The sequence below is a fragment of the Cryptomeria japonica genome, chromosome 4 (assembly GCF_030272615.1).
Source record: "Cryptomeria japonica chromosome 4, Sugi_1.0, whole genome shotgun sequence".
Lineage (NCBI taxonomy): Eukaryota > Viridiplantae > Streptophyta > Pinopsida > Cupressales > Cupressaceae > Cryptomeria > Cryptomeria japonica.
This window is the reverse complement of record NC_081408.1, coordinates 659858536-659930624: the sequence shown is the minus strand read 5'-3', so window position 1 is coordinate 659930624 and position 72089 is coordinate 659858536. Positions and strand designations below refer to the sequence as shown.

Genomic DNA, 72089 nt, shown 5'->3' with positions numbered 1-72089 from the left:
GCTTGGGTATTCTTAGATTTGTTTGAATGGTACTTTGCTGTTCATAGCACTGTACTTTGAAATTTTGAAGTAGACTTAAGTTGGCAAGAGTTATTGCTGCACTTTACCATCCTTGTCTCTCTCATGACTTGGTTGGATGCAAGAAGAAAAGGTGTAAACAGACTGAAAGACAGTGTGTCACTGTTTCACTGTTAAAACCTCAGTGCCAACCTCCCTCAAGGACAGCATGGAATGATGGATTCCTTTTTTTTTGGGGTATCAGGGAATGCATTTAACAGTGTTTTCAATGTTAAGAAGATAAGAAACGCCATTTGATTGTAAAGGACCTAAATAAGGATCCTAGAAAACTGTATTTCTTTGTCACAGTCTTATAAGGCTGTCATGTTTTGTGGCATCACTTGAGTGTTCAACTTTTAAGATCTTTAAGAGGCTATATGTATTGTTTTTGCCTTGCCATTAACACCCCTTTGCAGGCCAGGGACAGATTGAAGAAATAAATTAAAACAAAGAAAGAAAGTGTAAACAGTTTTAAGACTGTTAAAAGTGCAGTGATGGCAGTGTATGAACAGCAGTCATAAAAATCCCTTCTTATTTGCTTTGCAGGGTGTTCAAACTCATGTTAAGTCTTTGTTGCATCCATATTTGATACACTTTCATTGTATTGGGTTTACAAATGTTCAAAAAGTATGCAAAATCTTAAAAACGTTGCTGTCCCAGTCACCTAGACTGTTATTTCTGTGTAAGGGCAGCAGTATGACACTTGTTTGATATAATGATAGTAGTCTAAGATGAAGTTTGATTCCTTGGGAGTGTTTGGCATATGTCATAGCAAGGTATAAAACATTTAATTGGGTCTAGTATCATGGAGAAGACTTTCAAATTGCAAACCCTCACTAAATCCCTCAAAGACCCTTGAAAAGTGCCTATTTTGTGGGGCAGTCCTCAAACAGTCCGTACAATACTTGCCATAGCAAAAATCCTTGAGTCTTCATCATCAATAGACCACATCTCCAAGGGTTTTCCATGAAGTATAACAGATTGAGCAAGGTGAACAAATTTCACTAAAAACTAGGGCTAATTCTAGTAGCCTTTTTGGAGCAAATTTGACAATTTTATGAAATCGGTAAGGAAGGAGGAGTAAGTGATGGTTTCAAATCATCAAAACTGATAAGTTAAGACCTGAGACACCCTACTACAAGCTCCTCAGCATTGCACTAAGTCATTTGATCAAAATGACCATTTGAACCTAGAAGTTGCCTTGAGTAAACCAACGTTCTTTGCACCCAACTTGGAAATTTTCATTCTTGAAAGGTGAAGGACAGTCATCACACTTTGCAGACCTGTTTAGATGCTCAGTCAACACATTAATATGATTGAAATCCTTAAAGGTGCAAACAAGGTTAGGTAAACCATGGTTCTCCAACAGTTGCCCATTCCTGGAAGAGAGGAGATTCAGCCAGTTGGACAACCAAACTTGTTCATTTTTGGTGACACACAAGAGGACCTCATTTCAGACTTGAATGCCTTAGCATGGAAGGTTAGGAGGAGTGATGTCCAATACAATAGAGTGCAAGCAGTGTTGAATAGAGAGGAGGAGATAGGAGAAAGGTTTAGAAGAATCCCTTTTGTGCCTAGGGATTGATTTGGGAAGCACATTGAGAACAAAAGCCCACCAACCTCAAAGAAGACTAACCTTCTATCATCCCTCCTCATCATAGTGGTATCAGAGCTGATTCAGATTTGGGTTGAGAGATTAGCATATATCTGGTAGTGAGTCAGTGGGAGACAACACCGACAACATGGTGACCAATGCAGAGTTAGCAAAGAGGATGGAGGATCAGGGTGAAGAAAATAGACTCCTTAGGGAAAGATTACAACAACTTGAAAGAAAGTTGAACCAAGTAGAAGTCAAGACCGAAGAAGTCAGTGAGAGAGTAGAAAGTGCTGAAGATAAGAAGGAAACCTTAGAGGAAGAAGTCCCAGAACCAGATCCAATCTTGGATAAAGAACAAGAAACCTTTTTACAAGCTTTGAAAGCTTTGACTGGAAAGGCCCTAGATGGAGTGTCCCTTTTTAGTGGTAAGATGGAACCAGAAGCACTAATGGAGTGGATAGAGGGTCTAGAGAATCACTTTGAATGTGATGGCATTACTGAAGCACAGAAAGTGAAGGTAGCCAAATCCAAAAATGAGAGGGGCAGCCTTAACTTGGTGGAAATTCATCCAAGAGGAAAGGGTGAAAGAGGGAAAGAAACCCATAACCACCTGGAAGACAATGGTGACTAAGATCAAAGACACCTACATGCCTGAAGATTATGAAATCCAGTTGCATAGGAAGAGACAAAACTTGAGACAGAAAGACCTAGATGTCAGTAGTTACACTGAAGAATTCCAAAAACTAAGCCTATGGTGTCCCAACACATTACAGAAGTGTTATCAATTAACATTGAAGGTAGAAGAGAGAAACAAGAAGAAACAAGAACATAATGGTAGAGGCAGAGGCAGAGGAAACAGAGGCAGTCATAGAGGCAGTTTTGGGGGAAGATACACAGATCATAGGTCCCAGGGAGAGTCTAAGCTTATTGAGCAAAGCGGGGATTCTCAGAGCAGACCCAACTATAGGGGTAGGGGATTAGGCAACCCAGGAAGGGGTAGATCTAATGGACCTGGAAGAGGTTCATACTTCTCCACAATGAAGTGTTACAACTGTCAGAAACTAGGCCATCTGGGATATAGATGCCCAGAAAAGCCAAGCTCATCTCAAGGAGGTGATAAGAGAGTCCATTTTGTGCAAGAGGAAACCACACCAAATCAAACGTGTCTACCATCAGAAGAAGGGGAAAACCTCATGATCAGGAGGATCCTCATGAAAGAGTCATCTCAGAAAGATATGTCTCAAACGAAAGCTCTTTTCAGGATCAAATGTAAAATCCAAGGAAAGGTGTGCAAAGTTATCATTGACTCAGGATCAACTGATAACATCATATCAGAAGAAGCTGCTACAAAACTTCATCTACCTAGAATACAGCACAATGAGCCCTACAAGGTCACATGGTTGGAAAAAGGGCAGCATGTATTGGTGAGTGAACAAACATGGGTAGAGTTTAACATAGGTGAGTACCAAGATAAGATTTTGTGCGATATACTACCTATGGATGCTTGTCATTTGCTTTTAGGAAGACCTTGGCAATTTGACAGGAAAGCACAATATGATGGAGAAAAGAACTCATACTCATTTTTCAAGAATGGTATCAACTATAAAATTCAGTCCCTTAATGAAGAGAGTGAGGGCAGCAAACCAAAAGTTCCCAACATTTTGTTAGTTGGTGAAAAGGAGTTCATTCATACCCTAAAAGAAGGTGATGGCATAGGTTTTGCATTAGTAACTAAACCGAAAAGAAAGAAAAGAAGATAGAAATCCCAAATGAGGCGCAGCAACTTCTAGATCAGTTTAAGTCAATTGTTAATGATGGTCAACCAACCTCTCTACCTCCTCAGAGAGCCATTAGCCACCAGATAGATTTCATCCCAGATGCATCCTTACCAAACAAAGCTGCTTACAAAATGACACCTGAACAAAATCAGGAAGTGGCAAGACAAATCGAAGAGCTATTAGACCAAGGAATGATTAGAAAAAGTATTAGTCCATGTGCAGTACCCACAGTGTTAGCACCTAAGAAAGGTGGGGCTTGGAGACTTTGTACAGATTCAAGAGCAATAAACAGGATCACAATCAGGTATAGATTCCCCATTCCTAGGATAGAAGATCTTATGGATTGTTTAGGGGGAGCAAAATATTTCAGTAAGATAGACCTAAAAAGTGGTTATCATCAAATCCGCATCAAAGAGGGAGATGAATGGAAAACAGCTTTCAAGACAAATGAGGGGTTGTATGAATGGCTAGTCATGCCATTTGGGTTAACAAATGCACCCAATACATTCATGAGATTGATGAATGAGGTGTTACATGACTTCATAGGCAGGTTTGTAGTTGTGTACCTTGATGACGTCTTAATTTTCAGTCAAACCAAGGAAGAACACCTCCAACATTTGCAGATTGTCTTACAAAGATTGAATGATGAACAACTTACTATCAACCTAGAAAAATGTGATTTCCTTAAGCAAGAGCTGGTCTATTTGGGTTTTGTTGTTTCAGGGGGTGATTTGAAGATGGATCCAGATAAGGTAGAAGCCATAGTTCATTGGCCAACCCCTAAGAATGCTAGTGATGTTAGGAGTTTTCATGGACTTGCTCAATTTTATAGGAAATTTATCAGAGGTTTCAGTGAAATATGTGCACCTACGTTAGAAACCATTAAGGGTGGTGTGAAAGTGAAATTTCAGTGGACAGAAGCAGCCAACAGGGGATTTGAATTGTTGAAAGTCAGAGTTGCTACCCAACCAGTGTTGATTCTACCTAGTTTTGACAAATTGTTTACCTTAGAGTGTGATGCAAGTAATATTGCTATTGGTGCTATTTTGAGTCAGGATAATAGACCTGTTGCATTTTTCAGTGAAAAGCTTAATGATGCTAAGAAGAAATATTCTTGATATGATCTTGAAATATATGCTTTGGTTCAGGCACTTAGGAAATGGAGGCATTACCTTCTTCCTAAAGAATTTGTGGTTTACACTGACAACCAGGCACTTAGTTTTCTCAATTCACAGGATAAGCTTAGTCACAGACATGTTAAATGGATAGAGTCTTTGCAAGCATATACCTTTACTTTGAAGCATAAGAAAGGACAGTGCAATAAAGTAGCTGATGCATTGAGTAGAAGGTTACTTACTGTTCAAGAAATTCAGATTAGAAGTATTGGTATAAAATGTTTTAAGGATTTATATCCACATGATTCTGATTTTGCTGATATTTACAAGGTTTGTCAAGATTTTCAGAATACTTTTCATAGTGAATATGTTGACTATACTTTGCAGAATGGATTGTTATTCAGGGGTGGACAGTTGTGTGTGCCAAAAGGTTCAATGAGGGAGAATCTGATACAGGAAAAGCACAATGGTTGCTTGAGTGGTCACTTTGGTCTTAATAAGACTTTGGAATTGGTTCAGAGGCACTATTTTTGGCCTAAGATGCAGGCAGATGTCAGGAAATATGTTGAGCAATGCATGGTATGTCAGAAAGCCAAGGGTACTAGCACGAATGCTGGTTTGTATCAGCCTCTTCCCATACCTTCTAGGCCTTGGGATTGCATCAGTATGGATTTTGTGGTAGGTTTGCCCAAAACAAAAACAGGATGTGATAGTATTTTTGTGGTTGTTGACAGATTTAGTAAAATGGCACATTTCATACCTTGCAAAACTACTAATGATGCTAGTCACATTGCTTTTCTTTTCTTTAAGGAAGTTGTAAGAATTCATGGTTTGCCATCCAGCATTGTATCTGATAGAGATGCTAAGTTTTTGGGTCATTTTTGGAAAACTTTATGGAAGAAATTGGGTACTAACTTGTCTTTTGGCTCATCTTACCATCCACAGACAGATGGCCAAACAGAAGTGGTGAACAGAACATTGGGTAATCTACTCAGATGCCTTACCAAAGAATATGGGCAAAGTTGGGATCAACTCATCCATCAGGCAGAGTTTGCATACAATGACAGTGTAAACAAATCCACTGGTAAGAGCCCATTTCAGATTGTTTATGGAATGCATCCTAGAGGTGTTTTTGAGTTAAATGATGTAACTAATTTGCAGCAAGTGAGTGGTACAGCAGAAGATATGGCACAGTCTATGAAAGAAATTCATGAGCAGGTACAGAAGTCTTTACAGGAAACTACTCAAAAAGTTAAGGAGAGAGTTGATGCTTCAAAAACAGATGTTCAATTTTCAGTGGGTGATTATGTGATGGTCCATCTCAACAAGTCACAGTTACAGAAAGGAGTGCCTATTAAGTTGCAAATGAGAAGAGTAGGACCATGCAAAATCTTGGCTAAATATGGCCATAATGCTTACAAAGTTGATTTGCCTAATGAAGTTTCTATGTCTCCTACTTTCAATGTTGCAGATTTGGTGCCATTCAAAGGGGAGCTACCATCAGATTCACAAAGAGTTTCAGATCTTTCTCATTCCCTTTCTGATCTTTCTCTCTCCTCTTCTTCTACTCCCATTCCTCAGCAGGTACTAGATTCAAGAATCATCAAAAAGACAAGACACCATACCTAATTGGAGCATCTCATCAAGTGGAAGGATAAACCAGCTTCTGAAGCCACATGGATACCTGAAAGTGACTTTCTCAAAGCTGGAATTCCTCTTTCTTTACTGCCCAAAGGAGTCACATGACTTCTTTGTCCTTAGGGGAGTATGGTGCAGGAGCACCTGAGCACTTGAATGCTCAAATCCTAGCAGGTATAACATTTTATTGCAAATTAAGCATGTGTGTTTATTTTATGCTTCTAGTAGGTTTAATAGGTTTGTTTTGTGGTGTAATAAGGTTTGGAACTCATTTTGTGAGTTTCCAAGATTTTTTTGGGTTTTTTGCTCGGTAGGCTAAAAATTGTCAATTTTGGGTCCAAATGAGCATTTTTGAATTTTTTGATGTCGTAAAGCCTTGAAAGGCATTGGAGCATGTTTATTTAGTGTTTCTAAATGATGTTGAGTCATTGGTTTGAGTGCCAAGTCACCGGAAGTCAAAATGCAATTTTTGAGCAACAAAAAGTTGTCAAAAAGTTGTCAAAAGTTGTCAAAAAAGTGGTTTTTGGTGGTTTTGGTTAGTTCCAGCCTGTACCTGTCCGTACAAGGGCTTCAATAAGTTGGCACATGTATAAAAACCATGTTCCAATCATTGTATGGGTTGTTCATTTTGGAAAATTAAGAAAAATACTTGTTTTGCTCTTGTTTTCTGTGAGTTTTTAACTAGTTTTTTGCACTTTTTAGAGTACAGTCTGTACCATGGCTCCATGAGTCCGTACTGAACCTGTTTTTGATTGATGTGATCTCCTTTGATGTTTTAGTAGTGATCTCTGATCTTTTCTTGGGGTTTGGAACAAGTTTTGTTTGAAGTGCTCTTGAGAAAGGCATTGTTTTGTGGTTCCAATGGAAGACCATTCATGGTCCAACTAATTTCTTCAAAGTCTCTTCATCCATGGCTTTGAGGGAATTTGTTGGATCTATACATACTGTACCATACATCCATTTTCCTTTTCTAACAATGCACAGGTGTTTGTAAACCCATGGCAAGTATGTGGAGTGAGCAACTTGGCTTGGGTATTCTTAGATTTGTTTGAATGGTACTTTGTTGTTCATAGCACTGTACTTTGAAATTTTGAAGTAGACTTAAGTTGGCAAGAGTTATTGCTGCACTTTACCATCCTTGTCTCTCTCATGACTTGGTTGGATGCAAGAAGAAAAGGTGTAAACAGACTGAAAGACAGTGTGTCATTGTTTCACTGTTAAAACCTCAGTGCCAACCTCCCTCAAGGACAGCATGGAATGATGGATTCCTTTTTTTTTTTGGTATCAGGGAATGTATTTAACAGTGTTTTCAATGTTAAGAAGATAAGAAACGCCATTTGATTGTAAAGGACCTAAATAAGGATCCTAGAAAACTGTATTTCTTTGTCACAGTCTTATAAGGCTGTCATGTTTTGTGGCATCCCTTGAGTGTTCAACTTTTAAGATCTTTAAGAGGCTATATGTATTGTTTTTGCCTTGCCATTAACACCCCTTTGCAGGCCAGGGACAGATTGAAGAAATAAATTAAAACAAAGAAAGAAAGTGTAAACAGTTTTAAGACTGTTAAAAGTGCAGTGATGGCGGTGTATGAACAGCAGTCATAAAAATCCCTTCTTATTTGCTTTGCAGGGTGTTCAAACTCATGTTAAGTCTTTGTTGCATCCATATTTGATACACTTTCATTGTATTGGGTTTACAAATGTTCAAAAAGTATGCAAAATCTTAAAAACGTTGCTGTCCCAATCACCTAGACTGTTATTTCTGTGTAAGGGCAGCAGTATGACACTTGTTTGATATAATGACAGTAGTCTAAGATGAAGTTTGATTCCTTGGGAGTGTTTGGCATATGTCATAGCAAGGTATAAAACATTTAATTGGGTCTAGTATCATGGAGAAGACTTTCAAATTGCAAACCCTCACTAAATCCCTCAAAGACCCTTGAAAAGTGCCTATTTTGTGGGGCAGTCCTCAAACAGTCCGTACAGTACTTGTCATAGCAAAAATCCTTGAGTCTTCATCATCAATAGACCACATCTCCAAGGGTTTTCCATGAAGTATAATTGATTGAGCAGGGTGAACAAATTTCACTAAAAACTAGGGCTAATTCTAGTAGCCTTTTTGGAGCAAATTTGACAATTTCATGAAATCGATAAGGAAGGAGGAGTAAGTGATGGTTTCAAATCATCAAAACTGATAAGTTAAGACCTGAGACACCCTACTACAAGCTCCTCAGCATTGCACTAAGTCATTTGATCAAAATGACCATTTGAACCTAGAAGTTGCCTTGAGTAAACCAACGTTCTTTGCACCCAACTTGGAAATTTTCATTCTTGAAAGGTGAAGGACAGTCATCACACTTTGCAGACCTGTTTAGATGCTCAGTCAACACATTAATATGATTGAAATCCTTAAAGGTGCAAACAAGGTTAGGTAAACCATGGTTCTCCAACAGTTGCCCATTCCTGGAAGAGAAGAGATTCGGCCAGTTGGACAACCAAACTTGTTCATTTTTGGTGACACGCAAGAGGACCTCATTTCAGACTTGAATGCCTTAGCATGGAAGGTTAGGAGGAGTGATGTCCAATACAATAGAGTGCAAGCAATGTTGAATAGAGAGGAGGAGATAGGAGAAAGGTTTAGAAGAATCCCTTTTGTGCCTAGGGATTGATTTGGGAAGCACATTGAGAACAAAAGCCCACCAACCTCAAAGAAAACTAACCTTCTATCATCCCTCCTCATCACCAATGCACTCAACTAGGATTAACCATATATCAACTTGGGACTCCCTCTTCTTGGGCAATGTCTGGTCTTGTACAAACCATAGCATACATGAGACTGCCAACTGCACTCACATATGGTACACCGGTCATGCCCTCCACCTTAGAAGAAGATTTTGGGCAATCCTCCACAGATAATTTTCTTTCCAATGCAACATGAACTATCATAGATCTATAAGATATCATGTTGACTCTCTCCAACACCAAAATCACATACTCTGACTTAACCAAAGCTTTCTATTTGATCTATCTCTTCTGATTTCCATTCTGAGAATGTATCTAGTTGCACCTAAATCTTTCATCTCAAACTGTGTAGACAACTCAGACTTCAAGTTAAAAATCAAATGTCCATTCCCAAACAATAACATATCATCCACATATAATGCAATAATGAGAATGTGGCCAATATCAATTTTAAAGTAAACACAATGATTGGATTTAGATCTCTAAAATCCCAAACTCAGCACATAGGTATCAAACTTTTGGTACCACATCCTAGGAGACTGTTTCAAACCATACAAAGACTTTAACTTGCAAACCAGATTTTCTTTACCTTTCACTACAAAATGCTCTGGTTGTGACATATAAATCTCTTCCTCCAAATCACCATGAAGGAATGTTGTCTTCACATCTATTTGCTCAATTTCCCAATCATGAACTGTACCAAGTGATAACAAGAACCGAATGGCTATCAGCTTTGCAACAGGAGATAAAATCTCACCCTAATCTATTCCCTCAACCTGGGAATACCCTTTCGCGACCAATCGTGCTTTATGCTTTTCAACATTGCAATTAGGACCCAACTTTTTTCTTGAACACTCATTTGCATCCCACAGGCTTGCATCCTTCAGGCAAAGGTACCAGATCCCAAGTATTGTTCTTCTTCAAAGATGTCATCTCATCATTCATGGCTTCCATCGAGGAATCTGCAACATGCATACCCATAGCCTTTCTAACAGTCCTAGGCTCATCAATTTTAGCAATCAAAGAAAAAATACAACTGGAATCTAATAATGAATATCCAAACCTATTTGGTGAATACCCATATCTATTAGGTTGTCGCCTATCATGAGTAGACCTCCTCAAAGGCTAAGGCTGAGGTTCTTCATCTTCTTCACAACTTTCAAAGCTACTAGAGCTCTCCTCATCATCGGGTCCACCAAGAGCTTGTAGTTCTTATTTCTCATGGGGTGGAAGGAATCTAAACTACCTCCTTATTCTATTTCTCCTTTTTCTCTGGTTGTAGCTCAATAGTGGAAGGTTTCATCTCTCTAGAAATAACACTTCTGCTAAAGATAACCTTCTTTGTCACTGGATCTCGAAGCTTGTACCCTTTTACACCGACACCATAGCCGATAAAGATACACTTGACTGCTTTGTTCTCCGACTTAGATATCATTTCATTTGAAACATGAGCATAAGCTTCACAACCAAATACTCTAAAATGTCTCATTGAGGGCTTCTTTGTTGACCACACCTCTATAGGTGTCTTATCAACAAGTGTTGAGGTAGGAGATCTATTTACTAGATAGGAGGCAGTGGCTATTGCTTCAGCCCAAAACTTTTGTTCAAGGTCAGCACCACTAAGCATACTCCTATCCCTCTCCATCAACGTCATGTTCATCCTCTCTACAACTCCATTTTGTTGAGGGGTGTATGGAGTTGTCTTATGCCTCTCAATCCCATGGTCCTTACAGAACATGTCAAAATCTACTGAGCAAAACTCACCACCATTATCAATCCTCAAAGACTTAATCTTTCTACTAATATAATTCTCAACAAGAGCCTTAAACCCTTAAACCAACTAAAGACTTCAGATTTACTTATGAGAAAATAAACAAATGTCCTTCTAATGTAGTCATCAATGAGTGAAATGAAATATACAGATTTTGAAATCGAAGGAACATTAATAGGACCAAAAACATCATAATGTATCAAGTCCAACAACCCAGAACATTTGTGAGAACTAGAGTAAAATTGAACACGGTTTTGTTTACCATAGATACAGTGTTCGCGGAATTCGAACTCAAGATTACAATAATCAAGCCCCATCTACGAGGAATTTATTTTTCAAGGTTTTGAGACCCTTCTCACCAATGTGATCAAGTTTTTGGTGCCATAACATTTTCTTCTCAGCTGGGAGTTTCATCTTCAAAGCATTGGCACCCTTAGGTGCCCAAAAAGCATGACCATTAGATGTAGAAGCAATCGTCCTCTTCACAACTCGATCTGATGGTGAGGATGAAGAATCTAGAGCCCTCTTCTTGGACTCCACATAAGTACTATTGCACTATACAATGCATACATCTAGCTTATACAAGGTGCCTATCCGAACACCCTTAGCAAGCACCATAGAACCTCTAGTCATCTTACATCCACCTTGTGAGAAAACAACCTGCACACCCACATCACTCAACGTACTTACAAATAGTATATTTTGTGACAAACCCGGGATGTGCATTACACCATCGATCCCCTTCACTCTTCGATCGAGGAATCTAATCTTGACTCTTCCATGGCCAACCACCTTTAGATGAGTCATCAATGAGATACACCTTTCCACCATCATATTCTTCATACTTTGAAAAACAACCCTGATGTGAGGTCATGTAAAAAGATACACCCAAATCGATCAACCACACATCTTTCGATGCATGTGTTGCCAAGGCTGCTATAAATGCTTGACCATCATCTTGAGAGGATTTGTCTGAATCAGAATCAGAGGATCTCTTCTTCTTCTTCTTCTCCTTACATTCTTTATGAAAATGACTGGTTTTGTCGCAGGTCCAACACTTTGCCTTGGACTTTCTAGGAGACTTAGATCTCCCACGGGATTTGGATCTGCCTTTTTCGTCTTTTTTGTCCTCCTTCTTGCCTTTCTTTTTTGATCTACCACGAACTACAAGAGCCTCCTTAGCTGACTCGGAAGTCTTCCTCTGCATCTCTTCATAAAGTAACGATGCTACCACCTAATCCATCTTGAACTTGGTGGTTGTACTCCCGATAGCGATAACAAGGTGGTCTCATCAGTCAGGCGAAGAACAAAATAGAAGCATGCAACGATCCTACTCCTCAATCTTGTCACCAACATAACCCAACTGAGCAACAATCATATTGAATGCATTGAGATGATCAGCAACGGATCCTCCATCTTCCATCCTTGGAGAATACATTTTCTTTCTCAGAATAAGCTTGTTTACCAGGGATTTGGCCTGATAAACATCTCCAAGCTTCTTCCAAAGATTTTTTGTAGTCTTCTCTTCATGGGCATTCAATAATACAGAGTCTTCCAAACAAAGCCTTATAAGGCCCTTAGCTTTTCGATCCATTGTATCCCAAACATCCTATGCTATATTCTGAGGTTTTGCTCTAGATATTATCGCCCATAGATCTTGATCCACGAGCATATCCTCCATTTTCAACTTCCACAGTTCGAAGTTGCTACCATTAAACTTTTCCATATCAAGTTTTGTGGATGTGCTTACCATCTTCTTCTTGCAACAAGATTTTGAAAATACTCTGCAAAAGCTCCCACTCAAACCGACATCAGCACAAAAAACCCGCTACCCAACAATAGAACCAAAACTGGTCAGGCTCTGATACCAACTGAAAGGAATCTAAGGTGCAAAAAACGCTTCCTAACACTAATTTAGTGGGGGAGATAGTGCAAATTTTCTTATAAATATTCTATTGCATAAACAAAAACACATTCATAGGTAGATAATAAACATGCATAAAGATAAACACAATGAACACAAGACATATCTTGGAAAAACTCTTTCAGATAAAAAAAACCATACTCCAAAAGCACGGTACTTTGTATTCCAGTAATCAAATTCTTACAATACAATATCAGCACTCAGCTTCTTCAATAGGAGTCCATGACTAGAACCCACAACCTGGATTAATTCTAGCAACATAACACTTTACCTGCAAACATTACATAACTACAACTCTCCAAGGCTACCTTTTATACAGAAATACAACTCAAGAGGAAGCTTCTAGATGAAGTACCAAGATGGGGTCGTGCAAAGCATTTGGCCCTATTTTTCAGCCACCAAAAAAGCATGCAAATGACATTTGTGCCTCTCCAAATGACTCCCCATTCAAACCTCCTAAGTTGGGCACCTAAAATTTACTATTTGGAGGTATGACAGATGCTCTTACACATCTTACAACCGTCATAACTTACAACACTTACAATTGTAAGAGAATGTGTCATAAATGACTAATTTTAGCTTACTCTCTCACAACTCGTCATGACCCAACTTGGGCACCCACCTTCTCCATGCAAAAGGTATCTCCTACCACTTGTCCAATATGTCATAGAATTTGTCATAGGCTGACACTTGTCAAGATCCTCAAAGTGGGAAGCCTACCTCCACATGTGCAACATATGTCATACAGTCATCGCCAAGTAGGATGCCACCAAGCATGTGGCTCCCACTAGATGACGAGACATTTGTAGGCAAATAATAAATAAATGCAAAATCAATGTTAGGATTTGCAAAGGTTGAGACACCTTAATCCCAACATAATTTAATCCCATGCCTCTACAAAATAGTAGATAAAATCAATATGGGTAGGAATATTTTAATGTATATGTCTATTCACACTCCTCAAAGACTTACCCATATTTTTATAATTCTAAATCCAGAAATCTGGCTATGCTTATGAATCCAACCTTGCACTTGAAGCTTTCTCTATTGTAACGATGTCAACAATCAAGCAAAGTTCTTCCTTCAAGAAAATGTCATAGATCTAAAACTAGAAGGAGATGTAGATGTAGATCTAGATCTAGATCTAGATGTGGATTTCAAAAACAAAAAAAGAAAAGGAGTTAATTATCATAATGCCTTTTGAAACTCCTACTCCACTACTATGGTCTAAGTATGTCCGCCTAAATATAAAACAACATTAAATTGGTGAAATAATACAATATTCTCTCATCATGCAATGTTTGATCGCAATTAAATTAAATCTAATAAATATTTACAAACATTAAAAAATATGATGCTTTCTCTATATTGGATCCAAGCCCTTCTCATGCCAATCTAATCAAAACAACATAAAATTTATTCTAATTTATTTGAAATAAGACAACTCTCATATTTTAATAAATAAATAAAAACCATTTTTTCAAGTTATCAAACTCAATTTATGGAAAATCACAATATTATTTCCTAACTACATGTGTGCAAAGTTTCCATCATGACTTGTCACCTTTACAACCATCTAAAAATCGTCTCTCCATTGATACTCTCTCTATAGTCTAAGAGTGTCATTCATTTCTTGTCGCACTTATAAGAAATGACAAAATAAGAAGTTAGTCTAAATCTAATCATGATTTTATTTTATTTTGATAACCCCGGGGTGTCCCCACAACCCAACGTCTCCTAGGGCGCGACTAACCCCTCGTAGATCACAGCAATAGCTTGCAAGCCACCATCATTGGTTAAGCCTGGGCAAAGAGTATTCACCTTTGGACCTATACGAGAAGAACCCAAAGCCCTTATCCAACTACTTCACTCATTCAAGCTTGACATCTACATAATTCACATAATGATTAGAAACATTACTTAAATTTATTTTAAAAATCAAGTCAAAATAATTAACATAATATGTGCTATCTTTTATAATTGTTTTCCAACCACAATTAAATGCATTTAATCAAGCATTTATAATTAGGCATAAAGTTAGAGTTGTGACAGAAAACATGTAAGACATTGTTCTCTAAGGAAAATGCAGAACTCTTGAAGCTCACTATAGATGTGTTTTTCGATCAATCACCGAATCATGAAATGCATACAAACTACTACCTACTCCTAAACTACAAGTGAAAAATGTTTTCTTTATAAGAATATAGATAGTCATAAATTTTCAAGACTAGTTCCTTATTTATGACTTATAGAGTCACAATCACCTAAAGAAACAACATATTGAAATAGCAAAACAAATATGATATCAAAAATTTAACATAACAATCCCTCTCTAAACTCTAAAAATCCATATGTAACAAGGAAAATACCATTTACAAATGATGTTTGTAATGATTTAAAGTAATGTGACACTTAAAAAGTTCTTATTACAATCATACCAAAAAATATGACAAGAGAAAACTCTAAGCTAGAATATCGTCACTATACATCACTTAAGAACTGAAGGCAAAAGGCATGGTGAGCATTTTGTTATACTTTGATGCAAAAGTGAGTATTGGAATAGGGATCCAAATGTTTAGATGAGGCAAGGAATCCCATAAAGTGCAATGAAAGGAAATGTGGAAAATGGGAGTGGGGGAAGATAAAAGATCAGGATGAGAGACAAATGTTTGGATCCTTATTGACATCCCACATATCATGAATATGAAGGGAAATGGAAGGAATGAAGGAGGTGATAGACCCTAAAAATCTTTTAAGTGAAATTGGACACTAGAACTAGATATTGAGCTAGTGGGAAAAGTCTAGATGTCAAATAAAAATCTACAACTTTGTGCACACACCAAAATAAATGAGCAAAAACACCCCATAATTAGTAATTTCTAGGATTTTGGTAACTTCGAACATATGACAAGGTTATGAAAGACGATGAGGGACATTATATATGCAATTTTGCCCAACATGAACCAATTCAAAGTATTCTCATATCAATTATAAGCGATAGGCAAAATGAGGTCTAGATGCACAAAGAGGATGTACTCAAGAAAACTTTGGCAATGTCAAATTGAGTTTCAACATGAGGTCTAGATGCGCGAAGGGGATAGGACTCAAGAAAAGTTTGGCAATGTCAAATTGAGTTTCAACATAAGGTCTAGATACTGTAACGGAGGGAATTCAACACACCGGGAATGATGAGTCCTCGAAGAGTGAATGGTCCTTCTCATACCTCTGCGAATTGGCGCAAGGCTGGGCCAGGAGATAACAGAATGTTCTAGACCTGTCGGGGAATCGAGACAGACCTTTGGTGAACTTTGCAAGACTTTGTGGCCAAGACGGCGGCATGGGTCTGAGGCTGCAGTGCTGTTAGCAGACTACAGCGTGGCATGCTAGTGTCTAGGTCAGACAGAGTATAGAGCTAGACAAAGACATCCAATTCATACGAACAAAATGTAGAACTCGATGGATACTAACTAAATAGACAGAACACAACGTACAGAATGTTAACTATGAAAAAGAATAGCTAAATAGAAGAGGAAGTTAGGAACGAACTCACCAAGATGCTCATTGTGTTGTTTACTTCCGCAATATGATACTCAATCCTGCAATGTAATCCCTACACACATGCAAGAGAGAAAATGTTGGGGGTTGTGTTTTGGAGTTTTCCTAAGTCAGACCCCCATTTTGGTGTTTCCACCTCCAGGGACAATCCAAAAGGCCACGGGAAAGGAAGATGATGAAGAAGCAAATAAAGAAGAATGCAAAGACAAATACAAAGACAATGCTATGTTATTTGGTAATAGGAAAATAAACAAGATATTAGAAATGCAAGATAGAGTTAGATTACTCCCCTAGTGCTTGGCAAGTGTTGGTATGCTTGGTAAACTTGGTAGCTTGACGATGTTGCAACAATGGTGGTGGTGTCTCCAAGAGCTTCAATTTCCAAGAGCAAGTCTCCAATCTGCCAAAAGATCCCCTGGGAATGTCCCCAAAACCAAGGATATAGGCTAAGGGACGAGTATGAATGTCGATGGCTGCGCAGGGAGGCATTATGATTCCTTCCTAGCACGGGTCTTAATGTCCCAACGGCCACCTACTAGCTGGCAGGTTGGTGGGATGGTAGCGTGTCGCGCGGACGTATTCGCATCGCGTCTGCGTCTACGAATCTGTCAGATCGATAGAGTTGGTAACACCTCTGGGGAAGCTGACATGGACTTCTTCGGTGTACAAAAGGACAAGTTGGTGAACCTATCCTCCAAGCAACGTGGAGGCGGCGCCACATGTCGCAATTACATTTTTTACTCTACATTTTGCCCTCACTTTCGCAAGCATGTCTCCATTAAGAGATGTGAAGCTAACGTAGGAAAGGTAGAAAAGGTGAAGAGAAAATATCATGATAGGGAAGCAGATGCTCGTTGATCAGACGAAGTTACCCTCGGCGATATGATGCTAGAATTTTGGAATAGAAATTTATACTTGAAACATCGACAACATGCTAGCTGCAGTCTAGCCTGATGGATGATAAGATATGATAAAGAAGTTGGAACAAAGCGCAACAAGAACAAGCCTCGTCGTGGACGGAAGTCCCTGATGACGAAAAGATACAAGATAGGGCGGTTGCCATTGGTACAAGATACATCGATATGGTTAGCGTGGTGCACCATGTCGAGAGCCATATGATAGGGCGTGATAAGCCGGTATGGATGACCATACGATAGGGCAAATTGGAACGCCGATATGGATAACCATATGATAGGGCAAATTGGAACGCCGATATGGATAACCATATGATAGGGCGAAATGATATACTAACATGGGTAGCGAGGCGCTGGATCACCATGCGACAGGGAAGATAGATTGCCATGTGATAGGGTAATTGAAATTGGAACATAGTAGATTGGCCTCTACCAAGGCAAGAAAGATGATACAGATTGGAAAGATGGTTTAGCCCCCATGTAGGCAATCTTTGGAATAGATCAAGTGATTTTGCCCCCACCTAGGTGATCTTGGAAAGAAAAGATCAAGTGCTTTGGCCCCCATCTAGGCGCACATGATAAAGAAAATGCATGAAAAAGCATAAAAAATAAAGGCACAAATACAGAAATGATGATATAATGGCCCCCCCTTAGAATGATATGCATGGAAGGCATGTTATTCAAAGGAGAAGAGCAGTTGTGGCATGTCAACATAGCGAGATGTCTCTGTGGAATGTCACCAATGAACAAGTAGCACATAGATATCCACAACATCAAAAATATGCAATGTAAGAGACAGGGGGATCCGACTATTTGAAATCAGAACCCATAGCAGTGTCGAAAGTATAGACATCACTGCGAGATGGGTGCATTGTCATAGCACCAAAGATCTCGGATCTGAAGAAAGGCACATGAAGACAAATAAAAAAATTGGATCAACATGGAAGAAGGCATAAGGATGCCCCCGACGGTTTGCATCGTCCCCAAATGTCGAAAAAGCAAAGATACGACGAACAGAGGAAATAGATATACAGATAGAAGAATTGGTACAACATAAAATCCCATGTATCTGAGCACCTACGAAGTAACTTGGGTCCTGCAGGAGAGAACAACAGATAAAGACAGTCAACCTCCCATATCCAAGTACCTATGGGATGACCTGGGTCCCACGGGAGGGAACAAACAGATAAAGAAAGCACGGGGGAACACATGCACACATACATGCAAGTAGATGTAGAAGAAAAAAATGATAAGCTAAGGGTCGTCCCCGAGGAGATCATCATGATGAAGGAGAGCCTCATCCTCCCAAGATAGGTCATCGGGAGAAGGCGGAATAGCTCAGAGGGGAACGACAGCCAGAGCGGCCCCCGGCGTCTCACCCGCAGCGAGAGTGAGGGACGAAGCTGCATCAAGATCGACGTCCACAAGCTCGGAGGAGGAGAGGGTCAATGATCTCGTGAAGATCAAAGATAGTGTCGGGATCTCCTCCAATGAATCGAGCATGCATCCCTCAGAGGAGGAAGCAGGTGACACGCTCGGAGAAGATGAAATAAAGATAGGACTGTCGGCCTCCGGAAGAGGAGCAATGACAAATTCGGGAGGTGGGGCCTTCTTGATCACACACAGAGACACAGGCGGAGCAGCAAACAAAGAAGTAGACAATGGTAGAGATGAGGAACATACCTGTGCTGGCCGACAACGTCGGAACTCTGGGACAAGGCCCTGCTCGAACTTGCATTTGAACGAGATAGAAGTATCGAGCCTCCTACCGATCGTCGCAAGCTACCGATCGTCGCAAGCTGAAGGACCCCAGGAAAGCTGCAATGCTAAAGGGGCAGCAGAACAGGTGGAGCAGTGGAAGCTGCGTTGGAGACCACCTGCATGTGTGGCATATCCAAAGGCACGGACAAGGGCGGAGTGTCCGGTAGAGAATTGATAAACGGAGGCTCCAAGGAAGGAGCGATGAAGACCTGCACCCACTTAGGGGGAGGTTCATCAAAGGTCCCTGGAGCAACTAGAAGCGAAACCGAAACCGATGCGGAAGCGGGAGCCACCGAAGGAACAAGCTCTAAAACAACAGTGTTGGAGGATGCACCAGCGAACTGTGAAGCAGTGTCACGCGCTCGAGTCTGGGTCCGTTGGAAGCGTTTACGCGTGCGCGCTGGTTCTAACGGAGGTAGGGACCACCAACCGCAATCTGAGATGAATCAGGAGCATCATGCTCCATAGGAGAGGCCTCCTGGATCGGCTCAAGGACAGGAGAAGGCCTAACCGATGAAACAGGAGGGATATCCTGAACGAGTACCGCATTCATAGTGATGGACGCCCGACCTCACTTCGCTCAAGAAGCGGGTGGAGGGATAGGAGGTGTCGATGTGGTCTGTAATGTAGATGCAAGCGGAGACAAAGGAGCCCGAGATGGGTGCTTCCCCTTTGCATAGAGAGATGGCCTAGGCATATCGGCCATGATGGGAAGCTCGAAGGGTGGATGGGTCGTGGACACCACTGTGGTCTGCATGGTCCTAGGCGGATGAGGAGGTCTCGGTGCAGGAGCGGGTTTAGCCCCGACCCCTTGTGATGGAGGGACATGCGGCACAACCCGTTCCAAGACCGAGATCTCAAGTGCAGAAGTTGATGTAAGAGGCGACAAAGGTACGGCAAGCTACGCCAACATAGAAGTTGACTCCCTCGTCTTGTATTTATAATACACGCGGTATAAAAGGTCACCACATGGAAGCATTGGCCCAATCGAGGCAAGCCAGGAGTGATTCAAAGAGAAGTCCCCACGGGCAATCAATGGTCGATAGCTAGTGTCGTGGATGACATGCACTGCACCCTCATGAGGAAACTTTAAGCACTTGTGAACCACGAAAGGAACCGCCTCCATTGATCAACCACAGGATCCCAAGTTTGACTTGAAAGAGATCAGACTCAGGGATGATAGTAAAAACTAAGGACACTGCCTTGGGACCTACCATGACCATCAAGGTGATGCTGCCCAATGGGCTAATAGAGAATCCATGGTGGGTCCACAAGGTAGTGCAGCACTCGTCATAGATCGGCCTATGCCATCCATTCACGAAGAGTGTCTCCTTTGTGATGACGTCGACTCTGCTAGAGGGGTCAACCATCACACTTGTGACAATTTGACGGTTCAATCAAGCAGGGATATAGAGAGGAGCAAGCTCTCCACAATATGGGGCATCAAGCGGTGTGAATGAGATAAGAATGTCAGACGCCTTCCCCTTCTGGGCAGCGGGGAGACGATAGGGGTGATGGTAACCATATTGACATATGGACCACCATCCAAGGTCGGATTAGATGTAGAAATCACATTTGTCGAGTGCGGAGGAAACAGGTTGGTATAGATCTGCATGTCATTGTTGGTTTTATCCACGAACTTGATCGACTTGTGTTTCCTTGCGTCAACTTTGATAGCCCCACTGTCAATGTGGTCTTGGACAATGCGTCTAAGACAATAACATCTCTCAGTGTCATGACCAGGCACACGATGGTAATGACAATACTTCGACCCATCAAACCAGCGGGGGTAGGGTTGGCTATCTGAAAGAGGTTTAGGCTCAGGTAGGGTGATCAGGTTGTCTCGCAACAACCGATGCATGATACTCAAATAAGAGTCGTTCAATTTTGTGAAAACTAGATTTTGCGAAGATTGAGAGGTAGCTATCGGAGGAGTGGCCGCTATATTAGCCATGACTTTATTCCTCTGAGACCCATCTGAGGACATGCCAACAAAGGACCCACCACGAGGGTTCAAAGAAGAGTCTCTGAATTGCGTCATGGTGTGCTGATAATTGGTCAAGGCAGAGCACATGTTGGCAAAGTTCTGATAACGATTCAAGGACAGCTTCTCCATCAATGTCGGTTGCAGGTTGCCTATGAACATACGCTTCAAGTCATTATCTGATAGGGCAAAGAGGATCTTAGCTGAGATCGCCTGATATTGTGAGATAAAATCTGTCGCCTTCTCATTTGGTTTCTGCTTACAAGGAACAAGGTCAGATATAGTGACCTTGTTGCCTATGTTATCCTAAAACCTCTTGAGAAAGAGATCCATCAGCTGGTCAAAGGTGCGGATGGAGAGGTCAGGCAGAGAATTGTACCACTCCAACACAGTCCCTTTGAGGGAACGAGCAAACAGCTTAAGGAGAACAAAGTCCAGATTGTTATAGTCACTACACATGGTCATAAATGAATTGATGTGAGTGTTTGGGTCACTGTTGCCACTGAACCTATCAAACTTCAACAACTCGGCGGTCGTTGGAAGGATGGTATTCAGGATAGTGATGTCTAAAGGACTCTTCCTATAGTACGCAGGTGCAGATGATTGGCCGGAAGCAGAGGCCAAAGAAGTGAGTTGCAAATGAAGTTGGCCCATGTTCTGTAGTATAGTATTCAGAACCTAGGTCGTAGGCGGAGGAGGAGGTGGTGGAGCTGCACCACCTCCCCCGCCAGACGACATGTCGGTTGACATGGCACTGGCAGAGACAACTACAATATGGGCAGCAGCGGAAATAGCAGTCGAGTCACTAGTCATACCCGTGTAACCTAAAGGAACAGAGGAGGCACTGATACTCGGGATGGTGGAATCCACCATGAGGGCTCCCAACCCCGAGATGCTAATACCAACCTGGGACCCGAATAGATCAAACTAGGTGTCCACAGGGGGTACCTCGACTAGGGGCACATGGATTTTAACAATCATGGATAGGGCCCTCAGCATCTCCAAGCCTCTCCTATCGAATATCGACATGTCTCTCAACGTGTTGACGACATTCCCGACCTGGGGGAGGACGTTCTCTCGATTCAGGAATCCCTCAAAATCTCTCAGATTCTGCTCTAAAGAATTGATCTGCTCAAAATCGATAGAGAAAGTTGAATCATGATCAATAGCAAGAGGAGAAGAGGGAGCAGAACTCCTGGGGGAGTTAGGTTGCGAGCTGAGGAGAGGGATCCCTAGTCTGAATGGGCTTTAGACGGTGAGAGCCTGACAGATCATCAGGATGAGGACCCTACATGGCATCGGTTAGAGGAGGGCTATAACGATCAAGAGGGAAGCTCCTCCTGGATGACCTCCTGACTACGGCTCCCGTCGCAGTCTGGGTCGTAAAGCTCATAAGTTGATCGGCAACCAAATCACGGAACGGGGATACCTATGCAAGTCTTTCGAAAAAGATGTAAGACTGTTTTGTTTTGATGTGTTTAAAATAAAAACGTGAAAGGGAAAAAGGTGTTTGTTGTTTTCAGTTTTTGTTTTGTTCTTTAAAAAAATTAAATTAAATTTTTAAGTTTTTAAATGAATGTGATGAAAAGCAAAACAACTACACTAAACTAGAAAAGGAAATGAAATAAAGCAACTAAGCTATACTAGAAAAAGAAAACACACACGAATCCCCCTTCAAGTCGGGTTCACCAAAATGTAACGGAGGGAATTCGACACCCCAAGAATGATGAGTCCTCGGAGAGTGAATGGTCCTTATGATACCTCTATGAATTGGCACAAGGCTGAACCAGGGGATAACAGAATGTTCTGGACCTATCGGGGAATCGAGACAGACCTTTGGCAAACACTGCAAGGCTCTGTGGCCAAGACGGCAACGCAGGTCCGAGACTGCAGCGCGATTAGTCGACTACAGCACGACGCGCTAGTATCTAGGTCAGACAGAGTACAGAGCTAGACAAAGACGTCCAGTTCGTATGGTAAATCCAAAACTTGACGAATGCTAACTAAATAGACAGAACGAAATGTACAAAATGTTAACTATGAAAAAGAATAGCTAAATAGAAGAGGAAGTTAGGAACGAACTCACCAAGATGCTCGTTGTGATGTTTACTTCTACAATATGACACTCAATCCTGCAACGTAATCCCTACACACATGCAAGAGAGAAAATGTTGGGAATTGTGTTTTGGAGTTTGCCCAAGTCAAACCCTTGTTTTGGTGTTTCCACCTCCACGAACAACCCAAAAAGTCGCGGGAAAGGAAGATGATGAAGAAGTTGATAAAGAAGAATGCAAAGACAAATATAAAGACAATGTTATGCTATTTGGTAATTGGAAAATAAACGAGATATTGGACATGCAAGATAGAGTTAGATTACTCCCCTAGTGCTTGGCAAGTGTTGGTATGCTTGGTAAACTTGGTAGCTCGTCGATGCTGCAAAAAATGGTGTTGTTGTCTCCAAGACCTTCAATTTCCAAGAGCAAGTCTCCAATCTACCAAAAGATCCCCCGGGAATGTCCCCAAAACCAAGGATATAAGCTAAGGGACGAGTTTGAATGTGAGTGGCCGCACAGGGAGGTGTTACGATTCCTTCCTAACGCAATTCGTATCATCCCAACGGCCACCTGCTACCTGGCAAGTTGGCGGGACGGTAGCGCGTTGCGTTTGTGTCCATGAATCTATCAGATCAACAAAGTTGGTAACACCTCCGGGGACGCTGACATGGACTTCTTTGATGGACAAAAGAACAAGTTGGCGAACCTGTCCTCCAAGTAACGTGGAGGAGGCACCATATGTCCCAATTGCCACTAAGGGTGATGAGGGTGATATTTTTTACTGTATAGATACACAAAGGGGATAGAACTTGAATAGATTTTAGCAATGTCAATTGAGTTTCAAGACAACCTTTTAGGCACATTTAAATATTCAACGCCTACTTAACATGGCAATTCATTTTTGCTAACAATATGATGTGATAGCTTTGTTGTGCAACAAAAAATAGTTGATACAAATAATTTTTATTTTTTTTGAGATGTTCCAATTGTTTTCTAGCTTCTTAAGGTTGATGTAGAAAATTATAAGACTCGTGAAGAGGCTATTATAATGAAGTTATCTAACTAAGATTTCGATTTCTACATCCTAAGAGTCTTTTAAGAGATTAAAGTGTAAATGGGAAATGTTATGTGAAATTTAAAAAGCTTGTATAATTGTCAAGACATGTTATTCATGTAAAGAATGGCCATTGAGGTATTAATAAGGCAATGACCTATAATAGTTCAAAGAAATGGTGGCATGAGGAAGACTTCCCCATCTCTTCTAAAAGTTAATCTATTTGTGTTTCTCCAAGTCAAACGTTATTTTGTTCACTAGTGTTTGTTCTTTTACTCATGTTTACAAAATTTGCACATGAAGAACATTTTATTTAATTAGTATGGTGTAAATTTGCAAGTGTTTGATTTTCCATATTAAACATAAAGAACATTTTATTTAATTAGTATGGTGTAAATATATAGGAAGATTTGTGTTGGTGAATTAAATAATAGTAGATACTAGTGTTTTTTTTATGTTTCCATGGCAAGGGAACTTGGAGACGGTAAAAGCCTTACTGAATAAGGACAATAGGTATGAGTAATCAAAATAACTTAAACAAACTAAACATAGTTGAAATTTTAAAAATAAATACAATATGGTGAATTTGCAATGACAATTCTAGCCTTTCAGCTTTGTAGGGGTTTTTCTTAGCATTTTTGTCCTAGAAAGGTTTTTATTTTATTTATTTTTACCACATAAACATATTGTCCAATTCTAAAAAGGGGCATCTCCTCCAATCCCCCATAATCTCTAAGACATCCAAGATATCAAGGTCATCACCCAAACCTCTAGAGACATGTGGAACACTATTCCATACCAATTATGGACTAGTTGACAATAATCGTGATTAAATTATTATGTAACTCATTTTCTGCATCCTCTATTAGTAGATCCACCCTTTTCTATTCTAAGCTTTCTTTCCCTATTCAATTGTATTTTGTACTTAATAATACTCTAAGTATTATAAGAGATATCTCATTCCACTACTGAAAATTTCTTAATCCAAGACATTTTTCTTTCCACTAAGACTTTCCATCCTTAAAAATTTCTTACCTCATTTCAATGTATGGTAAGTTTGCATTACTTGCTTTATGTTGTCAAATTGGGGATTCAGTTCTATCTAATTGTTAAGGTTAAACCATGGTAATCCAAGGTTGTGTCTTGTGCTCCTTGAGGCACATCATGGAGACAGAGATGTGTCTCCAATACCGAAGACATCCATGGAAATGTTCCGACGCATACAGTTCTTTTGGCCGCCATCTTCCATCGTTTCCAAAGTCTCCCAACCAAAAATTGGCGTCTCCTACCAAAAAACTTAGGGCAAAATGCATTAGAAGGCAAAAAAGGAAGGTAAATAAATAAAATAAATCTGCATAATGTTTCATGTTGATATTTTGGATGATGCAAAAATTCATGCAAAGTTATAGTGATTGTATCTACTAGTAGATTAGACTTTTTGAGAGGGACATAAACAGTTGTATGACTGGTTTCATGTCACTGTAATGGTCTAAAGAGAAATTGCCTTTACTATTTACTATTCTTGTATGACTAAATTACTGTTCTTGTTTTCAAAGTTCTATGTCAAGATATTTTCAAAAAGTTATTAAATTATATTTTAAAAAATGGCATCTTCAAGTACCCTTGTCTCCTATTTTTGAAAATTAGTTGTAATTGTCCCCGTATCAATATCTGACGTCTCCAAGTACCCTTATCTCCTAGTGACAATGAATTAAACTCTAAATGTTCAAGCAACATGTAATCTTTGAATCGTCAACTAATTATTGAAAAAATTCAAGCAAAATAATGTTCACTTCCTTCACCCACCTTTCATATCAAGCAAGCTAGAAAAAAAAATACTATGAAACTATTTTAAGTATGATTTTTTTCATCTTACCAAGATTGGTGATGAATCATCAACCCTTTCCACAACATTTGAAAACAATTAAACAGGTTGAGTAATGAAACAAGGGCTACACTGCAGCTTAGTTCCTGCCAAGCTGGCAGGTCAAAAAATATTAAATTTGGGGTTGTTAAGAATGGTCTGTAAATGGCCGTATGGTGACATGGAAAAATAGACAACTGCTGCTAATTCTTGATGAGACTCCTACATATTTTGCCTAAAATTCCAATAGTTTTTCCCATACAGTAACTATTATTACTTTGCTCCGCTTTGCGCTTGGAATCTTCAACGGCGTCCTCATTCTCTGTGCTTTTACAGTGCTTTCCTTTCAGCGCTGCATACTCTCAACAGATGAGAATAAACATAAATTGAACTTCAGGCTGTAACTTTATAAGTAGACGAGAAATAAACATAAACTAAAATTCAGACTGTAAATTTATAAGCAGAATTGACTTCATTTCCAGACATAGTGATGCAAAAGCTATTTCTCTGCCATTGCCATTTGTGACGATTCCTGCAGATTTCTCAACATTTTTACTACTTTCCTTCACAATGGGCGGATATTTTCGCCGACCTTTCTGTGAATGCTAGGTCAGAAGGAGTCGCTGGCAACAATCAATAATGTACTATAAAAAATTGAAGTTTGAAAAAAAAAGCATCATTCATTCTTAAAATGAAATAAAAAATTGGAAAAATATTATTTTATATGATTAGAATATTTGCTAAATCTATATCTCTCATCCATTTTTCTATGATTACAATAGAAAAATGCTCCATCAGATAAATTTCCACCTAGATTCAACCCTAGTTACTTTTACACATTCTTGTTAACTTATTAGTTTTACATATTTGCAATTTTGTTCCTTTTTGTTCTCCCGAAAGGCAGCATAGGTACATTTTTAAAAAAGCAGGTAACTTTTGTGTGCAATATAAGCAAACAAGAATTATAGATACACCTTTGCACCATCATCCCTTTCGCCGAGGTCTGACTAATCACGATGGTTCTCACAGCGGTTGATGATGGAAAGCTAATAGATCAATGATGTGACCACGACGACGATATGTATTTCAAACTTTGCCAAATTCTGTCACAGTTTCTGAGGGCCAAAAGTCCTTTGACACATTCCTACGCCAGATCCCAAAGTTTTCATCATTCTCTGTAAGAATACGGCTCTAAGATGGGAAGAGTGTCGTTTTGTATAGTATTTTAGCACCAAGTAGATAAGCTGGGGCAAATGGACTACCCTTCACAAAATGTATTTGGATTTTCAGCTAAAATGCATAATTTATCTATTGTCAATTATGGGACCCATTTCTGCTTCTTTTCTTGCCTTACTACTTCCATTCATTTTCATTTTATGCCTATCCACATGCTCTGCTTTTGACAGCTTAAACATGTCACTTAAAAATCTTACCACTCTTTTAAGCTATGGGTGGCAGGAGCAAACCAGCTAGCCTTTAATAGTAATCATTAATCTGGACTTCCTAAAAAATGGCTAGCATTGAATCCCCAATTCGTTGTAATATTTTTACTGCGGACTTCATTTTTTAGTTCATACACAACGCCTTTTGGAGATGATTTGTGGAAAAATCCCTTTATTATACCATACCTACTAGAATTTCCTTTCTCTGAGTGTCAACATCAGAGTAATCTTGGGTTTTGTTAGCCGTCGTACTACTGTTGAATGTGTAGCTAGGTCATGCTAATCTCTTCTGCCTTATATAAACATTTAGTAACGGGCAAGAATGAACTTGAGCCCTGCCATCTGCAAATGTAGTGTAGATCAGTCTGCTTAAACACCATCAACCTTCTTAGCAGGTCACGACCGAATTTAATAATTTTAATGGAAACTAGAAAGGTGAGGTGGTGATCGAACGCATTAGATATTGGATAGTAAGGCATCATCAGTTCTAGATTTCTGGTTTGTTCATGCATTCTGGTTTACCCTTTTACTTTGACCCATAATTTGATTTGGAAGTTTCAGATGAAGTGTAGTGCAAACGGAAAGCCATCTTCATTTCCATGTGCAGTGTGTAAAATTCTGCGAAGAAGATGTGGAGTGAATTGCATTTTTGCTCCCTACTTTCCGCCTGACAATCCTCACAAGTTTACTGCTGCCCATAGTGTGTTTGGAGCAAGCAACATTATAAAGTTGAAAGATTTGCAAGATAATGCAAGCATGTGTAATGCTATTCTTCCATTTCCATCTGTTTGTTTTGCCATGTCAGCCATCTCAGCAGAGTAGCAGCAAAGTAGCCAGAAAGGATCAGAAAGGACAGACAGCATTAACTTGGAATCTGCGCCTTTTCTTGCAATGTGAAAGGGAAAGCATCTGCTGACATTCTGTAGGCCAATAGAAAACGGACAAATTTCTGCCTAGTTAACATTTTTGAGCGTGTTTCAATTTTAAATCTTCATATTCTAAAATGGTAATAATTTAAAGTCTTTAAACTGATAGCTGATTGGTAGGAAAAGAAAATTTTAATCACTGCTTAAGACAGAGCCCTCCGGTATAGTTCCATGGCAGGAACTAATAATAATTGTTATCTAACATCTAAGTTACCGGTTCCGGTTCGGATTCAGGTTCGGATTCAGGTACGGATTCGCGGATTCGACCAAAAAAAAAAAAAATTGGGTACGGGTACGGGTTCGTCCGTACATATATATATATATATATATATATATATATATTTATTTTTTTTAATATATATATATATATGTTCAAACTTCAAACATCAAAATTATATATGTTCACAGTTCAAACATACAAATATGAAACATACAATGTAACTTTCCCATACAATGATACATAAATGATAACAGATAAATCATAAATCATAAATCCATTATTGCCAATGCCAATAAATATTCTGATATTGATATATCGTAAATCATAAATGTAATATCATATTCATAATTTTTGCATGTAATATCATATTCATAATTTGCAAAAAAGATAATATTCAAGTTTCAAGTTTCAAAATGTGAAAATGTCATGACACAATAAAGTATAAAGTTAAACATTCAAATTACAAGCCATCTATGGGATTTAAATTCCATATTCATCTTCATCTGAAGCATCCAACCCAAGCCCAAGGTCATCAAGTGGTTCAAATTCAGCATCAATTGAACCAATATCAAATGGAATGTCACTCCCACTAGCTATGTCTCTCTCAAATTCTATAACTGCCTCGTCTATAGAGACTTGGCAAAGTTGTGCAACTGTAGCATCTAAATCAGCACACTCAGGGGCTAGATCCCAATTCCTTGTTACACCCTCACTATATCCAGGGTCCTTATGTGACAACAAACGAAGGTTGGAGTGTACGTAGACCAAATCCTCAGCTTTCTTTGCACCCAAATGATTACGTTTGACTGAGTGGATGAAGGAGTATGTACTCCAATTCCACTCAACTGAAGAAAAACTTGCAACCTGTTAAAAGTTAAAACATAATTAGAAATTTATAAATTAAAATTATAAAATAAAAATATGATAGCATCAAATGGAATTGGAAAACTATAAAAATAAAAAATAAAAAGACACATACTTGGGAGTTAAGTTTAATTGCAAGAGGCTGCAAGTAAACGGAGCCTTGACCATGTACATACCACCACTCATCAGCATCCATCCCATATCTAGCATTAAGAGCTACAACATCATGATTTTTTGCACATACAAATTGGCCAAACTCCCTCATGACAATATTTCTTGTCTCCTCATCTTGATATATCTTTTTAAAGGCAGCCCTATAGCCAGAAGCAACCTCTGCATCTCTATATGGTGGCACCTCCTTGGTGTTGCAAGCATCTCTGCACTATAAAATTTTGGCGTCAAAGCAAATGCTAAGAGATGTAAGGGGGTGGTCATCTTGTTCCAACGGCCAACAACAATTTTCTGCACAACTTTGAAAAATGTTTCTGTTGGGTCATTTTCTTTTCTATTTATTACTTCTTTTATTTTTTCCACCATGCAATCCATGCCATCATAAATCTCACCCAAACATGGGAGATCAGTATCAACATACCTGATCGTGCTCATGATGGGCTCAGTGAAATTCAAAACATATTCCACATCATTCCACCATTTCTCACTAAGGATCAATGCTCTTACTTTTAGAGCTCTTTCTATGTGGGACTGCTTCCATACACTCCACAAGTTGTTGATGACCATAGAACTCAAGGCGTCTCGCACCTTCAGAAGTCGTCTTAAGACGAGCGTGTGAGATGCAAATCGTGTTTCAGCAACCTAACATGACATAACAAAATACACAACATATATCAAATGTAAGTCTATAAAAAATACAAATTTAAAACTAAAAAAATAAAAAATAAAATTTAAAATTAGTAATTATAAATTACCTTCAACAACTCCAACTGAGAGAAGGTCCTGAAAATGGCTTGTGACATATGATGATTAGTCACAAACATTTGAATCTCCTCGCCCTCCGCATACAGTTTTTTCACCCAATCAATTTGTGTGCCAAGCTTTTGCATGATTAAATTGAGTGAGTGTACTGCGCATGGTGTCCAGAAGATGTGACCATATGTAGCCTCCACTATAGTCCCTGCTGCCGTACAATTTTTAGCATTGTCAGTTACAACTTGGACAACATTTTGAGGCCCCACCATGTCAATGCATTCTATCAAGATATTGGCAATGAAACTTGCATCTTTCACTTGCCCCTCACAATCCACTGCTTTCAAAAACATTGCCCTTTTAGGGCACACTGCTATAACATTGATCAATGGCCTATTTTTACAATCTTTCCATCCATCAGAAACAATGGTCACACCTATTTCCTGCCATGTATCTTTGATGACCTTCAACTGTGACTCTACGGATGCTTTCTCCTTTGCCAATAAGGTGGTTCTCACCTTTTCATACCCTGGACAAACATAATCAGAAGGTTTATTGCAAAGAGTATGCACCATGTCCCGAAAGTAAGGTGATCTAACAAGGTTGAAAGGAAGCCCATTGCCATAAAGGCAACGTCCAATTTTGGAATCTGCAATCTCTCTCAGTTCATTTTTTAAGGCAAAATCCAATGGGCCTCTTTTCCGTGAAGCCACAACATTCTGATTCTCTACTGCATCAACTGGTGGGTTTTACATGAAAGGATGTGAACTAGCTGGTCTTGTGGAGCCAATGCTACTAGAAGGCCTCTGAGACATTGAGCTTGGATGGACAAGAGGATGATCAGTCTTTGCTTTGCTACTTCTCCTATCAGCTTCCTCTTGTTCTCTAATATATCCCAAAACTAGAGCTTTTGACAGCCCCTTGCCATCTGATCCCTTACAAAATTTTATTCCACGCCCAGGGATGAAACAAAGGTGGCCTTTCACTCGAAAGTATGAGCTGGTATACTCAGTGCCACAATGGTTGCACTGCCAAACAAAACCCCCACCACCAGACACTGGGTTGATCATTGTTGTATAATGCCAAAGTGGTGAATCTTGATCAATTTTAAAGGGGATATTTTCAGTTCGGACATTTGCAACTGAACTAGAGCTTGCACTTGCACTTCCAGTTCCAGCCATTATGTATGATTATATGAATAATGCACCTAAAATGAAAAGATAAAGCACAACATTATTGAAAAAAATTATTAAAATTTCGGCATTATAACCCCATACTATGCATACAAAGTGTAAAAAAATATACAAGACTTCTTTAAAAAAAAAATTTAAAATTTAAAAAAACTTCAAAAAAAAATTTAAAAATTTGAAAAAAACTTGGAAAAATTCTTGAAAACTTGAAAAAAATTCAGATTCACTTACCTTTAATGGCTAAATCTTCCTTCTCCAGTTATTCCTATGCCTTTGATGGGTGTCTCACACCTTCGTAGTCGTCACCTTCGAAGAAAAATTCAAAAACTAAGAAACCTGATTGTAGAGAAAAAATCTTCAAAAATGCAAGTAGAACGGTTTGAATGCATGTTTTGATGCATGAAATGCATCATAAAGGGGGCGGATTAGGGTTTAGATGTTAAAATAAGATTAAAAATTTTGTTTTTTAATTGTTTTTATTTGTTTTCTAACCCATGGGCCCCGTTTTTGGGAACCCACGGGCTTGGGTTCACCCGGGTCCTCCTGGGTCCCACCCGGGTCCTGCATAGGCGCCTGGGTTCCCTGTGGGTCCTGCACAGGACCCATAGGGAACCCAGCCGCCTGGGCAGGACCCGGGTGGGACCCAGGTCGAACCAGGCTCGGACCAGGACCAGGCACGGACCAGGACCAGGACCCAGCCTTTTTTGGCAAGAACCGGTAACTCAATCTAACATCTTAACTTCAGTGCATTGCTACAGTTGTCAATAATATCCATTACATGCACCAAATATAGTTTAACATAAAACAAATGATATGATGACTACAATAAAAAACAATTTATGATTGATAACTTAGAGTTAGAGCATTTGGCACCTACTATTATAATTTTTTGGTCCTTTCTACGGTTTGTCATCAATGCATTTGGCACTCCTTTAATGTTTTGGTCCTTGGATTTCCAGCCATTAATGTGTTTGATGGTCCTTAAATCGCCAATTTTTTTGTTCATTATTGTCAAAAAAAATTCTTCATTATTGTCAATATTTTTTTGTCTATAGCCACCAAAGCATTTGATGAATTCAGTATTATCTCCTGTTGCAAGTGTATGAGATCTCCAATATCTCAAAATCTGTGCATAGGGTTGTTAACTATAATGTCCCCAATTTCGATAAAGCAATATTAATTAAATTAATTAATTAAGATGTTCAAGAATAAATATTATTTCAAAGGATAACTTAATATTAATAAATTTAGTTAAAATTAATAAACTTGAATAAAATAATATTTAATTGTCACTTTATTTAATAATGTTCGTCTCAGCCTCAAGCATTAAATGTAGCCCTGTCTTCTAGAAGGTTGATGGGAGTCTTTATAATGGTAGGTTTGTGGATGAATTGAACATATTCAGATTGTTATTGAAATTGAATGTAACTCATTCCCTTTCCTGAAGTTTCTGAGGACGCAAACCCTTGGAGCTTGAAGGTTTGGACGAAAGCCCAACCCTTCTCCGTGGAGTGATTGCAGGTCAGCAATCACTACAAAGCAAGTTTGTAGAGTCGTCCTTTGAAGACGAATTTCAATAATAAAGATATTTGCTATTATATTATCTCAGTGGAAGTATATCTGTGTGCACATGATAATCTGCAGGGATCGATTTGATAAATATTCAGTTCAGAGCATGATGGCATGTGGGTTATGGTTAATGTTTGAACATTATTTGCTGGGTGTGAATACATCCCTGCTGTTGGTGTGGACTTCTGGATGATGGTGGTGCGCTTTCTCCTTACCTGGCTGTGAGACTCCTATTATTCTGACACAGTATGTTGGAGAGATTTATTTCTGGGTAATACAATCTGGAAGACCTTCTGTGCTGGCTGTACACAACTGTTATTTACTTCTGGGTGCCGCATTGTATGCATCTCTTGAGTAAATTTGCCAGTAAAGCATACTACTGCTGTCAACAAAGGTCAGAAATTATTTACTTCATTACTCAATAAGTTGTTTGAATTCTAAATGATTTATTCGATGAGAAATGTAGTTATTATGATCAGTATGTTATCTACTTTCTGTTATGCAATGGATGATATTAAACTTAAGAAAACTCCATATTAAATCCAAAAATTCAAATTTTACGCAAACTTGCAACTCAGAAGTTTTGGAACAGAAGAAATAGGGAAGTATAGGTGATACTGGGTAAGGGATCTTACAACTCTTACTAAAAATACAATAGTCTTGATCTTAATTCTCTTATTAGTCTTAGCAAACTATTATAATCCATGACATTGAAGTCCTTAAAGCACTCATACCTCACTAGAAATTTGTGTCGATTTTCTAGTTAGAATGCCTTTTCACATTAGTTTTGATGTAAGTGATTTTGAAACTTATTATATTGGAAGGTATCTTGCCAACACTCTAATTGAGTTTTCTCTTAACCGCTAGCTTTGTCACTGTCCCAGGCACAACCAAATCACAAAGTCCCTATTTGGCATATTCAATGTCATAATGTTCCAATGATGTTAGCTCCATTCACCTTATTTTGCAACATCAGATAAAGTGATAGAACAGACACGTCCAAGCAAAAACCAAACAATTTTTTTTCTTCTGATTGCCAAGGCATCCCCATATTTTCCTCACTTGTGTATTGATGTATAATGATTATTCATTGAAAAGATGGCTATATTGTAGAGTTTTGGTTGATGCATTTAAACTCTTAAATCATTATGTCATCCTTGAACCTAGAATCAAGTTTTTTGGCTGGTGTCAACTAGACTAAACTTCTAATAAAAGCTTCTAATGTGTTTCTGATTATTAATTTATTTCAAATCTTTTGGCAATTTCTACAAGCTTAGTCCTTGACCTAAACCCTTAATTCAATCGGATAATCATTACAAGAATACACCACCTTTGAATGGGGCATAAAATTTAGTTAAATATTGCAACAATAGCTGCTTCTCAAAACTAGTGACCATAGTATGCCTTCAGAGTATAAACAGCCAATGCATTCTAAGAATAGACAAACGCAAATTATTCTATGAAGCTCTTCCACATTAGCACTTTATATTTTTTCATCCATTCAACCAATTCCCCTTTTATCTCATTATTAGAGTTGTGAAATTCAGCATATCATGCTTTCAACTTTTTCATGATTTCAACAACGCCATTAGAAGTTGGTTTAATAAACATTCTGCTACCAGCATATGATTTGAGATAAATAAGAACCAATCTAAAATTTGTGGAAATATGCAAGGAAAGAAATGCATTGAACAAGAAGTAATAGCTCTTCTGTAGCATTCAGTTGGAATTCATTCAGATAAAGCATAATGAAGAGATTTCGGTAGTGATTATACCTCCATGCACTAAAGCTTAACACTTGGATAATAAATAAATTAGCAAAAATACAAATTATTTTGGTGAATTTACCTGGCATCAAATCATTCACAAGAAGTGAGTTGCATCTTTTCAAAGGTAATGATTTAGAGCAATGAGGCTCTAAGACTCGAGCTCCTCATCATCAACTAGATTTGAGTTAAATAGATAATTTTCCGAATCTAAGTGCTCCTGATACAATGAAATACCATTCATAACTAATTTGTCTTCTTTTTTGTCATGACTGAAGTTTGGATTCCTTGATCCCTGCAAGAAGTATTGGATGTTAAACAAAGAACTACTGGAGTAAGTTTTGCCTCGTTCAAAAAATAAGAAAATTAACCCAAAAAGGGTAAAGAATAATACCTTTTTCAAGGTATAGAAGAAGTAATGAAACCCATCACCAAAGGTACTCCATTGCATGGACCAGGTAAACTCAGATGTCTCAAAAAGAGGGCGCCTGAAATGAGGCTGTAAAGAACACAGAAAAAATCAAAGACATTCACAAGGTAAATGCATTGCTAGTGCATGCTGGTCATCATTGTACAGTTTATAGTAAGGAAGTATGCTTTAATACCTGACCAAATGATATTGAAATAAAGATGCCCTCCGGTCTGAGAACCCTGTGAACACCTCTAAGCATTGCATTCACCTTATTGACTGTCTCTGGCTTTGGATTCCATGGATCGCCACTATCTACAAGTAGTACATCCTTCAAATCAAGCAAGTTTTAATTTGCTGTCAATAAGATGACTTTTGACTCGAAAGGCCTAAATATCTACCAAATAAGTCCTCCAAACATTTAATTTTTAAACAATATAAAAGAGGATATCAAAGATGTCTTCCCCTTTCTATTCTATTGTCGAAAAAGTATCCAATTCCTCTTTGAAATGCAATTTAATATTTTAAGGTACTCTTTTACATTTATAATCTGTTGATTATGCATTTGAATAGAAGTACCAATGGCAGAAATGCCTCACTTGAAAAAATAAGCAAAACAAACTAAAATAAGATAGCTTAGTATGCCAAAAGTGGAACCAGGTTGAGTAAGGACACAGAATTAGAATCATTTTGTCACTGTTAAAAAAACATTCTATTGGGAAAAAATAATAACAAGTGTAAACAAGTCGAACATTAGAACATCAATCAAAACAACAGCTAAGATAGCCTCAGAAAGCATAGGCCAATCATGTGCAAGAACGAGCCCAATAAATCAATCAGATTTTGTCAGTTGAAGCAATTTAATAAAATGGAAGGGTTAAATCAAAAAGGCCAAAAAATGAGGTGCAATTGAAATAAAAAATATTAAAACTAGATGATCACGTTTTCTAATTCTGATAATTGGGAACATTCCTCAAATAAATAAATGCAGAATTGCAAGAAAGTAAAACTTCAATAGTGAAACACAGGGAGGCAACAGAAGTTGATTCTCCTCAACAGGGATCAACTTTTTGCATCCTCACCTAGCATTATTGTTGAAAGCATTAATGGCTCCATAGAGAAGGCAGAGGTCATATTCACAATTAAATGGTTCTAGACTCCTACAAGGCATTTGTTCTGTTCAATATTTCAGCTTGTAGGGTTCTTTTTCACTTGATACTTATCTACTGTAACTGGATGTACAAATCCCATTAACCTAGTTAGGTCACTCATAGACATTCAACTTTAAGTACCATCTTTCCTCTAGCATCAACAAATTTGATTTATTTGTAATTTAGAAATTCAAAGATTAATTTTGATTTATTATTTTAATAGCCACCCCGCCAGCCCCCAACTCCCCAATCCCACTGTTCCAAAACTCGTAGAAACACTTGTAATTGTGCACGACATGTGTCAAGTGAAATAAAAATATTACATAGCAGGTGCTCATCATGCACTATTATCATCTGTCCAAAAGAAATAAACAGTATAAATCCCAATTAGCTTATCATTCTGCCCCCATTCAGCAGCTGTATGTAATCCTAAATGAATGCAAGCTTGGTGAATTTTTCAAGATACGATTTTCTACTGCTGCTTATTAGCTTCTAAAATAATACCAAGAATTGAATTTCTTAGTAGGCTTACCATAGTCCCTTTCTCAATGACAACATCAAAACTTTCACTTTCAAAGGGAAGGCTTAACATGTCTGTTACTAGGATTTGTACACCTGTAAAAGAAAATATATGTTAAATTAGTTTAGAGTATGACAATCTTTAAAAGCTTGAGAAACAGTGATACATAATATTTAATGAGTTGTCTTTATATAGAAAGTTGACAAAAAGCAGCAATACTTATTTGAGACTTTAACTAGAAAAAATCAACTGAAGATAGAACATACAAAAGAGCACCTCAATCACAAACCATGAAGGCCCTTTGCTGTCAGACGTTTCTGCATCTTTTCCACTGCAACTGATGAAATATCTATGCAAGTAATTTGTGTAATGCCATCCCAGTATAATCCTTCACACATTTGAGAACTACCACAGCCAAGCTCCAAAACCTGTTTCACTTATCAGAATACCCCAATTTTAAAATTAGCTACTATACTCTGACAAATACATATTACTCGTACTTCAGAATAACTAGCACATGCCAGGCAAACCATATAACAAAGTTGTCAAGTCATGTAGTCCAGATATTGTTATCCTATTTCCAAGCACTAGGTGCATTATGGCATGAGAAAACTTGAGTGTGCATCTCTGCAAGCTCAAAATATTTAAATAAACATAAAATAATAATTATACCATAAGAACACCCCAATTTTAAAATTAGGCGCTAACAAATTTGACAGAAACATTGTAGTCATACTTCAAAATATCCACCATATGCCAGGCAAACTATATAACTAAGTTGTCAAGCTGTGTAGGCCAGATACTTGTATCCTATTTTCAAAAACCAGGTGTGTTATGGCAACAGAACAATTGTGTGTGCATCTCTGCCACTTTAAAAGATTTAAATGAACATAACATAATTATTACGCATCACTACCAAAAGATGGGTGCTGCTACTGGTACAGGAGATGAGGACAGCTACTGATATTAGTACATCACTTTCAAAAAAAGTTGAAAACAAGTAATTGGAGACGGCTATATATATCAGAAAATGGATATCTTTAAAGAATGTTAAATACTTGAAACAAAATAAACAAAAAAATCTAACATTTAAATTATTGAAATAGAATAATTATATTGATATTTGATAATCAAAATCATGGTAGAAAAAAATATTTAAAACCATAATCACCTGGAGATGACAAAGAAACTACCAGGGAAATCCATCGCAAATAGACTGAACATTCCATCCTCTTGTAATCTGCAACAAGTCTCCTTAATGTCTTTTTCTTAATTTTGAGACAACATTTAAATATTCTCCTCCTTTTAAATCTTGTGAAAATATTTTATCAGATTGATTTTCTTTCACACACACACACAACCTATCTCAAACTGATTGAATTTTCTTTATATATCTTTTACGTGTCCATTCAAGAAGATTTGTGTCTTCTTGTAATAACCGGTTGTGACTTTCTTATTATTTTTACTTAAGATTGCTAATCTCTATTCAATCACATCTCTAATCAAAATGCATTATCAATAGAGGCTTTTCAACAGTGGCTTATCAATTTGTGCCTTAGTGAATACGTGGCTTTTTCATTCAACGGATCTGATTCATATTGTCAAATCGTAGCTTCCTTAACTGATTTGATTATCCATATCAAATCGTGGCACTAATTTATCGAACACAAGATTTATCATTGCAGTAATGAATTTACCCAACATTTATCCTTTGTCTTTACTCTTTATCGACCGACATCAAAACACTGCTTCTCTAATTCAAATCGCTGCCTTCTTAATATGAGTTGGCCACATAAATATAATGAATTTCTGCAGATTTTAATACCATAATTCCTTTTCTTAGTTTTTGCTGCGTGTATGATCTCTACATACTTAATACATAGTGCCATTCTTTATTTATGTCAGCCATATCATCAACATCTGCTTCTACACATAATGCCTTCATTTCATAAATGAGGATTGGACTTCTTTTTGGTCAATGTCTTTAATGTGTCAGTACTTGGCCATCATGCTTCGACTCATTCATTCACTTGTCTTTCAAGGAGAATCTTCTCTTAACAAAATTGCGATTTCCGGTTTATTATCATCACTGCCTAATGAATCACACAAACGTTTTCCTCACTTTGACTTCTACAGTCACAAGATTTATTAAAGGAATTTCTGTAATATTGGTTGCTCTTTGTGTTAAAGCATGCTGCATATATCTCCTTAAGAAAATCACACCATATATCCTTTATTAAATTCTCAAATTAATCTTCATTGTTTGCGGTTAATTTAGACTATCAATTCTTTATTAACATCTTCATTATGTTCAAGTCACTTCACAAGAAATCGCATCTGCAAATAATAACCATATTTTATTAACACATAGCACAATCAAAATCACATCATCCACCAAGCAATGATGATCGGCTCCATAGAGGATTGACCTGCTTGTTTTCCATTTTGACTTCCGTAGAATATCTTTTCTTCATAATTTCAACATCTGAAATATCAAGGCCTCTTGCAGCAACATCCGTGGTAATCAAAAGGGGGCACTTTCCATTCTTGAATACAGAGACAACCTTTATATGCTCATGCTAAAATTCATCTCAATGTACAGCAACAACATTGCATCCTCTTCTTTGCAGCATTGACTTTTAATTATTATTCTTCATAAAGTCGCTATCTTTAGAAAAATTAGAGATCAAACAAATTGCCATATTAGACAGGAGTTCGCTGCGAATTAATAGTAGTTACTTGATCAATGTCCATTCATTAATAGGTGGCTTGTCTTTCTTCAACCAAATCTGTCTACAACTAAATTTGTTTTGCAGATATCCTTTATCATAGATATCCTTCACTATCAAATCGTTTGGTTCCAATTGTATCAACTTCATTATAAAGATAATACAAGGAGCTTTCTTGAAGTATCAACATAACTATTGTGTCTTATAAACTTATCACTGAATATTGACACCAATACTAATATTTCCACTCTTGACATCAATGACAATTATATCTATAAAATTGTCTTCTTATCTTCTTGACATCATTGACAATATTTCCAACATAGTGGGAAATATGCAATGCATTCCCACTCCTTGGGTACTCTAGAGCATAGTTACAATAATTACCCAGACTCAACAAGTAAGCAAGCAGATGCAGATGTGTCCAAAAGACTCAAGACCCAATCACTCCACAAATCTCATCAGACTCACCGAGTCTACCAAACATGTGGAAACTGGCAATCTCATCTCTAAAACTCAGCCAACTAAGTCATCTACAGAAATAAAAAAGAAAAAGCAAAAAAATTACAGCAACATGTCTGATGGTCCCTTAGCATCAAACTTCAAAACTAACAGCAATATGTCCAATGTCAAACAGCACAATATGCCAAGGGATTTCAATTATTTGTTGTGTCTTCTTCTACAAGCAAGATGTTCAATGGCTGGGAAAGAGTGTTGTGTAGCTTCTACTCACCCATGGAATGCAACCAACCCTCTTCCACTTCTTCTCAGCAATGTTTCTTTGATACCCAATGTGAAGAGCAAATCTGAATTGATAATGTTTTCTTCAATGAAACGTGGTTTGTACAATCAAAAATGAATTAAAAGCTCAATGTATTGATAGAATATATTGTGTTGAAAACACAAAAATTGACACTAATGTATGTGTGGCATCTGAGCTTGGTTAAAAATGATAAAATCATGAAAAATGGCACACACGATGAAGGTCTATGTGGTCTCAAAGGGATTAATTTGGGCTTGGTGGTAGGAGCTCCACCCCTCAACCCTAACCTCTATCCAATACTACCCCAAATTAGGCATTGCCCTGAAACCCCAGGAGGGATGCTGCCCTGAAACCCCCACTCTAGTTTTAAAAAAGAAAAAATGTAATGTCCCCTTTTGGGATATTCAAAAAATTTACCCTAAAATCACAATTTCAATCAAATATATGAAATGTAATACATTTAAGAGTATAAATTTACCAATTGAAATGCCCTTTATAAGAAAATTCCTGGTCTAGCTCCTGCACACAATGTTAGTCACTGGAAACTGACATTAAATCATAAGCCAAGATAACGTCTATTTTTACTAAGCATTAGTAAGCACCATGATATCACATAAGCATCATTCATATTGAAATCCAATTAAGGCAAAAGTCATTCCAGTATTTTCCTATAATAATCTCATTAGGAATTTGTTTGAAATGTTTGCAACTGCAATCTCAAGGTTGGTCACCCTTGTATTGCGAGAGCATGGAAGGTGGGTCATGTTTCCATCCCTCAGTTCACCTTGGAGGTTGGTCATCCTCTCGATCAAGCCCAGAAGCACGGAAAGATTTCAGGTCCATTCCACCCCCTAGCCCATGAGTATGGAAGGTTGGTCGTCCATTCCATCTCTGGGTAGCATACTTGATAAGAAGCATGAAGGCTGGTCATCCTTCATCTCTCGTGAACCTAGAAGGCTGGCTGGCTTTCCTATTTGCAATCCGTTTCAACTAAATTCAAAATGGATTATTATACAAATCTACTATTACATATTTAGAATGAGAGACCTTTTAGATTACTCACAATGATAAATAATTTCTGTAAGTACCATTATTGCATGAACACACACACACAAACGCCTATAATATACTTTATTCATAGATTTATCCTTTAATTTAATTGCTGCTGATAAAAATTAATTTCTGCTATAAATTCTCTTCTGATTTCCCAATCCTTTTCTTGCTTGTTGCTTGATCATTCCATGCCTTCAACAAATGGATTGTCCTCCTATTTATATCTTCATGTGGAGGGGAGGTCACACCTCTTCACCAACCCTTTCTTTGCAAAGATGCACCTCCTCAATACCAAACGCTGCCTTGGGTTTGTTTTTAATTAAATTTTGTTTTACTTTAATGCTAGTCACTACCCATAATTAATGGCATCGACCCTTTGCCTCTATGCCAATGTTATGTGCAATTTTCTTCATGGTCTTTGACCCACATTCAAGGCTTGCGATCAGGGTGTTAGGCTGCGATTTGTTCTTTACAATGGCAGGGGCATAACAAAAAAGGAAATCATTTTGGGCAATAAGGATGGAAGCAATATTTTTCATCCTGTCAATTTTTTCACAAATAAATACCAAGTAATTAAATTACATTTATAATTTAGATTTCCCAAGTCAATCCCAATCTTCAGTAATGCTCCTATGGCTTATAGCAACATTGTAAACTTGTTTGAGATATGAGCACATGATCCCACATAAAGGTAGTGATGTTGGACTGAGAGATGCAAGCTCTTCCCATAGTTCAAGACTCAACCATGAAGATCATAATCAAAGAGTTTCAGACACCTAAAACACTTGAGAATATCTATATATTTAAAAATGTTGTTTCCAACATAAATTCACTTTTGTACTCGTGAAAATGTATACTTGTGTCTATGATTGGTTTAATATGTCTTTATTGTTTATTTATTGAAGGGTGTCTAATAAAAGCTTTAAACCCTTTAAATCTCTATATTTCATGGTTTTTTCAATTTGCTGAGTCTAAGTGGAAAGTCCAAGTCTAAGTCAAAAATCAGCTTGCTGAGCTGAAGTCAAGTTCAAGTCTTGTAACTATATGCTCTAAGTATGCAATTTATAGTTACCTTCACAATATTTTTAAAAATTATTCAGCAATTTATGATAACCAAGGACTTTAAATGAATGCAATTGCTAATCAATCATAAAGCTTTTAAATCGCAATTTCATTTATTTCAAACTCTTATCTGCAAAAACTCAGTATGCATGAAAACACATCATGGGGGGGTTTAGCCATCCCTATACCCATCATGTTTTGGTGTGCAACGATGCATTGGAAACATCCCCAAACGATTACCAAAATCCCAAGTTGTCAGATCGGGTTTGGGTTCAAGTATGTGTTAAAAGTTTGGGTTTGTAATGCAACAGATTTTTTCTCAGGTATGGTACAATTGTACAAACATATATATTGGAAACATCCCCAAACGATTACCAAAATCCCAAGTTGTCAGATCGGGTTTGGGTTAAAGTATGTGTTAAAAGTTTGGGTTTGTAATGCAACAGATTTTTCTCAGGTATGGTACAATTGTACAAACATATATATATGTATACACACACACACACACATACATACATGTACATATACATATGTCTACACATACATACACACATACATACATACACACATACATATATGTAAATATACATACATGTACATATACATATCTACACACATTGATACATACACACGTGTGTATGTGTGTATGTATCTATGTACATGTGTACATGTGTGTATGTGTGTATGTATCTGTGTATGTATGTATCTATGTGTGTATGTACAAGTTTTCTCATGCTTAAGGAAGCCAACAACTTGCCAAAAAACTCACAGGAATTGCCAAAAACCCACTGCATAACTTGTGGTCGTGGTCAGCACGAGTTGGATACAATTTTACATGTGAAAATGATGTGATAAAGACATGTTTTCAAAGCGTTTTTTTTGTTAAAAACTTAAAACCCTACCTTGACACCAAACGACATCACAGTGGATTTTGGCGACTGAGCAGGAGTTCAATCATCATCAGGTATTTTTTGAAAAGCTTTGCACTTTTCTCACATGTTTTCCTTGATTCAACCCTACTATAGTCTGCATTTTTTTTGCATCGCCAGTATGCCTTAAAAAAAAGACTTTGCAGAGATTTTATAAAGTTAAAAATAAGTTTAAAAAAATGGGAAAGAAAAATGATTGGGTGAAATGTAAAAACCGATGGAAGCATAGTTTGCATGCAGCCGTAAAAAATAAATTAGCAAAGATTTCATAAAGTTAAAAATAAAAATAAGTTTTAAAATAATTTGCATACTCTAAAAAATTTAATTCAAACTTTAGAATAATTATTTTTTGCATATATTAATTTTTAAGTTATATTAAATTTCATAAATTTTTGGTGAATTCAAATTGAAAAATTAAGATTCAATAACAATATTATTAATTGTATATATTATTGAATATTCATTGTTTTAAGTTTTTAATTATTATGATTAAAATATATTCATACATGATATATTAAATATTAAGAATTTAAGATTTACACTAAAATGATTCAAATATAATTTTTAATATTTTATTATTGTAAGTTTTAAAACTTAGAAACTCATATTAATTATTATGTATATATTATTTATATGGGTAATATACAGAGAAAATTAAAACAGTTTATTATATATATAAATTGAAATCATAAATATAGTGAAAATTATTTACAATTTAACAGTTCTAGCTCAACACTTATATTCTTTTTATTGTTGTGTTGTAAGTTGATTTACAATCACAATGGCATCCAGCTCTGCATCTCCTTCGAACTCTGCAAGTGCAAGTCAACCTATTGGATAGTTGTGACCCCACTTGGAAATATGGCATAATGGGACTGGTACCAGAGACTATTATTTGTACCTAGTGCATGAAGAAGCATAGTGGAGGCATCAATCGCCTCAAATATCATCTTATAGGCATTACTTGTCGTGATGCCAAACCATGCAAAAAAACCCCTAAAGAGGTCAAAAAAGGGATGATAGCCCTCCTTGCAGCACTAGAAGAAAAAAATTGGAGAGGGCAAGGCAACAAGCAGCCATACAAGAAGCCACTGCTCCTAATTTGTCAACAACAGCTGAGACGGATGTGCAACACATTGTTGGTTCTACTCGCAATCCACATATAGATGCCCAATCTTCCTCCTCCACTTCAAGCAAATCATTTTTTTTTGAGCCTAGAAATGAACCAAGATCACAGCCCTCATTGGAAGCTAATGTGTGGAATAGAGAGGTGCACAAGAAAGTAGAGAAGGCTTGTGCAAACTTTTGGTATTATAACAACATTCCCTTCAATGTGGCATGGAGTCCATATTGAGAGAGCTTGGTGACAGCATTGACAGTTGCAGGAAAAAGGCTCAAGGCCCCAAGTCCAAGAGATTTAAGTGGCAGGTTGCTCCAAGATGCTATTGTAGATGAAAAAGAAATTGTGGAAGCTGAAAAGAAGCAATGGCAAAAATTTGGCTGCTCAATTCTTTCAAATGGCTGGACAGATGGAAGAAACCGCACTCTTGTCAATTTTATAATGGTTTCAAATGGTGTGATGGTTTTTATATAGTCAGTTGATGCCTCCAACATAAAAAAGAGTGCAGAAAATTTGAGCTCAATGTTGGAGGAGGTTGTTTTAGAGGTGGCCATAGAAAATTTGTCCAAGTTGTTACTAACAATGCAGCGGCATATGTGGCAGTTGGAAGGTTGCTTCAAGAGAGGCATCCGACACTTTTTTAGACCCTTTGTACAGCTCATTGCCTTGACCTTCTTTTGGAGGACATTGGCAAAATTGATTGGGTGAAACCAATTGTAGAAGAAACAAGAGATATAACCAATTATATATATAATCACTCATGTGTTCTTTAATTGATGAGAGAGCACACTAGTGGCAAAGAACTTGTGCGATCAGGAGCTACAAGGTTTGCAACAAATTTCCTACCATTGCAAAGAAATACTAGTTTATTGACTTCTTTAAAGCAGATGTTTTTGAGTCAACCAGTAGACTCAACTTAGTCAAAGAAGGTTGATGGAGAAAAGATTGTAAAAAAAAAAATTATAGTGAATTTGCAACTCTAGAGCATTAGAGATTTTCGAGGTAACTTCAACTTAATTTAATTTTCAAATTGAATCCTTTATTTTTAATTTTAAACTTTAGAAGTATTTTGTTTCATTGTAATATGTAATTTGAATTTGTTTCTACTTTGTACTTTGTGGGTGATTAAGTTGTTTGTGAGGATCTTGCACTTAGTGGATGGCAAGAAAAATGTGATGGGATATATTTATGAGAGAATGGATAGGGCCTAAGAGGCCATCAAACACCATTACAGGGGGGATGCAAATAGATTTGCCCCTATTTGGGATATTATTGATCAGAGGTGGAACAATCAACTCCACCAACCCATTCATCCAGTGGGGTACTTTCTCAACCCCAAGTTCTACTTCTCTAGTAGCTTCATAGATGCTAATGGGGAGGTTATATAGGGCCTATTCACATGTATTGAGAGGATGGCACCTGTAAGTGCAACAAGAGACCTCATCCTTTTAGAGTTGCAGAATTATAAGGCAGCTAGGGGGCAATTGTTTTCTTCCAAAATATGTATGCAAGGCAGAGAGATCCAAACACCAAGTAAGAAAAAGTGAAGCCCTATATCTTGCAAGTTATGAATTACAATTATTAATAGAATATTGTTTATTTGCACAAAAATTTGAATACATTATTTGCAGGTTCTTGGTGGGAAGATTTTGGTGGAAATACCCCAAATTTGCAAAGGCGAGGCCCTCTGAATCTCAAGCTTGTAGTGCTTTTGGTTTTGGGGGCAATTGGAGTATGTTTGATCCCATTCACACAAAGAAGCATAATAAGTTGACTCAAAAACACCTAAACGATCTTGTTTTTTATGCTTCAGCTTCACACAAAAAAGGTGCAGGACCAGCCAGACAAACTCATTGATTTAGATGACATTGATCCATACAATGATTGGACCGTGCAAGATGATGAGACCTCCTTGTTTACAAAGGATGAGATTGCTGATTTCGAGAGGCAAGCTATGGAGGATTTGGCTACAGCAGAAGCAAGGGAGATTGGATTGGATGACATTTATATGGTGGAGGAGCCACTACCACCTACCAACATGATGAAGCCACAGACACAATCTTCTACACCAAACAGGGAGCCAAATTCAAGTGCGAGGACCATACCCTCTACCTCCCATTATTTCTCTAGGGTGAGGAAGAGGAAGATGTAAAAACTTATAATGTCTAAGTTGACAGGGGTACTTGGAGGCTTTGAAGACTAGTACTAGTACCAATAAGGCAAATTTTCAAAAATAGGAGACGGGGGTACTTGGAGACAGCAATTTTTTTAATATAGTTTAATAATTTCTAGAAAATAGCAATTGTATTAGTAGACATTATGGAAAATGTGGAAGCATTCACACGGCATGTGAAAATTGTTTACACTCACAGTTTTGTGTTTAAATAAATAAACCAGGTGCGTGTAAAAAAACTATATGCAAAAAGTTGTGCACATTCACATGGCACATGAACTATATGCAAAACATGGCCTCATCGAATGCCATTTTTGTAGGGTTTAAATGAATAAAAAACAAATGTAAATAAAAAAAACATGATTTCCAAACCTGGTTGCATTCATCTGGGCATGTTTCACCATTCTAGGGCCGAAGAAATGCTTCCAGCAATGGATGAAAATGCAAAACAATATTTTTTGTTTTGTCTTACCTAATACCTTGCATTAAATTCCTAGCAGGAGACGTGGGAAGTGTTGAAATAGTAGCTAGCTCGGATACCTATCTATTGTATTTTAATGTTGTCAATGGCAATTAAAATACACATGTATTATCTATTATGTAAATCGAACTTAGCGCTGGGCCCAAATACATGTAACTTGTAATTATGTCTTGCTTGGGCAAGACCTATATATATTGTAACTTGTGGATAGGACAGGCCCTATAAATGTAACTTGTAATTTGGTCTGACCCTAATTGGGTGATGTAACTTGTGGTCCTATATTGAATGTAACTTGTAGATAGGGTAGGCCCAATATGTATTTTGAGCGATTATGTAATTGGGTTGGGCCCAAACTCATGTAGCGTGTGGTAAAGGCAATCAAGCAATAACGTCTTAATAGGTCAAGACCTATTTGGACGATATACATAATATTATTATTAAATTGACAAGGCAGGCCGACTTGAGACTTGACACCACAAGTCAAGTATATAAGCAAGTCATTTGCACAGCATAATGGATCAATTAATATACAAGGTGAATCATTCTTAAGGCTGTCAACACATGTAATCTGGTCTCCAACATTTGGCGATCTCTCTCTCTCTCTCTCTCTCTCTCTCTCTCTCTCTCTCTCTCTCTCTCTCTTGTGCGAACTTGCTCCTCATCCATTGTGTGAAGGCTGGCTGTTAGGTGATGCTATCAAGATCTTGCGAAGCTAATGAAGACTTGCCTTGAGCGAATTTGATGCTGATGATAAGGGCTGCAATCTCCATTATCATATAAAGAGGAATTCAGATCTGCTATCTTGCTGGTTGAACAGCAATCTGAGATAAGCACACTTGCCTTGTAATTGCCTACACTTGAGATAATACACATTGTACTTTGTGGCTGGGTTTTTCACCTCCAAGAGGGAGGTTTTCCAAGGGTATTGGTGTGTCTTGTTTTGTGTTTTTATTGCTGTTACTGTTCTATTATAACCTGATTATTTAAGATTAACATCTGATTGCTTAAAATTAACAGGAAGGTCTCTAGGCCAAAATAAAGACTTTGGGGATGCTAAAAGAACCGGAGACATGCCTTTGTCTCCGAGATGTGTCTCAAGGGAGGGAGATGTGTCTCAAGGGAGGGAGATGTGTCTCCCGGTAACACTGGAAATTTATGATGATGATTTTCAAATACAATCATCATAAATTCATAAAAGTTATTAGTTAGTAGCTAGCTATTGTAACCAATTCCACTCTCTAGCTTCATATGTATTGAACACTCAAATTTAATAGAAACCACTTCCTCATGGTTTTTAGACTCATTTTATACATTTTGTAATTATATTTTGCTAAAAAAAGGTGTTTTTATAAGAAATTTTAGTAATTTTCTAAGTTGTCAAGTTTTTGCCAAGTCAAAAAATTTAGACTTCTTGAGTACTCTCCGAGTCCAAGTCCGAGTATGCAATCTATGCATATAAATATACATATAAACATACATATACATATACATATACACATGTACATACATACATGCATACATACTGTTGGTGTCTGTTTTATCATCTACCAAACATTAGAATAGGATACCCAAAGGCATTCTATCCTCTCCTGAAAAATCACTACTGATTCCATGGTCTATATGTGCGAACAGGCAACTTTAGTGAAATAGCTTCTTGGGTAGTGTATGCTGAAAATCTCAAGGGGGGCTTACGTTAACAAATGTCTTTGAACTGTTGGACTTAGACGGATTTAGCAATTTTATGCTGTCTTTTTTGGGGGGATTTTCCGAGATTTAGACTTTCAAAGAGGAGAAAAGAGATAGGGTTTGAGAAAGCTAATCTAATCCTACGAACTCCGAAGACGGTATCAACTAGGTGTTCTCGGGAAACCAAACTTTGCTTTGCCACACTAGGGACAACTACACAAAGCCAGTGCAATCTTCAATGGATTGTGCTTATGATTAAGATGTTGGGATGCACAGAGGATGGACTCAAACTAACTTTGCACGGTGAAATGGAAATCATCCATTCACCAAAAGTATGAGCGGAGATACACCATCAATTAACACTTATCAAATCCTTCATTCAAATTAACAATGAAAGCAAATCTAAATTAATTTTAACTAAGTGTTGAGGAAATTGAAACCATGGTAATCATTCAAACAATAGGGATTACAAAGCCTTAAAAGAAAGCGCACATGCAATATATTATTCGAAAATGACCTTCACGCAACAATATGTCAAAAACCTCACACTCTCTAAATGAGAGGAGGTAGCCTTATATAGTTTTTCAAAAATAAATGAACGGCCGAGATCAAACGGTGATCAAGGGCCCAGATTGAAAGCTACAAACCCTAATTAGGGTTTCCCAAAATTCTACTAGTTTGAAAGAATGAGAAAGTGACATGTGGCACAGATGCTATTCTCACTGAGGTGAGCGTCCAGTTTCCTCTTTCGCAGATTTGATGTACCTGGACACGATAAGCCTGACCTCCTCCATAGTGACATTTGGCAAGCTGCTAATCTGGAAGTCAATGATGTCCACATCATCAGTACATGTGGCGAGGATGCTTTCCCACTCAACTGCTTGAGCAAGAAAGTTCTCATCGATGAAGAGAAAATTTGCAATCCTCGAAAGATCGCCCTTGTCAATCATCCCTGAGCCCTTGAAGAAGCTTGACTAAATCCTGTCTATCAAGTTCTCCGCCTGTAAATGCTTCTCCCTTATACTCTCTTTCTTTCAGATCTCAGACGCTACATGACACACCTTACTCAAAATCTCCCTGACACTCTCCTCTGCTTCAAAGCACTTAGTCTCGGATTTCTTCAAAACTTCAATCCGGGTGACCAAAGCATAATACCAGGTGTTGAAGTCATACCTATCCCCAGCCTATATGACACCTGCATCCACCAAACTTCTCTTCGACAAGCCTCGGATAACCTTCAGATGTGGAAGTATTTCATCCTGAATTTCCTCCATGTCTTCCCAATTTGCAACTAGGTCCTGGATACGGCTGACCAACGAAGAGGCAGACTCATGTGCTAATACTAAATTTTCCACAAGTATATCAGCCCGTACTGAAGCATCTGAAATCCACTCCTTGGCCTGTGTGAATGTGCCCTTCATATCCTCGTAATTCTTCATTGACTCCTGCTGAAGGGGTTGTGGAGGGGTGATCGGTATCTCATGGTTGAGTGGCCTGGTAAGATGGAGAACATAGTTCCTCTATTGTTGATTTTCTTCCTCAACCTTCTTTCTCTTCTCTTTCTCCTGAGCTAAACTCGCCTTGAGGGCGTTACAAGAGTCGTCAAAGTACTGGACTTCTTGGTCTTGGGTAGGCTTACCCAACTCTATAGTGGTGATCTTATAATCCTCCGGGGCAATGTTGTCCCGAGTTTTCCCTTCCTTTGGCATAGCTATTTGAATTGTCCCGAATCCCGCACTATCCCTCTGAATCAAAGAGAACTTTTTGGCTGGCTTGGGTGGCTTGACTATGACTGACTCATTCACCTTCTCCAAAAATGTTGTTGTGACCTCTTCAGAATGGGCTTCCTTACGGACCTTAGCCCTTATCCTTTCCCTCAGCCAATCAGGAATGGTTGACTGCTCCACAGTGTTTTGATCAAACCCATCATCTGTCGCTCCTGGTCTAGTAGCTATACCATCCAAGAAGACTACTGGAGATGCAGGCGTTTCAACTTCTATAGCTGCATTTAAAATTTGCTCTGTCCAGACTTTGGACAACTACTTTCAGTATTTCCTCAATTGAAGGAGAAGGCACTCTCACTTCATTATTAACCATACATATGTCCATCTCCTGCTCCTCAACTGCATTCTAATCAGGCACAGCAAATGTGGCACTCAAGATGGAATGACCTTCGCTGGACTCCCTTCTCTCCCCTACAACCTTCTTTCCTATGGCCTTTCCAAAGCTTCCAACCAATTCTTTCCTCTTCCGGGACCCAACACTCTCTGGATTTCGAGCATTGCCTGCAGAGATACAAGGGTTGGAGGACAGAGAGTCATCTACTCCCATCAAGTCGTAGGTCAGGGCCACACCTTTAGACTTCAATGGTTTCGTCCTTTCAGAGGTCCACCATTTAGAATATTCGACCACCAACCTCATGAGGTCTGCCAAATCCGATTTCTCTCCCTCTGACCAATCTATCAAGGCTAGTGGTTCATTCTTCATCTTTTCAAAGCCTGGTTGTTGAAGCTCAAGGTTGTCTTCCACTTGGTCAGCAACTCTAAACACCTCCATTTCTCTTACCATGCTCAAGGGAATCCTTGACCAAAATCTCTTCCTGACCTCGAAACTATTGGCTGTGTTAGCCCAATAATCTTCTAAATCAGCTCTGTGCTCAAATGTCATCCCTTTGACCCTTTTTATTTTGTGGAACGGATCAAAATTCTTCCTCGCCTTGTACTGATAAAAAGGGTACCAAGCCAGCTCCTTCTCAGCAGTGGCAGCAGCTTGTGATGAGGGACATGTTTCCAGTCCATTCCCAATCATGAGAGAGGAGGTTCTTGCCTTCTTCTGCTTATCTCTTTGAATTGCCATATACCCCTCCAATTGCCTCACAACCTCGAGTAACACAATTCGGTTGGTAGGGTAAGCTGGAAGCTTATAGGGAGATCCGGTAAGCCCCTGAATTCTAAGGTAAGTGAACTTCGGGTATTGGATATACCAATATCCGAATCTACTGATGAAGTCCATAGACTCTTGAGAGAGTCTCTAAAGCAGTTCACCTTGCAACGTCCGTGTGATGTGCATGAGAAATGTGTCATTCACCCTTTTAAAATGGAACTTTTCTTCCATGTGGAGCTGGGGATAACAATCATAGACTAGAAACTGGTTTTCTTTGTTCCCCACTTCCCCTCTGCAAGTGAGACCTCTATATCTGTAAGTTCTAGCCAGGGAATAGAACAGGTACGAGCTCATGAAGAAGGTCCTATTTGCTTCTAGGTTCTTCAGCTGGCCATCCAAGTTATCACTTATCATCTGAGCCCAGTCTATCATCTTCACTCCATTCATTATTTCATTTATAAAATAATACATCCAGGGCTCGAATGGAGCACCTTGAGGATTCCCCATTATCCTGTTTGGCAGAACTATCATATCTCCAATATCTTCCTTAAAGTATGCTCTCACCAAGCTCGTTCTCTGAAGTTTGGAGGCCCCTTTCCTTGGCCTATCCAGCTAAGAATGATTGATGATGGCGTCATACTCCTCCAAATGGTCTTGATACATGCGATTAGCTTCATCCTTGTTCACATACACAACGTTATGATACTCTGGGATTCTGAAGGCTTCTCTGATGGCCTCATCGTTGATGTTCGCCAATACTCTCCCATTGGGTGCAACAATATCCCTACTAGCGGGGTTGTAATGCCTAGCACATTCAGCTACTAATTCGGTGCATTGCATGGTGGGGAGAAATCCTGCAGCATGCACAATGCCACTCTTCATCATCTTTCGTGCGGTTGTGGTAGGCACAAGGTTGTCCAAACCGAACATCTGCTTCTTGAACTCCCTCAGATTGATGTGCCCGAGGTTGGTGTCGCTAGCATTCTTCCACTTTGAAGTCATCCTTGACTCAAGAGGAGCGTCTTTGTCCACTTGAAATTTCATAGTGCCTAGAATCTGCAATTAACAAATGAAGCTTAAGTTAGAAATTGATTCATGAATTGAAGAAAATAGGGGCTGCGAATGGCTAAGTGTTTGGAGATTCGATTTCATTTTTATACTTAGCCATAAACATAGATTTTCACATGGAAACTCTTCAATCCTAAGGATAATTGTGATCGCAATCCAACACCAAGTGTTATAACTTCAAAACTCTCCTTTTACTTAGTCAATAAAAATGATTTTCCTTCACTAAGAATTCGAATAGATCCACTAAAATTATTTTCAAGGACTCTGGAAAAAACTCAGAAAATGCAACAAATCTGCATTGTAAATCCAACTTCACCTTCGAATAGATTGAAATAAGGCTAGAAGTTTCTCAAAAAACTTAGAAAAAATTAACAATTCTTCCTTATACCAGCTGGCTCCACTCAAAAATCTGTGAATTCTTTGCTAAGAAGCTTGCCCAACTGTAAACAATATCAAGGTTTTCTCCAAGTGAACTCCAATCTGCAAATACTTCTTAATGTTTTCCTTAGCTTGCTAAGGAATTTCGAACTTCTTGGTGTAAGAATGAAGTTACAAAGGATGCATTTGTAATGAAGTTGATTTCATAATTAGAAACACAAAAAAAAAACAATCCAACTCATGTTTCTAAATTCAACTTAAATTTTGGGAAAGTTTCATCCAATTTTGAGTTGTGTTGTCATCTCTTTTAGTTCAAAAATCTTTTACTTGGGCAAGTTTCTAAATTGTTTTTAGTCCATAAATTCGAACTAGGCTTATAAATTAGCATCTTCCAACAAGTTTAGAATTTGGAACTCAGTCTGAAAATCCTCTTGATCTGCAAACATCTTCTTTCTAATTTCAATTTTGAGTTTCCATTTTGATTTCCCAACTCGATGATCTTTGAAAATCTCTTTTTTCAACTTTCTAAATTGATTATAAGTTCGATTTTTTGGAAGATTTGATGACATCACTTGGCTTCTTGTTGACTTTGCTTGACTTCCAAGAGTAGGGCAGAGTTTTAAGTGTTCAACTTCATGCTTGCACGGAGTTTTCATCTTCTAACATGATGCTTGGGCGGAGTTTGAAGCTCTTCCTTGGGCGGAGTTTGATGTTACCTCAAGCAAGGTATAGGGCAGACTTTTGGAAGGTCTCCTCAAGGCAGACTTTAGAAGGCTTTCATCCTATCCTCTTCAAGGCGGACTTTTAGAACATCCCTTCATGGCAGACTTTTGATGCACCCCATGGCGGACTTTAGGATGTCTTCAACAAATGGTGGAGTTTGGAAGGTGTTCTCCTTGGGCGGACTTTAGGAATGTCTCCTCAACAAGGCATAGGGCAGAGTTTTGAAACCACTCCCAAGGCAGACTTTGGACACCTCTCCAACATGGCGGACTTTGGATGCACCTCATGGTGGACTTTAGGAAGGTCTCCTCAACAAGGCATAGGGCGGAGTTTTGAAACCACTCCCAAGGCGAACTTTAGACACCTCTCCAACATGGCAGACTTTTGGGTGGCCTCAACCAAGGCGGACTTTTAACATCCCTCCATCCTTGCATCTTGGGCGAAGTTTTAAGACCTTTCCACCAAGGGGGGGGAGTTTTCACTACCTTCTCAAGGCATGGCGGACTTTTCCCACTCCACAAGGCATGGCGGATTTTGGATGCATCTCCTAGGGTGGAGTTTTGAAGGTCTTCCTTGGGCGGACTTTGTCTACTCCCCAATGCATGGCGGACTATAGAGTGGCCTCAACAGATGGCGGACTTTCATACTCCCTCTTCAAGGCGGACTTCTCCATTGCTGGCATCTTGGGGCGGAGTTTCTATCACTTGCCATAACACTCAACATCATCTATTAGCCAGACTTAGAAAAAAAAATTGGAAAATTTCAAATTTCACAACTTAACCAAATTTAACCAGATTAACTTGAAATTTGAAATCCATACTCAGGTAATCCATCTGAAGCATCATGACCCTTAAAATGTAGGAAACGGGCTTTTTAGGTCAAAACTTGGAAATTTTGGATCACGGTCGAAGCAGGTCAGTGGTATCAGTGCAAACCCTAGGTCCCCATGCCGATAAAGCAAAAAGCAAACATCCCTAAAAAATAGGGAAAACTTTCTAAAAAATAGCCATACCGGGGATTGGGCTAAAAATGCCAAAAACGAAACTTCCTAAAAGATAGGAAAAAGCAAAAAAGAAAACTTTCTAAAAATAGAAATTTGTTCAAATTCGTCCAAATCAATTGTGATCTTCGTCCTTTGGCCTTTCTAGGCACTTTGACGGTGTCCTGACTCTAGAATCACTTGGTTTGCAAAAACTAACTTTCAATCTCTAGGACTCGAATTGTTCAAAAATTGAGCAAGGCTTGACAAAACTGAAAAGGAAGGCCATGAGACACTAACAAAAACCCTAGAAAGCAGGAGAAGAGAGGGTCCCCATTTGCAATGGGGCGATGTGTGGAAAAGGTCACAACACATACATACATACATACATACATATTCCAAATAATTCAAATAACTTAGGTTGATTGTGTTGATTCATTATATTTATTTGATCAGCTTATGCTAATCCATAAAAGCATTTGTTTTCTTTGCAATATAATATTTGGAGAAAAATAATCATAGCTCATATTATACTATATACATAATACCTATATATAAAATAGCAACTTTTACAAAATTAAGCTCATATAATAACAAACAACTTAAGGGCTAATGTCGATGCCATGGACTATCATTTCAATGTGTTATTTGTGTGAGCATATGAGAGATGCAAGGCAGCAGCCAAGCACTAGAGAAGACTTCGACTCACCAAATGAGCTCAAAACTAAATAGTATAAGGTGTATTTTTCTTTCAAAGAGCTTGGAGGGCATTCATGAACACATAGAAAATCTATTCTACCAAACTTTGCAATGAAACTTTGCATGGGTCCATGCCAAAAGTAACGAGCGACAAAACTCTATGTGCAACTCTATAAAAAAACTTTGCGACATACAATGCCTTCCATGTTTGGCTACCATCTCTATGAAAAAACACTACATGGGTTTCACACCAGATACAGCTTGACATACCCATAAGAGACCTTGTGCACCTATGCCAAACAACAAGTGAAAGGTTGTCCTCGACCCAAACCCAAACTAGTATCGAAATTATCCATTCTAGGGCCTAAATAGGATAACTCAATAACACAACCGAAATCCCCTACCTACCCAAAAACATCCAAAATTGGCACTTAGCCATCTAAGGACAATCAGTTGTCCCTAAGTTGGCCAGGGACATTAATGTTGTCCCTCATCAAAAGACTATGGAAAACATTTGATTTGTCTTCATAAATTTTCCATTTGGCAAGCAATTACCCTTGGTATATTTAAAGAAAAATAATATCGAGACGCAAAAATGGATTAGGCTTGCATTGACACTAATCAAGGAAGATATAAATCTGCAATAGAGAACATTAGAAAAACCTGTATGAAAAGAAATGTTTTGAAAGGCAGCACAACAATACTTTAAAGCTTTAGAAGATTCAAAGTCTCGCATAACTAGACTTTACCAAGAAGATGGCCAGGAACATCAATATTGTTCCTTGACAAATGACTATGGAAAATGTGTGTTTTTTTCCTCAATGAATTTGCCATTTGGCAAGCAGTTACCCATGGTATATTCAAAGATAAGTGATATTGAGATGCAAGAAAGGATTGAACCTGCACCAATGCTAATACCTGCAATAGGGAACATTACAAAACCCATATGAAAAGAAATGTTTTGAAAGACAGACAACAATACTTTAAAGCATTAGAAGATTCAAGGTCTCGCATAACAGGAATTTACCCCAAGAAAAAAAAATTCTACATAAATCTAGTTTATCTAATAATTCAGTTATGACTTGAGCAGAGGTCTGCACATCCACATGAATATTATGTGGAGGAGGATTAATTTGAACATATGAAAATAACAATGATGGGAAATGATGTGGTAGGTACTCAGATTCAAACTCCACATTTTGTGCAGCCAGTGATGACGCATAGCAGTAATACCTCTAGTTGTTATATTGTTTTTTCAGTTTTTCTACATTTTGTCATTTTGCAGTTGTAGCCTTTTGACATTTTGTTGAATATGCATATTGACAATGAAAACAATGAAATTTTATTAATTTGTATGTCAACTCTCATGTGAATTCTCAATTCAATTCTAATGTTATGTAATATGGTTCTATAATGAATATAGTGAAAGGCAGAATAACAACACTTCAAAGCTTTAGACAATTCAAGGTCTCACACAACTGGATTTTACCCCAACTGAAAAGAAAAACTACATAAATCAAATTGTCTTATAATTGGTTCCAATGTGTACAGACATCTGCACATCCACATGCATATTGTGTGAAGAAGAATTAACTCTGACATATACAAACAAAGATGAAGGGGAATAATGTTGTGGGGAATCAAATTCAGACTCCGGTTGTGGTGCAAGAAAAGATGAGGCATAGCAGCAATAAATCTAGTTGCTATTTTTTTTTATAAGTTTTTTGTCATCTTGTAGTTGTAGCCTTTCAACCTTTTGTTGTATATGCATATTGGCAATGAAAAATTAAATGATAACAATGAAAACTTGTTAATTTGTATGTTGGCTATCATTCAAATTCTCAACTCAGCTCTAACATTAAGTAATATGGTTACATAATGAATATTGTGAATGCTTTATCATATGAATTATTAAATTTTCCTATATTCTTATCTCCCCAATTTTTTAATTGCCGTCTCATGTCATCCCCAAAATAGCATTGTTCCACGGGGACGCATCCCCCCCCAAAAAACCCACATCCCCTATACAGGGACATTTCCGAGACTTAGGGACTTGGGGGAAACATCACCCCAGCACCACCATCTCTGCCACCTCCGTGCAGGGACACCACTGGATCGCTTGCTTTATGGAACATGCCATTACATACTGATTGCAACCTTTAACTTTGTGAAAACTAGTTATGTCTTTCATGGGGTACTCACAAAGATGTTATATTGCAGATTTTGTCTTGAAGATTTCAATTCACCTCAATTTGTATATCAGCACCAACTCCCCACCACCAATCTACCATATTGTACCCCCACCATTTCCTCACCATCACCAAATGTAGGCCCTTGGCCCCCCTGTCACCAAATTTAGGCCCTTGGCCCATCTCCACGTCCCCTCATCAGGAAACTCTGTGGAACTATGCCAAAAAGACTTCCTGTCCGCTGCCATCCCTAAATGCATCCTACTGTCCCATGCTGGAAACACCATGGAACATAGGTAAAAATCATAGAAGCATAAACAAAGAAAAATCCATAATTAACAGCAAGTACCTAGCACCCATCAAGTTTCCCAAGCCAATCATAACCAGCAAGCCTGGTTCAATCAAAAAACCAGTCAAAGCCAACAAAACCAGGTCAAACTGCCAAAAAAAGAAGGTTAAAGGTGTGCAAATGCAAAAACCAGTTTCCCGGTATTTCTTTCAGGTGATTTATTTTTCTCATAAACCCCTCAAATTAGCATTTTCCAATTTGCCCTGTTTTTCCCACTTTAAACCTGTGTAATTTAATTCCATTTATTAAATCAGTTTGTTGTGTCATCGCTATATAAGTCTAATACTATGGTAAAAACTAATCACAAAGATAAATCAGATCCAAAGGATCTTAACTTGGTTTGACAAAAAAACAGTTGCAAAAGGATCTTAACTTGGTTTGACAAAAAAACAGTTGCAAAAGATGCAAAAATGATTAAAGAAACCTCTACGTGAGAAAAGATTAGTATGTTTTTCAAGTTATGACTATCTTCTTGAAGCACTTGTGAGAATGATGAGAGATTTACATGCCTTTACTGCTGATTTGTACACAGATGTATGTACTAAAGTCTTATATAAATTACTAAGAGTTGCTAAATTGCTGACAAAAAAGTAGTTTTAATATGAAATAATCAACAAAGGATCCATGATCTTTAAATCAAGATCAAATTCTCCATCTTCACCAAAAGCATTCAAACTACAAAGAACAGGTGGACAGATTTGTAGATTTCCAGTTGACAGACCACGCATGCACAGGGAAAAATGCCAGAGAACAATAAATAAACAAGAACTAATTAAAAATGAAAAAATCGACTGAGATAAGTGTGGCACTTGCATACCTAGTTAATTAGCCTATGATGCCTATACATCCCAAGACAAACTTGAAGAAAGACATTTGAGGACAACTTTTCAAATAAAATATTGACAAAAAGAGATCAGTAGATGTAAGGAAAGATTGAAAATACAAAAGCCTCCTAATTCATAACCTTAAGCCTAGCTGTCTAAGTACAATGAAAACAAGGGTTGTGTGGTCCCACTACACATAAGACCTACCTATGACCTCAACCTAACATGATAGCTTATAATATGACCTTATGGACAAAATAATTCATTTCCTAATGTCAAGAACCTCCTTTCTCATATACATATTTTAAATTACTACAGAAATATTTGGTGTATATGCTTTGTAAAAGTATTTATCTCACATGCATGGGCTAGTAGTAGTTGTCTTTAGTTGTTAGCTATACATGGTTGTATTTAGGCAAGAGAAAGGCATCTTGAACATTCTAATTGGAGTTTATCCTCTATTGGGAGGTTTGCCCAATTAATATGTCACCATGAACCTAATTCACAAGCATTCAAAGGGCTGTTCGCATTAATTCCTCCAGTGCATACATTATTACAGGTTTTCCCTGAAGAAGAGTCCAAAGAGGAACTGAAAATGTTGGGACTTATACAACAATAAACAGCTATCCAAAAAGAAAACCGTCACAAACATGCACACTGTGAGCGCTTCAAGAATTAAATAGTTTAATAATACTGATTTTGTGAAGAACCTATTATGACTTCCTTTACAAATCTTTATACAGATAGTGATATTATTACCATATTCAAAGTTGTGACATCCTTTGTGCAGTATAGTCAAAATGTGGAGCAATCAGAAAATTATTGGCCTACAAACGGACCAAACAAAAGAATTGAGCTATAAAGTACACAAATTTATTACATGATTCATTCATTTAGCAATAACTGATTGAAAAAATGTATTTAATATTATCAACATTAGATTATTGGAATGATAACTATATACCGCATTTTTACTCAGAATTATTAGCACCTTAATTCAGCAATTAGTAATTATGTATGTTATGATGTCTTAGACATGCCATTTTGTAGGGAGAATAGCTACTGCCATTGGTAATTACAAGCTAAATATGTCTCTTTAGAGTGATTTGAAAATTATTTGCCTACAAACGGACCAAACAAAGACATTGACCTATAAAGTACAGAATAGTATTACAAGATTCATTCATCTAGCAATAACTGATTGAAAAAATATATTAAATATTATCACCATTAAATGCCTGGAATTATAAACTTTATACAGCAATCAGTAATTACAAGCTTAAAATGTCTCTTTAGAGTGATTTGAAATTTCATAAAAGTCCATACAGATGAAGTCAGCACTCTGATCGTACAGGTAAAAAAATGCTCTATTCTAGAACACGTTCACTCTTTTCCTCGCTCTAGTTTAACATAGTCAAATGTAGGAAATAGATGAATGTTGTGATGTGTGTGAGAGAGAAGGAGAGATTATATAAACAGAATAAACTCTTAAATTCTACTGGCAACAGCTCATCGCACTACTGGTGTCAACATTAGGGTTTATAGAATTTTAGGGCACACATCCCAAAAATCTATGATGGTATGTTTCAGATTGAAGGAGATAATTAATAATTACGGATGTATATCCTAACTCCTCACATAGCCTGATAGAGGCTATCTAACAGACTTTAATAACTGGTAACTCAAACTGTATGATTAGCAAAAAACTTAACAAGATTTCAGCAGAGCCTCCCAAAAGTCCCAGCACGACCACTAAAAAAGACCAACGGATACCAACATTAAATATCAAAAGCTGCATCTTAGTCCAGATGTTGAACAGTTCTAATGTAGCTCTTCAACTAATGCAATGAGTTAAAGTTGGAAATCAAAGAGACTTTACAACAGAAGATTGAATTCAATTCCCAAATATCCCAAACACCAAAATTTGGTTTCTATAGACCACACTTGTAGTATACTGCCCGATGCAGTAAGTTTCAAAAATGAGAAAGCAATGAGAAATATGTCCAAAAGAATCGTGGGTTAACTGTATACATGAGACATGATGAGGTTAAGTCCTGGACAGATAGGGATGGGAAGACAGAAGACTTTAGGCACTCAATTGTCTAATCCATGTGGTCAAATCTTACTCGACTGATAGAGAAAAGAGGACAACGACCTTTAGGCACTCAATAGCATAATTATGTAATCATGTCTGCGCGTGCTTACTCACTTAGCAGCTAGTTCAGTCAGTAATGATTGGACAAAGATCTGATGCATTCAAGAAAAAAAAATTGTGATTAGGCAGAGGCATTTCTTATGATTTTCTTTGTCCTTTTCGGGGAATTCTACTATAAACAGTTCCAACCCTAACATCTAATTGGGTAGGGTAAACCCCAGGAGAGTGAAGTGATCTACCGGTCATGCTGGCATCCATAGGTGAGATTACTGGACTTAGAAATTTGAAATTTTTTGCAGTTACGCATAATAACATGTATCTGGATACCACAGCGTAGTGTTTTTTATTCAGATGTTTCAAGTCTCCTTTGAGACCCCTCCCTTCAAGGAAATTATAAGATCAATAATGTCAGGCCCTGGGTTATTCCTCCTTTCTTTTCCATGTAACTTGCAGTTCAATGCACAGCGTGCCTTATAAGAAGGCCTTGACCCTGAGCCCCACGGCTCAAAATCAAACAAATATCTAGAATTGAGTATATCATTCGCTCTTTTGAGCGCGCATACCCTTCATACTTTCTAGCTATGAAAACAACAGCCTACTGATAGAATGGCCAAGCAAATGGCAACGCCTAACTAAAATGCACAAAAAAACCCAAACACATTTTAGTTTACACACAGACTACGGTATATCATGAATAACATCTAATGATGAGAAAGAAGAGAATGAATAAATGAGAGCTTACCTTGTCACTAGATTTTACATGTAAGCTAACAAGATGACGAAAATGGGAATACTCCTTGAACCATTCATAATGATCCTCCTCCACAAAACGTTCGTCCCTGAGTTGGATGCCCAAATGCAATATCAATAAATGAATAAGCATCAGCGTGGACTGAAAGATTATAAAAGTGGAAGGAATAGAGGATTACCAGTATTGGGGATTCAGGTAAACTAAAGCACTAGCTGGGATATTTCCATTAGGTTTGATGTTCTCCTCTTCTTCTTCTTTCTTACCCTGCTCTCTCAAGGGCAACTGTAGCATTGAGTCCATCTTTCTAAGTTGTATGTGAAACTGGTCTCACAAAAAAATGGCTAAGCCCAAATCTGTATGACGTATAATAGACAAATTGTTTCAGCGTGATCAACCATAACCACTTTCAAATCTTATTATTAAATATCTATGCTATTAACCTTTCGTTTTGAACTCTGCCTCTGCAATAATACAACTGTAACCCGCTAGCCATGACTTCGCGTCCAGGGTAGTCAGAGAGTTAAACGATGTTTCTCTTTGATTTCGTCCCGCTTGAATTTGCGGGTATGAACTAGTGAGGGGCGTTATTGAGATTAATCAACTCTTCAAGATGGTGGTATGATACATAGTTGATCTACTTGTATGGTGTCACCTATGTAACCGCCTTAAGTTTGTTCATCCCCTATCCGATTGTTCTTTTTGTGTCAATTTAGAAACTATAAAACATGTCTTTTGGCTATGCAATGAAAAGGATTTTGTGTCATCTTTCACATAATTTGAAAAATAATAATTTTTTTTTGTGACTGACAGGTAGGGAATGTCTATGAGGATTCTTGAAAGTTTGAACAAAAGTGACCAATACTTTCAACATTAAAACATTAGCAATAGTTGATTATAAATATAGGGGTAACAGGAAATTATTGAAATTAAGGAAGATTGGACTTTGAAGTAACCAGTTAACCATGGAGATTCAGAAATTAGAATCCAAATTCGGGGGTGCAAGAAAGTCGTTTCAAATTCAAATTTTCGAGTAAGCTTATGAGAGAAATACAGAATGAATTCAACAGTGCAAACGAATAGAGATGAATTCAAGAATAATATTATAACACTTCAAAAATATGATCACTTACCTTTAGGTCACTAGCAGTCGCCAATGCAGTCAGCTACAATGGTTGTTCCTAGTCTGAAACTTCACCAGTGATCTGAATTGAGAGCTCATAACCGATCAAATTGTGTAGAGATAAATCTGATCTTTGACTCTATTTATACCAATCCTTATTTGGCGAATTTGGCGGGAATTTTATATGGTATACAAATATTTCGCGAATCACACTTAACTATAACACGTCTTATGTAATTTTTGAGGCGATTGTGGGTCGTCCAATTAATTGGCAATTATAATAAAAATGGCAAAAATTGGGGTGAATTGAGACACGCTTCCGCAAAATTCCAAGCGAATTGGGTCCTCATGGCTATTGGCGAATTATGGTCGTCTATTAAGACAACCTCGAAAAGTGTAGGCGAAAATATTGAATTTACCGTGTGGAAAACGTAGATTCTATTCATGAAATATTGATAGAGATACAATTAATTACATAAAACAATGAGCGATTGGACCGTGCATTTGATGAATATTTATAAAGTCTGGGCGACATGGCCACCCCCGATTGGTACAATATATTTGTCATTTTCGATGTCACCGACGTGAAATATTCGCCATTGACGAATATTTGTCACGTAAGTAAACCCTGCTTTACACTCATTAAAACTAAAGTTGCGATACGACCCACTTGGGTTGAACTCAAACTTTGAACTTTTTGAAAAGGTTCAATAGTTGAAGTTCAATGACAATTGTTCCTTTGGACTACCATAGAAAAATCTGCATAACTTTTTACTAAGGGCTCTGTTTCTTGTAAAATTTTAACTGTAGAATAAATAAGCCAAGTAGAGCATAACCCAAAAATAATTTTTACATAGGACACATAAGACTTGGGATTTAATTGTTTGGGCATATGGGTAACCCAAAAATAAAAAAATAAAAATCTCCCAGCCGACATGGAGTTTGGCCATAAAAACTGGTCATTTTGGAGAAAAGGATGTTAAAATTATATCTAGTGTAAAATCTGTAATGTTTGGTCATTGAACTTGAACTTTGAACCTTCTTTGGTTCAAGGTTCAAGGTTCAAAGGTTCAACACGCAGCCAAATATGAAGACAAGGCGATAAATGAAGCATATTGTGGGCAAAGTCTGTAATTTTGAACCTCCTGATTGAACCTCGCGGATTCAAGGTTCGCAAGTTCAACGCATGGGAAAATGGAAAGACAAAGCAATCAATGAAGCATATTGTGGGTGTAGTATGTGTTTTTGAACCTTCTGATTGAACCTCGCAGGTTCAAGGTTCAAGGTTCAAGGTTCAAAGTTCAGGTTCAAGCTTCAAAGTTCAAAGTTTGGGTTCACAGGTTCAATTTCAGAGGTTCGAATTTAGAGTTCAGAGATTCATTAGATGAAGGTTCAGAATGTGTGGGTTCTCAGCAAGTTAAATAATCCAATAACATTGGCATGTATATTGTTTATATTTTTTCAATGTAACCTGTAACCACAAATTTTATGAGTCTTTATTTTGAGATAGAAACAATAGTCTCGGTGCGGAGGGCATAACTATTAATTGAACCGTTGGATCACACTGAATTTTTTATATGTTTTAGAACACCTAGTTTTCTAAATCTTCACCGGAGAGATTGGAAAAAATATTATCGCGTTCAAAAGTTATTAATATCTTAGTACAGGTTATAAAAAATTCTGAGATCAAAGATTTGAAGCTAAAAAAAAAAAGTTGTCGGGAAGAAGATAAAAGATAAAAGAAAAGATTAATTAATAAACTTTTCAAGAATCGGTTATTGATAACTGAAAGTCTCTTTAGAAAAAAAAAAGGTTATATATATGTAATGAAGGAAAAGAGCAGGGGTTCTTTTCTTTTATCTTTCGGCTGTAAAAAAAAAGGGGCAGCATTGTTTTCTGGACTGCACAGTTTTATTTTTCAGAAAAATTGAGTCTGTGAGCTCACAGTTTGACATTAATGAAATGAAGAAGATTTTGTTGATCTATGGATTTGTCAATATTTTCTTTTGATTACAATGAACTTTGTTTCTCTTATGATTACCTTTCATTGCCTTTTCTGTTACATTAAATTGTGTATGCATTTAATTCTGAAACTTTGATTTCACAAATAATTTGAATGTTCGAAAGAAATGTGATGTTAGTTCTTTGTTTGGGTATTCTGATCCCCCTTGTCCTTTAAGGCATGAGAGAGACTCGATCAGAGTCCAAAGCATTTTGATCTATTGGAAAGGGCATTTTCTTGGGTGTGGGTAATTAAACTGTGTTTTACTTATCTTCATTCACTTCATTATAAATTTGATATTTGCATATGTTTCATGACTATGAGAATATGTTAGTTGCCTTTATTGCTTTCTGGTTAAAAGCATATTCAGAAAATATACATTTTTATCCAACAAAGGGAGTTGTACCTTCATATCAAAATTCAAAGAGTGCTTGCACTCACCATTGCAAGTGACTCAATTGCTAGTTCTTGTTTTTGTCTTTCAATTTGGGCATTTGGGAGTCATTTTTGAAAGCTATTTAAGAAGGACAAATCTTTTAACCAACACTTCCTCAAAGGGAAAAAAATATGGTTAAAATTCGATTCTTTTTCTTTCTTTCTTTTATTAAAAACATTCATTTATTAAAACCTTTCATTCATAATAGTGTTCACACGTGTCTCTAAGTCTATTCTGAGGACTTTTTGAAGAAACTTGTGTCCTTCACAACTTCGGCCTGAAATAGAGCTTATGTCATCGATTAAAATTAATTAAGTATAGACTTAGAGTTAATTAAGTATACAATTTATAATACTTAATTAATTATTAGACAATGTTCAAACTTGTCTCTATTCTGGTGAATTTTTGAAGAAACTTTTGTCCTTCAGAACTTCGGGCCGAAATTGAGCTTATGTCGTTGATCTGCGATCATCCAATGGTCATTAAGTTGATTGATTAATCTAATATTTAAATCTAAGTAATGAATAAATTTATAAACAATAAAATATAATAAAAATTAAAATTAATGACTTTCGTATTTTACCCCGTCGTGCACTTCCTTTGATATCAACGGTCCAAATCTTCGCGTGACTACACATTTAGATCAAGATGTTCATTCACCTTAACTTCGCAGCCCCACCGCACACATGGCACATGGGCCCTGTTGACAGTAGGCTCTTATTAAGTGGACCAATAAAATTATGCATGTTGGAGGTCAAAGGACACGTCAGAAAGGGTTGGCCCAATCTATCCTCCTCGTTAATTAAGTATATAATTTATTATAGTTTATTGGGCAATGCTCGTACCTATCTCTATTTTGACAAATTTTTGAAAAAAACCTTTGTCCTTCAGAACTTCGGGCCGAAATAGAGCTTATGTTGTTGATCTGTGATCATCTAATGATCATTAAGTTGATTGATTAATTAATTGTAGACATAGTTAACTAGCACTTGCAGGTCATTATATGGATAGCCAAAAGAAAATTAAAGCTAAAATTTAATTTTGTTCAATATTACAAGTGAATAAATTAATCTAGTATTTAAATCCAAGTAATGAATAAATTTAAAATCAAAAAGTGTTGGATATGGCTGATCCTTGCTACTGCTAGGATATGTTGTTGTCATTGATGTCAACATATTCCTGGATTTATTCCGATGTGATTGGGAAGATTCTCTTATCTAGTTTTGTAGTATTGGTTTGTTGATCACTGTTTTGCAGAGGTTGATATTTCCTCTGATATATTATGGTGTAATCAAATCCGATGTTGAGTTTTTGGGATATTGTTTTGGTTGATCTTATGTATCTTTATTTAAGATGGTCCATGATTTGGTGCTCCGCAAGTTATCTTTCTTTGTGACAGTTGTTGATTGGTTGTGTTCTTGAGCTTCTAGACATTGACAGATGAAGATTTGAAAAGTGGTGTTGGTGCAATTGTTCCGGATGATTCTAACATGCTTGCTTGTGTTTCTTAGTCATGTCCTATTTGTTTTGGTGATCTGCATTGATCGTTGTGCGATTTTTTGGTGTTTTTCATCAACCGGTATTGATTTTTGTGTTATGCGGTATTTCTGGTGGTGTAGCGTGTTGCAGTTGATCTTGGTGTGATTTCTGATGGAGTTGATCATTTGGAAATTTGAATTACGACCATGTTATACTATGTAAATCATTATATTGGTCTGGTAGTCGATCTTTGTATCGTGTGATGTAATTTTGTAATTTGGGTTGAGGGTTTAGCCGGCCTTGTTATCAAGGTTGATGAATTGTATATATAGGTGATATAGTCATGTGGTTTGGGTTTTGATTGTTGTGTCTGCACAATCAGACAGAGGTTTATGTGCGAACAAGTGATTTATCATTCGATGTTGAGTTTGTGGTGAGATTGGTATTGCAGGGCAGACATTTGTGCTTAACCAAAACTGTAATCAGGCATTTGGAGATGATATTCTTTTAGTTCACTTCTTCTGAATTATAGTCTGATTCATATTGTAAGTCAGTGAAACTTCCCTGAGGGTTGTAGCCTGAATGCATGTACATTCCCCATTGAAATATTTTCACATACTACTGCAGAGTATCATCTTATTATGGGTAGGTTCGGGCCATCGCGGTTTTTCCCTTAACCGGGTTTTCCACGTCAAAAAACTTGGTGTTGTGTTGTTAATTTGCTTATCTGTCTTATTGCTGCAGTTTATCAAATTTGTGTTTTGTGGTTAAGTTTGTTATTCTGGTGAAGATTGGTTCACCCCCCCTCTCAGTCTTCCTTCTTGGTTGTTGTTACTGGTGAAGATGTTCAGGAACTTGAGAATCAGAATAGATAGAAGACTCTGAGGTATGTAAGATTGAATCATTCTGAAAATAAGATTATTGGTGATAATAATGAAGGTGTGATGACTAGAAGAAGGTTAGATGTTGAAGAAGTATGTTTGATTTTTAAAGTTGAACCTAAAGATCTTGTTGAAGCTTGTCAAGATGAAAGTTAGATGAAAGCTATGGAAGAAGAATTAGATTAGATTGAAAATAATAACACTTGGGAACTTGTGCCTAGACCTAAGGATAAGAATGTTATTGGTACTAAATGGGTATTCAGAAATAAATTGAATGAAGAAAGTTGTCAGAAATAAAGCTAGATTGGTCTGCAAAGGGTATTCATAGCAAGAAGGGATTGATTATGAGGATACTTTTGCTCCGGTTTCTAGACTTGAAGTTGTTAGACTGTTGCTTGCTTATAAAGACTTCAAGGTATATTAGATGGATGTCAAATCTGCCTTTTTGAATGGTGATCTAGAGGAAGAAGTTTACATTGAACAACCTGATGGATTTTCACTGTCAGATGATGGAGTCATGGTATGTAAATTAAAGAAAGCTCTTTATGGATTGAAACAAACTCCTAGAGCCTGGTATGATAGACTATATAAATACTTGTTGAAATTGGGATTTAGTAAAGGTGTTACTGACACCAATCTGTACTTTAAGATAGAAAATGATAACATCCTGATTGTTGAAGTATTTGTTGATGATATTATCTTTGGTGGTGATGATAACTTGAGTATGAAGTTTTCTGATGATATGCAGAAATAATTTGAGATGTCTATGATTGGTGAAATGATTTTTTCTTAGGTGTGCAGATTGCATAGACTAGAAAAGGTATATTCATATCTCAAACTAAGTATGTGAAGGAATTGTTGAAGAATTTTGGATTAGATGACTCCAAACCGATTGGAACTCATATGGTGACTAGTTGTAAATTGTCCAAGAATGATGAATCTCCTAAAGCTAATTAGAGTTTGTACAGATTTATGGTTGGTGGACTGTTATATCTTACTCAGACTAGGTCGAAAATTATGCATGTTGTGTGTATGGCTGCTAGATATCAAGTTGATCTGAAAGATACTTATGTTACTGTTGTTAAGAGGATATTTTGATACTTGAAGGGAACTGTGGACTATGGTTTACAATACCCGAGAAATGATAATTTTATGCTTTGTGCCTACACTGATGCAAATTGGGCTGGTGATGTTGATGACCGAAAGAGCACTACTAGTGGAGCATTCTTTTTGGGTAAGAAATCGGTTTCATGGGCTAGCAAGAAACAAGATTCAGTGTCCTTATCTACTGTTGAAGTTGAGTACATTGTTGTTGCTAGTAATTGCACGTAGGTAGTTTGGATGAAGCAAATGTTGAAAGATATTAGAGTTATTCATGATGAGCCTACTATTATATACTGTGATAATTCTAGTGCTATCAACATTTCAAAGAATCCGGTACAACATTCAAAGACTAAGCATATATCAATCAAATATCATTACTTGAGAGAGGAAGTCAATGAAGAGAAGGTGAAGCTGGAGTATGTATCTATAAAATAACAAATAACTGATATTTTCACTAAACCTTTGCCTGCAGATATATTTGTCTATTTGAGAGACAAGTTAGGAGTATCCACCCCTCTCGGTGAGAGCTAGATTCATTGAGTTGCATCGATCTGGTGGATTTCAAAGCTCTATCTTTTTATCTGGATTAATGAGTTGGTGTTTCTCCTCTACTAGAGTAGTCTGTGTTTTGGAGAGAGAGATTTATGTTTTCTATTTTTGGAGATCTTTGGCATTGCTGTCAAAGGGGGAGAGAGATCATGTGAAAAACTTCTTTATCTATCTTGATCTTAGGGGGAGTTTGCTAGTGATATCTTCTTTCTTTGCATTGACTATTTTTCACATTCACATGTTGCCATCAATGCCGAAGGGGGAGATTGTTGTATATGATTGATCATTGTTGTTGCTAGGATATGTTGTTGTCATTGATATCAACATATTCCTGTGATTTATTATGGTGTGATTGGGAAGATTCTCTGATTCGGTTTTGTAGTATTGGTTTGTTGATCACTATTTTGCAGAGGTTGATATTTCCTCCGATATATTCTAGTGTGATCAGATCCGATGCTGAGCTTTTGGGATATTGTTTTGGTTGATCTTTTGTATATTCATTTTAGATGGTTCATGATTTGGTGCTCTGCAAGTTATCTTTCTTCATGACAGTTGTTGATTGGTTGTGTTATTGAGCTTCTAGATGTTGAGAGATGAAGATTTGAAAAGTGGTGTTGGTGCAACTGTTTCGGATGATTCTAACATGCTTGATGGTGTTTCCTAGTCATGTCCTATTTGTTTTTCCAATTTCCATTGATTTTTGTGCGAGTTTTTGGTGGTTTTCATCAATCGGTATTGATTTGCATGTTATATGATATTTCTGGTGGTGTAGTTTGTTGTGGTTGATCCTGGCATGATTTCCGGTGGAGTTGATCGTTTGGAAATTTGAATTAGGACCATGTTATACTATGTAAATCATTATATTGGTCTGGTGGTCGGTCTTTGTATTGTGTGATGTAATTTTGTAATTGAGGGTTGAGGGTTTAGCCGACCTTGTTATCAAGGTTGATGAATTGTATATATAGGTGATATGGTCATGTGGTTTGGGTGTCGATTGTTGTGTATGCATTATCAGAGACAAGTTTATGTGTGAACAAGTGATTTATCATTCAGTGTCGAGTTTGTGGTGAGATTGGTGTTGCAGGGCAGACATATGTGCTTAATCGGAACTGTAATTAGACATTTGAAGATGTTATTCTTTCAGTTCACTTCTTCCAGATTGTAGTTTGATTCATATTGTAAGTCAGTGAGACTTCCCTGAGGGTTGTAGCCTTCTGAACAATTATCTTTTGAGCAGTGAGCTCTAGGTAGTGTTCCTAAATGCATGTGCATTCCCCATTGTAATATTTTCACATACTATTACAGAGTATCATCTTATTGTGGGTAGGTTCCCACCATGGTTTTTCCCTTAACCGGGTTTTCCACATAAAAAATCTTGGTGTTGTGTGTTGTGTTGTTGTAGTGTCATAAAATTGTGCCTCCTGCAATTTTAACCACATTTGAGGTCCTCACCTTGGTGGCGATATTATCTTTCCTAGCCAAGACCCCTTTTTGCATTTCCACCCCTTAACCCCTTCATGTTTGAGCCCTAAGGTAGCCTCAGGACCTGTCTGGGCCCCAAGATAGGGCAGGACAGGGGTGTGGCGCCCCTGTCCCGCCCTCTTAGGGTGGCACCAAGATAGGTCCCCCCGCCCTCATCTGCACTTCGAGATCCTAAATCTCCTCGATGTCGGCCTTTTATGAGATGAATTAATCTTCAAGAGGCATGTATAAAATGGAGTTGGTTTTCTCATTTGCATATGAAGGAATGGGAGGTGAAATTAAAGCAAAGGGATGATAAGTAAGCACAAGCGAAGATATACATCATCAAGCATTCAAGCATTCATGTCTTCTTCATTCATCTATTGGAGCAACATTACAACATTCATTTGCAAGCATGTGTGTGTGTTAGGGTTTTGACATGTTATATGCCATTTCATGCAACACTTGTGATTACATTCAAGAAGCAAAGCAATCATCATCAACAAGTTGCAGATCTACAAGGTATACATTTCCATTGTTTACATTCAAGTATTTTCAATTACTTTCTTTCAAGGTTGATTCCTCAACCGGGGTTTGACTGAGGCAAACCCTTATCCACAACCCCTTTTCCTCTCTCTTTTGTGTGTAGGTTGCATGTGTGCAGTTATAATTGCAAGTTCGAGCTTCATTTGTAGAGACAAAAGAACCCTTTTTGTTTCGCAGATTTTGTGGAGGACCATGTACACTCCCGCCATGGTCCCAATGACTTTTCTCCAAATTTGCAAGGCAAATCCATATCAGTCTAATTAGCTCAAATCCAAAGTTACAGTGGAATCCCAAATTGGTAGCTCTTCATTTCACTCATTTTCTCTCTCTTTTCCACATAGTCAACAAGCCAACTTTCTCATTTACAAAAGAGGGTAAATCACACTTCAACCCTTGAAATCCACTTGGAATTCACATCCTTATTTCCTTTGGATTCGGATCTAGTGGATTTAAGCCCCTCTTTTGAATGTAAAGTTTCTCCCAAGTGAAAATCATCCTAGTGGCTTCCTTTCTCTCTCTTAGGTGGGGAGTCACTAGGATCCAATTTTCCACTTTACATTTTGGTGATTTCTTATCTGTCTTATTGCTGCAGTTTATCAGATCTGGGTTTTGTGGTTAAGTTTGTTATTCCAGTGAAGACTGATTCACCCCCCTCTCAGTCTTCCTTCTTGGTTGTTGCTAACAAAAAGTGCCTCATTCGCACTTATAGAGGTGGAATTAATATCGAAT

At 37.6% G+C, this 72089-nt stretch overlaps 1 protein-coding gene across 3 annotated transcripts; it reads right to left on the bottom strand.

Annotated features, from left to right (window-relative positions):
• Positions 1–14185: 14185 nt before the first annotated feature.
• LOC131061789 (uncharacterized) lies at positions 14186–62400 on the bottom strand. Of its 3 annotated transcripts, XM_057995619.2 has the most exons (9): positions 62223–62399; positions 61961–62135; positions 61774–61870; positions 37078–37216; positions 36801–36883; positions 35314–35448; positions 35103–35207; positions 34791–35003; positions 25834–26159 (listed from the first exon to the last, which is right to left on the bottom strand). In XM_057995619.2, the coding sequence occupies exons 2-8, from the start codon at positions 62080–62082 to the stop codon at positions 34860–34862; spliced, it is 825 nt and encodes a 274-aa protein (XP_057851602.1). In that variant the 5' UTR covers positions 62083–62135; positions 62223–62399; the 3' UTR covers positions 25834–26159; positions 34791–34859. The 3 variants fall into 3 exon arrangements, with proteins under 3 accessions (XP_057851604.1, XP_057851603.1, XP_057851602.1); XM_057995621.2 differs by lacking the exon at positions 25834–26159 and adding an exon at positions 14186–14508 and having other exon boundaries at positions 61961–62400; XM_057995620.2 differs by lacking the exon at positions 25834–26159 and adding an exon at positions 24952–25228 and having other exon boundaries at positions 61961–62400.
• Positions 62401–72089: the final 9689 nt, after the last annotated feature.

Excerpts from the sequence above, each read along its gene's own strand:
- LOC131061789 (XM_057995621.2), bottom strand. The coding sequence starts at position 62,082 with ATGGACTCAATGCTACAGTTGCCCTTGAGAGAGCAGGGTAAGAAAGAA. Across the intron at positions 61,871-61,960 it reads TACCTGAATCCCCAATACTG|GGACGAACGTTTTGTGGAGG; the intron begins GTAATCCTCTAT and ends CATCCAACTCAG. Across the intron at positions 35,449-36,800 it reads TCATTGAGAAAGGGACTATG|GATGTACTACTTGTAGATAG; the intron begins GTAAGCCTACTA and ends CTTGATTTGAAG.